The sequence below is a fragment of the Oenanthe melanoleuca genome, chromosome 2 (genome assembly GCF_029582105.1).
Source record: "Oenanthe melanoleuca isolate GR-GAL-2019-014 chromosome 2, OMel1.0, whole genome shotgun sequence".
Classification (NCBI taxonomy): domain Eukaryota; kingdom Metazoa; phylum Chordata; class Aves; order Passeriformes; family Muscicapidae; genus Oenanthe; species Oenanthe melanoleuca.
This window is the reverse complement of record NC_079335.1, coordinates 104320236-104392324: the sequence shown is the minus strand read 5'-3', so window position 1 is coordinate 104392324 and position 72089 is coordinate 104320236. Positions and strand designations below refer to the sequence as shown.

Sequence of the window (72089 nt, the reverse complement as noted above, 5' to 3'; positions counted from 1 at the left end):
TGCCCTTGTCTGGCAGCTCTGGAGGTCTTCAAAAGAATGCCCAGGGGAGGCAGGCACTGGCATCCCTGCCTGGGCAGCATTTACACCCCATGGCTTGGGGGTGCAGGCAGGGGCCTGGGAGGGCTCCCCTGGGTCACAGCTGTGATGGGTGCTGGGATCAGGGAAGGGAGCATCTTTGCATACCTCTCACATCTATTTCTAAGGTAACTGGAGACAGAAGTCAGAGTCTGGATGCTTAATTCAGTGGATAGGTACTCATTTGGGCTTCTTGCCTGATACCACCTACTGCCCAAAATTTTGGTGTATTCTTGTCTGGGTGCTTTTCCCTGAAAATGCCTGTGAACATTTACACTGCTGTAAATCCAGTGCAGATGCATTCAGTCTCCTGCTTTGATTCAGGGACAGATTGTAATATGGGACCTGACCATTCCACTTGGTACCTTAGAGGAAATGCCTGGTATCAGAAGAAATACTGGTGGCCAGAGAGCTTTGATGACAGACATTGTGAACCAGAGCAATGCTCATTCCTCTGGGGGCCAGAAGGCTGTTTGCATCTCCAGGCAAAGCTAAGAAACCCATATATCTATATATCTATATATCTATATCTATATCTATATCTATATCTATATCTATCTATATAATCTATATATGTATATCTCCAAATTTTATACAGGAATAGTTAAAACATTAAAATTAAGTACAGAGGGATTTGTTTGTTGCTCAGCATATAATTAGAACGGATGAGAGTTCCCATTTGCTGCTTTAAATACATTCCTGGCCAAACCAACAGACTATTGTGACCCACAATTCTGTGAGTCTCCTTTAGATCTTGCCTCTGTCCACACTTCTCCTGCTGCTCACGGTCCTGCACAAGGACCCACTCCAGCTCCCACAGGATCATCAGCATCCCAAATGATGGTTTCCATCACAGAAAACCCAGACTGTAAACAGGTTTGATCCCAGGCTTCAGGAGGTGAGTCTTGAGGAAATGACAGCACTGAGACAAAAACCCATGGCAACACAACATCTGTTGATGTAGCCATGGTCCTCACTTTATAGCTGAAGGGTGAGTCAGCCAGTCCTGGTTCTCCATGAGACATCCCAGCAAATGCACTGCTGTAGGAACATCTTGTGGCCCAGGATTTGGAAATGAGGTACTGAAAACGGACAGGGCTCTTAGGTAGTTATCAAGGAGACATGGCAGGGACCCTCAAGGTGGGAACCCACCATCAAACCCAGCTGGAATACCATAAGGAGCTGCCCCAGCAAGACTCATTGACAGTGTCCTGCCATGGCCTTTGGATGTTACTTAAACCTTAGAACATTTGCTCTGCTGCAAGACAGGCTTGCGTGGAAAAAAAACAAACCTGTGACTAATTAGCCATTCCCCACAAAGTGTTTTTATCAAAGGCAGCAAAATAATATCCAGTGCATCAGTGTTAAGTGAATCCATTAAAGTTAATTGAGCGATGAGTAAAGCAGCTAAATGCCTTCCTCCTGATGTGTCTGGCTTTTCAAATTCATGGCACCATGTAATCTTGGGTTGGTGGTTTTGGTCCATATCCAAGCTGCTTCTCTTCTTGCCTGCATTGGTGCCTCAACTCCTCGCTGAGGCCCTCCTACTGCATTCATGGGCAAACTATCCACTTTCCTTTCACCCCAGGAGAATTACTAGATGTTTTCAACATGAGAAGTACTAGATGCATACAAGTGCCTCAATGTCCAATCTCCCACCACCTTCAAGGTGTAAATGGTCACTTTGCTCCTGTCTAGGAGAAATCCAAGTACTGATAAGTAACTGGTTGGAGCTGTTGCAGAAGCAACACACCTAGTAAGATGTAGGCTTTAAGAGCCAGGTCTCCAGCCAAAGAGGAGTCTTCTCACAGCAGGAGAGCGGCTCTGGGCAGTGTTTGGGTACTTACTCTGGGGGTGGTGAAGGTAGGTATGAGGCAGAGGCAGCTGGTCCAAAGGATGGTGTGATTGGTGGGCAGAGGATCTGCAGCCCTTCCAGCCCCTTCCTGCTGAGCATCAGCCTGGTGAGCAAAGTGCTTTCCTACCAACTCACCAGTAACAGCAGACAGGTGGGTGCAGCCAGGAGGGCATAGAGAGGACATAGTGTGTTAGGGAGTTTAAAGGAAGGAGGGTGTGCTGTGAGTAGAGAGAAAGAGGGCATGTTTTTGAGGAATCAGAAAAAATAAATCCTGTTTATCATTAGCTTCAAGTTGCCCACAAAACATTTTTGTGTGTCAGGACTTCTGTTCAGGTGGGGCAGCATCAGATGGTGTCCTCCTGCATTTTGGGAGCTCTACCCCAATGCAGCACCACCCTAGATGACTGCTCTATACAGGGGTGCCAGAGACAAGCCTGCACCTTGCAATTCTCATGCGTGTGACCTCCTCCCCAGCACTACCCTGGCAACCCAAAGGGTGACCCCTGCAGCTGGAAGATGCATGGGGTGCACAGCCCCAAAACCTGAACCAGGAAAACAAGGTTATTATTGACAGTGGAACCAGGCTGGCAAGCACTCACTCTGATGGATGTGCAAGGGGACACAGGTGTTGACTTTATGGATTCTTTTTGTTTATCCTTCTCTGAGTTTTGATGATAGGAACAGATTTGGTTGCCTCCCCTGGGATGGCACCAATATTTGTGCTCTTTCTTTGATTTCTCCAACAGATGGTGTGAGCCTCAAAATGATTGAAGACCTGAAGGCCATGATTGACAACATCTCTCAAGAGGTTGCTCTACTGAAGGAAAAGCAAGCACTCCAGACAGGTAAAGGGCTTGCTGAAGAGCACATAACTTTTACTTCGAGAGAGGAGCTGCTCATAAAGTGGCTGCAATTGCTCCACATGTCTTGATAAGAGATGCCCAAGCACCCCACAGCAACAAGCCCACAATGGGGAGAGAGGTCAGGGGATCAAAGCAGTGTAAGTCTCTGCAATACCTCTGGGCTGGTGAACCACCTTGGGCAGTTAGTGACAGGAGTTGTGCAGTGCGGGGGCCCCCTCCTTGTATGCTTCCCATTTGGATATTCCTTCAATGCCAAGCCAGATGTTCATTTTCCTTTGTGAGATGGAAGAATGAGAGTTGGATTAGCTTGTGCTTTAATCAAATGCAGCTTACTTTTTTTTCTGAACCTTGGTGGAAATGGTGACCTGGTCTCTTATACACGCCGTGGTATTGCCCAGGGAGCTGCACTGCAGGTCAGTCCTGCTTCATTCATTAAACATACACAGAGGACAGTCCCAAAGTGTCCATCTTCCAGACATGCTCCACAGTTATTCTGTGCAAACTCCACTGACATCAGGAGTAGGATTTGCAAAACATGAAGCAGAAATGAGATGAAAATGCAAATTAAGGAGAATTTTCTGCCTAAAAGAAAAGGAACACAAGCAAAATCAAGGCTTTAGTTCCAAGCTGACATTCATTGAGAAGTAATTCCTTTGGATATTAATGTGTGGCTCCGATTAGGTATTGTTTGGCTACAGTAGCCTGCACTCTTAAGGTTTAAAGCTTAAAGAAAAACAAAACAAATTGATATCCTTAACACCAAAATCAGAGGCAAGTAGAAATTTCCTCTGAAGACCTCAAGCTATGCAAGCGCAACGCTTCTGATCAAAACTTATTAAAAAAGACATTTTTTTTCATCTTGCATAATTAAGATGATTTAATTGGCATGCAAGCTTTTTCCCAAAACACTCCAACACTCAGCAGTGCCTATGACAAACCATATTTCTAATACATTCATCAGAGAACGAGTAGCATTGGCGGGGGAAGAGCAAGGCCAGGGGAAGGGGCAGGAGGAGCATGTTGTGCCTCTGCTCCAGCAGCAGCAGAGCCCAGAAGGGTGACCGGTGCACCCTGAAAATCCATTTCACCCAATGATTTGTAGAGAAGAAGGGCATGTCCCCATGACTGTGTCCCACCCTGCACAGGATAGAGAAGGGTTCTTAGAATTCCATGCTGCCAAGGGTCACTGTGCAACCTAAGAAATTAAGTTTGTAGTTTGGCTGCTGGGTTTGCTGCTGCTTCCTCTTCCTGGGCACCATTTTTAACCCAAATTATCTTTCTTCTTTTTATTCTGTTCATGTGGTAACCTCTCAGTTTGCCTGAAAGGCACCAAAATTCACCTAAAATGCTTTCTGGCGTTTTCGGAGACCAAGACGTACCACGAGGCCAGCGAGAGCTGCATCTCTCAGGGCGGCACGCTCAGCACGCCCCAGAGCGGGGAGGAGAACGATGCCCTCTACGACTACACGCGCAAGAGCGTTGGCTCGGAGGCCGAGATCTGGCTGGGCCTCAACGACATGGCTGCAGAGGGCAAGTGGGTCGACATGACGGGCAGCCCCATCCGCTACAAGAACTGGGAGACTGAAATCACCGCCCAGCCCGACGGCGGCAAGCTGGAAAACTGCGCAGCTTTGTCGGGGACGGCCGTTGGCAAGTGGTTTGACAAGAGGTGCCGAGAGCAGCTGCCCTACGTCTGCCAGTTCATGATCGTGTAGCAGCAGGGCCTCCCCTGCCCAGCCAGCCCAGATCTCCACTCTGGGCAGCAGGATGATGAAGCTGTAGTTGTGTGTACACTGCACGTACATCCACACACCCACAGTAGAGTCACCCTTTGCAAAGAGAGTCGCCGCGGCTCGCTGTCGGGTTATAGAGCTCTAGAGCTTTTCCTTTGGCCACATCCAGCCCTGTTTGCAGCTGCACTGCTCTTCCTAAGGCATGATTTATAGATATATATTTTTTTACACAGGGAATTTATTAGGACAGCTCAGTTGTTCCAGCAACAGGGCAGCAGTCCAGCCTGGCATACAGCTGCCTCGGCTGCCCAGGGCTGTCACTCTGCAGTCCTTTCCCATTTTACTGAGCTTTCTTGGGACACTAGCATAGGCAATTTCTGCTTTCTTCTCTTGTTTTGCTTCCCCATAAGCCCTGGCAGCAATTTGTGAGAGTTCCATGTTCCTCACAGTATCCCAATTCAGCCTTGTGAGGATCAAAGTCCTGTCTCAATGAGCAGAGGGAGTTACCTCTGCTTTGCATTGAGAAATGCTATTTGGCTTATTTGGCAGGGTGCCAGCTGCTCAAGGGGTTGTCCAACTAGTCAAATTACGTGTATGACTGAATTAGCAAGTTACAGGCATGTTTGATCCTTTTCTCACCAGACAGAAGCCAGTTTCATTGACTTCAGTGGGACAGCAAGACCCACTGCCAGATCCTTTGAAAAAAAATCCCATCAGAAGCTTTATTTATGCTGCAGTATGAAGAGGAAAGCAGCTAAGACTTGTAGCATGGTTAGTCAACAATATTACTAGAACTAGAAGATGTGTTTATTACATAAATTACATAAATGTAATACTCTTAGGGGGTATGTTGCTATATAAAACTAACTATATGTTGAAAACAAGCCCCAGGACAACTCACTCCAGCAGCTTTAGGAATGGCCTGACCTGTTTATATGACTGAAATCCAGATGAATTATTCCAATCTTTGCTGGTTCTCAGCAAATGTAAATCTGCTGAGCACTGTTTGTGCCAATATAGTCATGGCCAGCTCAAGGTCTGACCTCAGTGAATTTTTACTGACAAAAGATTTAAAGTAAAAAAAAAAAAAAAAATTTGAATAAACAGCAATGGTGAGAAAGAAGTCCAGGTCACCCTGGCAGCTCAACAGTGCTTTGCTGGCTGTTGGCTAAAAGGTATCAGAGGTTCTTTGCTGTCCAATGCTTGGTAATAACCCCTCCAGTTTGGGTCACACACCCTGCACTTCCAGGTTGTAGGTGTCAAGACATGATCCTGCCTGTGGGACAGGTATTCCCATTTGCTGCTTAGTTTAAAAGCAGCATGGCACTAGGTCTTCCAAGACATCAAGTCTGAGCCAAGCTGGAAACACACACACACACACATGCACACAAATGCAGAGTGCACGCTTCTGAGGTTGTCACTATTGCCAAACTCTCTGCTGTTCAAATGACTATAAAATAAAAGTATCTCTATAGCTTGCTGAAGGAATAGAGTTGTGTCAATTTGATTTGAGTGCTTTCTTCTCCTTGTCTTTCTCTTCAGAACAGCTCCAGGGAAATGTCTGAAGGCTGGAGATAAGAGCCTCCCACCCTGTAACACACTTTATAAGATTTTCCCCCTCCTGCCCCTTTATCATCCCAGTCACATGCCATCACAGGATACAGGCAGGGAATCCTTTTATAGGAAAATAAGATCTCCTTCCTTTCCTCCCTTGCTGCTGGGAAATTTCATTCTGAAATACAAGCTAACCCAGAAGGAAGGTCTCTCCCTCAGCCCTGTTTGGCAGCAGTAGTGGTGCTGGAGGAGGTGGCACCTCAGGTCCCTGCATGGAGCCAGTCCTTCCCAGGCTGCTTCCCACTTCCTCTGCAATGGGCAGAGCTGCAGCAGCACCAAGAGTCTCTCTCCTTCACCCACTGAGGATGTGATGACTTCTTCCCCCTCCTCTCAATCATCCCATGTAGGAGAGACCATCCATGTAGAAGACAGTGCCTTACACCAGTCTGTGAAGTTTTAACTGGTGCAGGACTGCATGTGAAATTAGGTCTCTTCTGCAGTCCTTCAATGAGCTTCATTTTGGACCCTGTTCCTGAAGTTTTTCAAGACTCTTTGCTGTAGTTCATGGTTACACCCTACAAGCCAGCTTGTCTCAATATAAATCCTCTAGTTCTCTTGGCAGATGTTCCCTCCATGTTTTGGGATACATGAAGGCAAAGCACCAATGCTGGAATTATTGCTGGCTTCAATCCTGACTGGTCATAAACCACAAGGTCTTAAAACATAAATGTGTGATCAGAGACATAAACAGAGGGCTTTTATGGAAAGGGGAACAGTGAAAGCCATGGACCCTGGCAATGCTGAGCTTTGGGGAAGTTGTGGCTGCTGGAGCTGGACCATCTTTGTATGGAGTGTGAATCTGAAAAACAGCCATGGAGATGGATGCCAAAGGATATTCCCAGAGAGGACATGAAGGAGTCAATCTGTCAAATGTGAAAAATAACAAGTTGCTCTCAGCAGATTTCTTGCTTGTATCTCTTGCTCTCATTTTCACAAAGCTAAATTCCTGCCAGCATCATTCCTCATAGATGTTTTGCTCTTCTGAAGCTGGGAGGAGCTCAGGGAAGGGTGGCTTTGCCCCTGCTGTACTTGTTGGATCCATGCTGATGAAACTAACCTTGCAGATTCAGTGCTACATTTATAAATTAACTATTCTTACAATCTTTTAACTTCATTATGAACTACAAATTTTCTTTGAAAAACCAAAAAGAAGGAACTCCTAGAAGATTCCTCATCCTTGCTTACTACAGCCATGTTGTTTTTTGTCTCCAGTCCTGTTTGTGGTCACAGGGAATGCCAGGATGCAGGGATTGAATGGGGACAGCCACTGGCTGCCTCCATAGGGAAACTGTCCTGAGGACATGTGGCCCATCTGCTGGGGGCCAGAACAAGCATCACTTTTTGATCTTCCATTAAATCTTTTGGCACTCAAGACAGAGTGGAACATCTGCTGTCCACGAAGTGTGATCTCAACCAAAGGCATGCATATTAATGGCAAAAAACCTCAGCTCTTCCCCAAGGAAAAGGAAATGTGGAAGTGATCATGTCTGAACCAATGTCTTGTGATGCCTGCAATCCCTAATGAACCTCATGTTATTGAATATAGAGGATGTTGTGTAAGACCCTGTGCCACTGGTGGCATTGCTCAGCTGCTTGTGCCTCTGTGACACAGCAGAGGAAAGATGAAGCATGAAATGTACATATATTTATAAAAACAAAAGAATAAAAGTTACTGGGTGAACCTACAGAAGGAGTTCCCTCAGCACTACACCATCCAAAACTGAATTCAACAAAACTGCACTAAACTACCCCACTGATGGTCCCCACCCCAGTTCATCCTGTTCTGGAAATTCAGGACCTGGTCCAGACCTTTGCCTGAAGGTCCAGGAAAGGACCAAATGGTTCAGAGAGAAATGGTTAACCATAAAACAGGTAATACCATACTGAAGTCTCTCTCAGCACAAGGGCCAGAACAGCACAGTACTCACACACCTCAGCAGTCAGGTTGCTTCTGACTTCAGTCAGTGAAAGGGCTGGGTAGGCAAAGGTGGGCAAGAATTTGGGATTTGTGAGCCACAAGCTTGTTTTGGGCCTTGAACACTTCTGTGGGACTTGGTAGTTGGTAGTTCTGACAAGAGGCCCAGCCCCATGCCTCTGCTCCTTGTGCATGTCCACCCAGGCTGGGTGTTACTCAGGCCACATCAGGTGCACCCATCCCCTGTCATCCTTTGCAAGGAAGAGTCCCTCAACACCTCTGCTCTTGCCTGACACGGAGGGAACACACTTCCCACCTCTGTGGCTGCAGAATGAGACCATTGGTAGAATGAACCTCAACCCCTGAACCACTGAATCTTTTGATTGCTATTGGCTTTACTGTTTGCTCCTGCTCCTGAACCCTACTGTCAGTCTCTCCTTTTACAAATAAAATAAAAAGCTAAATTAAAGTTACATTTCTCCATCTTAGAAGCCACTATAGACAAGGAAGAAGCAAAGATCTGTGTGACTCAGCAAACGAGGCTAAGCCAAAACACCCCTGGGAGCATAAATATAAACCTGCTGGGGGGGATGGATCATTAAACTAATGGAGAGCATAAAAATAAACTCCTTGGGGAGAGATGATAGAGGGGATATCAGACTATGGTGTACAAAACAAAACAACAAACAAAAAAAGATGGTTTATATATAGCACCCAGAGAGAGTCCAAAGGTAACAGTTGGGGGCTGTTCCAAATACAGCTGAAAACAAATCACAACCATTTTAGCCTCACACCTAGCAGCCTCTCCACTCTGTCCTGAGCTGTGCAGGCTGGTCAATGTCTGCATCACTTCCCTGTGACTTCCCTGTCCTGCTGTGCTGGAGCCTGGGGCCATCCAAGCTGGCAGCAGCCATAAGGCACCCATGCCTGCAGCATCCCTCTGGGAAGGAAAGAGAAACCCAAGATTCTGTGCTGCCAAGAGGTGAGGGCAACTGCTGATCACAGGACATGGCTGGTCTCACCTCAGCCCTTTTGGAAAGCTGGCCCTGGGACTGAGGCAGAGAGCACAGCACCTGAGCCACTTGCCAGCCTGGCAATGGAGAACATGTCTCAAGAAGCTGTGTTTAGAAGACTGTTTGGGAAGCACTGCAGCTTGTAAAATAAAATGCAGGAGGGGAAATAAAACCTAACAATCCCTACTGCTTTGCAGAAATGCCCCACAGACAGCCTGGTTTCCCACTGCAGTGTCAGTAACTTCTATTTCTATCATGCCAATTAACAAGGATCCCAAAAGTGAGGTCTCTGACATTCAATAATTTACCCTGTTTCTATGTTTCTCAGAAACAGTGAGGCCACATCTGGAGTGCCAGGTCTAATTTTGAGCTCCCCAGTACAGGAGTGACATGGACCGAGTGAAGTGGGTGCAGGGAAGTGGAAGGGATTTGGGGAGCTATTGTGTGAGAAGAGAGCAAGAGCTGAGACTGCCCAGCCTGGAGAGCAGAAATCTCAGGGGATCCCATTTTAAATGCCTAATGAGGGAGGGTAGTGAAGACAGAGCCATGGGCACAAACTGAAATACAAAAGAGATAATAATAAAGAGAAGAAAATCTTTTTTCTCTGTGAGAGTAGTCAGACTGGCACAGGTTGCTGAAAGAGGTCTGTGGAGACCCTTGGAGATACTCAAAGCCTGACTGGACATGTGGCCCTGACCAATGGGACCTTGCTCTGAGCAGAAGGTGTAATCTGGTGATCTCCAGAGGTCCCTATGAACTTCTGTGCAAACACAGCAAGGGATCCTACCAACAAAACTTATTCCTCTTCTACAGTCACAGGAGAAAAACAGGCATTTCAGGAGCAGACAGCTGACCTCAGACACCTGATGGATGAGCTGTCATGTAAAAGCCTTCCTACAGAAAAAGGTTAGCAAGAAAGCCAATAAAATAATCCCTTGTGGGATGTGATTTCTACACTGTAGTGCTGCCAGAGCTCTAGACACTAAGTAGGTCTTGCTGCTCTGCCAAGTGTGATCAGCAGACAAGAGCTGAAACTTCATTTGTTATTCAACCAGAAGGAAATGGGAAACAAACTCCACCAAATCACCAAAAACCAAATTAATTTTTTTTTTTAATATCAAATGTTCACTACAAACACACAATTAGGAGTGCATAGATGAAGATGTGAATCAGATCAACAGCAGTGAAAGATTTGCTTTACTGTTAGAGCAGGACAGTCCAAGGGCAGCCTGAATTTCATCTGGATTCATGTGCAATGTGGACATTGCTCTGTCACTGGGAAGGCTTGGATCCAATCCCCTTGAGTGTCAAGCTATGCTACATGGAGGATCCAAACCCCAGGAGATGGGCAATGGCACAGGTCCCACCTGCCTGAGCACCAACACAGAGGTGTTGCAACACACATTTATTGAGGTAGGCTCTCACACTTTGTTCTATAATACATCAGAGCAGAAATCTAAACCCCTAAGTGACCTTAAACCAGTCAAATTTTAGGAATCACTCCAGGAATTGCACTGATTATAAACAGGGTTAAACAATTGGTTCCATTGAAGACTGAGGATTTGGAAGGAGCTGTGTGTGGGGGGTGCTGTGTACCTACAGCGAGTGACTGACAAGTTTTGTATCCATCCTGGGAACTGAACTTGCTTTCAAAAAAGAAGAACAACAATTGGTGGGATTTGTTCCTAAATTAAAATGTATGCACCAAAAAATAATGCAAACAGAGCAAGTAGTTGTAGTGTATCACTGGAGAAAGGTAAACACTCCTGGAAGCATAGCACTGTGGAAAAACACACCTTGCAGATAAAATATGAAGAGCTTGAAAACAGCCAGAAATCATCATTAACTTGGCCTTCTTTTAAACATTCATAGGAATTGCTTGCCAGCCTGTATGTGTAGCCTATTTTTAAGCCTGCTGAAACTACAGACGTGGGTAGTGTTCACAGCCAGATATAAAACCACCTCATGATTTGATCAAGTGATAAATGTCCATTAAAAAAGGAGAGCAGACAGCCCTGAAGACCACACTGCAGCAAGCAAAGCAAATATTCAGCCTTTGATTCGTGTGCTAATGAGGGAGCTGGGATGACCCTGGAGGTGCCTAGAAAATCTTGGTCTTGAGTCTCAGGAACATCAGGTGAGGCAGAGCTCAGTAGTGAGATATTGCCTTGTGGCCACCATCCTCTCACCTTCCCTGCAGAGCAAACAACACCACTCCTTTCCTGCTCTCCTTGCTCTTTCCCAATGCCCTGAACCCACACTCCTTGAGAATTAAAGTTGATAGTTCCAGAGACAGGAACTTGAAGTTGCATTAAATTAGTGTACTAAAAAAAGCAAGAGATATTATGGCTCTGGACCTTAAAACCAGGAAAATAAGATATGCCAGAATGAGATGGAATCACCCCAAAAGGAAACATAAAGGAAAAATCTCTAACCTCAGAACAAGCACTGAGTTTCAGTTTAATGATTAAAATTAAAATTGATATCTGAGCCTTCAAGAGTGAAGGGGTGCATTGTTCTCATCATCTTTTTCTCCTTCAAGGTGACGGGAAGGGGAAAGTCTCTCCTTCATTTTGCTCCTCAGTGACAGAAAGGCACCAAGTCATGACTATTGGATCACCTAAAGGACAGTCTGAATTGGTGCAGGTGTTTTTACTACAGTCAGTATTAGTGAAGCACGTACAGACTTTGTAAAGCATCTTGGAAAAAGGTCACTGGTAGAGATATGATTCATTGCACCCTTCATGGGCCTGGGTTATTGTTGTGCACCCTTCCATCTAATTTGGTGTATAATTAGGTGTTACTTATACAAGAGGTCATCCATGTCAAGAGAAGCAGTACTTTCCAGACTAATTTGAGTTTTTCCTACATATATTAATGCTTTCCCAAGTACCTCTCTAGCTACTTGAGATGTCAACTACTTCAAGGACTGACACTTCACTCAGCACTGAAGCAGCTTTGTGGCTGCTCTGTGGCAAAACCCGAGGACCTTGCTGGAGCAAACTTCACACAGCAGCTTTACTCTATTCCAGGCAGGTTCAGGTGAGGCTAGAGTAAGAAATATATTGTAGATAGAGGTTTATAAGTATTTCACTCCAACACTGAGAGAACATTCACCAAAAAAATCAGTTTCTGGAGACCTCTGACTTTAATTTTGTTGATTGGGAGCATGGGGAGAAAGGCAGACAAGACATGAAAATACAACAGTAGAAAAAGAAAGGAGGGTGATGACAAAAATCCACCCTTCACTGGTGTTTGGAGCAGATTCATTGATGTATGGTTCATCTTCTGGAGCCTGAGCTGTCTTAAGTCCAGGAATGCTACTTCCCTAGCCATAACTTGGACACAGATTCCCCACAAGCTGCATTGCAAAGCACTCTTACAGAAATTCTTCAACTCCTTTCAGCTGAAGCTGTGTCTTGTCTTTTAACCCAGATGGGTGACCATAAAAACCTAAGGAGAATGTGAGAGAGATTGACCTGCAGAACTGACCAGCCAAATGTATAAATTGTCATAATACATAAGTATATAGTCAAGTGTCCCTTTTCCGAAGAGGAAGATCTAATCACTTGCTTTTTTTTTTTATTTTTTATTTTTTTATTTTATTTTTTACTGCTCTTAAAGATTAACCTATAAAATGTTCACCAAACAATCATACTAGAATATTTTATTAGGCCTTTGGTTACATTTTAGGGTTTGCCTCTTGTTAAATAAACTTTCATTGACTTAAGGAAACTATGAGAAAACCTATTAACTGTTTATAAGCTTTTGAATGGGTAAAGCATTCAGCCATGAAAGGAATTAACAAGTATCTAAACAGTTTTGATTAACCAGAAAGTAGAACAGTTTTAATTTACTATGCAAATGTGAAATTAAAAAGATTCAGGCTGTTGAGCTAGCATCTTACTAAAATGATGATTCTTCTACAAAAACATTTATCACTGCATTTTTCTTTAAAGACCTCAGTTCTGAGGATATCAGGAGCAGGGACATTTTTCTAAGTAGCCTGATAATTTCTGTCTCAGGAGAAGCTGCCAGTGGATGTCCAGATCTTCAAAGCTGAAAGATTCTGGCTGTCATGGCCCACAGTTCACATGCAGTATTTAGTATGAGCAAAACTCTACTCAGCAGCTTAAACTGTAAAACAGTAGTTTTTGGGTTGGTTTTTTTTCCCCCTTTGTAGTTAACCTTTGTAGTTAAGTGTATTACAAAATAACACTTCTGTGCATTTGTTCCTGGGTTACTTTTTCCAGAAGCCATTAAATAAAAGTAGCATTCTGAGAGGAAAAAACACACCACTAATTTGCTTCTCCTTTATTTTAGAAAACCACACACCACCTTTTAAATTAAAAGCATTTGAGATGATGAATTTGAAGCATATACTAAAACCATTTGGCTTACAAGTCTGCAGTTCATACTCCTGAGACCAAGTGGTGAATCTAATTTAAGGACAGGTTCTTTTGTGCAGAAAACTAGATTTACACACATAATATGCAGCTGCTTTCCCATCATTAATCTCATGTGTGAAGGGGGTGTCCATGGCTCTGTTGGCCATTTTTAGCCCTTAAGATAAAGACCGATATGGGATATTTTTCCCATCATGGCAAGTGGCAAAGGTTTTATCACCTTCAGGCAAAACCATTCCCAGGGTACCCGAGGAAGAGGAACACCCAAGTTTGTCCCTGTTTAATTTAAAGACGTGAAAGGGAAGTGCCCCCTCACCTCCTCCCATAGTTACCCAAAACAACCTACCAAAGGATGCAGCCTCCAAAAGAAAAGGCAAAACAAGAGCAACCAACAAGTGAAATAAAAATAAAATTTTAAATAAATTAAGAAAATCAATTTAATGAATTAAATATTAAAGGAAATTAAGTATTAAATACATGCAATTTGAAATGAAAAAAAATACTTAATTTCAAAATTTTATTTTAAAATTAATAAACAGATAAAAAGACTTTACATGAAACATTTAGTTGGTTCTAAATAATACTTTCTCAAATCATATAATCTCCAGTTAGAAAAAAATAAAGTAGTTCTGTTGCAAAGATGACAGGACACTGCCAAAACGTTTTCTCTCATTTTCTTCTCAGAAAGCACTTTTCAGAATGTAAGGTCATTTTTTCTAGCCTCATATCCAAAAGAAGTGCTGTGTGCTGAGTGAGTGCTGCTCTGTTGAAGTATCTTTGACAGGATGCATCATGGCAGTTGTTCTACAGCTGTGACTGCAGCAGTTGTACAGGATAAATGCACATATCTATATACAAAATGCACTCACAAATGGAGCAAGGAACAAAGCACTTCCTTGGGTATTTGAAGATTCATCTTGCCCAGAAGCATAAAGCATGGTTTGTGTGTGGCAGTGTAATAATTCTTTAAGACAAGAAATGGATACAGCCCAAACCACAAAAACTACCTTTTATGTGTTAAGTGTTGCTGATTGAAACAATTTGCTATGCTTCATTTATGTCAGAAACTTCTGGCATTTTGTTTCAAAGTCCTTGTAAAAGGACTGTTCCTTCCTCCAAGCTGGATCAGCTCTCCACACCATAATTCCTCAGTTTTAAAGAAGATCACTAAGTTGTGTTTATATGCAGGAAATATATCCTCCATTTTTTTGTTTGTGTGGGGTTTTTGGTGGTTTTTTTGGTTTGTTGGTTGGTTGGTTTGTTGTTTGGATTTGGTGGGTTTTGTTTGGTTTTGTTTTCAATTTTGTTTTTGCTCCCACCTTTGTGCATATCACAGTCTGCAGTTTGATGCCAGCTAGTGAAGATATGCACATGGATGAGTGATATTCGGTGTTTTGCTTTCTCCTTCCTCCTCCCAAAATATTCAGACTTAAATGTTTTCTCTGTCACACTCACAGTTATCCCAGTGTAGTTTCTTCAGAGTAACATGATTTTTTTCCCTGCCTAGGGTCAAGGAGTTGAAGTCCCACTGTTAGTCTAGGGTTGACAATAAAAGCTACTTTCTCATTTCCTACTGGTGCTCTACAAATTTTGCTGTAATGCAACAAAATAGTAACCTGGCTTTTGATCTATCTGGAAATATAACTAAATATTGCTTAAAAATAAAGCAATTACTGAGTATTTTGATAGCTCAAGATTGTCTGAACCTTACAAATTCAAGCCCAAGAAGCAAGAGGTATCTTTTCAACTTTGCTGGTTTGGGCAACAAAACCCTGAGCTTTTCATTCTCTTCAAAAACAAATTACATTTGGGCCAGGAATTCTGCAACTGCTGTCCTCCTATGGACACCCAACTTTCAATTAACAGCTAATTAGACTTAGAAATTTTAATTTTTAGATTAAGACCACTGCCAGGGAATTATTCCAGGACGGCACAATTGCAGTAAAATCACAAATGATAAGCACTTGCATAATCTACCTTTGCATTAAGTGGCAGTTTGGGAGAAGGCCTAGGGACTGGACAATCCTTGTCATGTTTCCCAAGCCTTCCAAGAGGAGATCTCATTAATTAACCAGCAATTACTTGGATCCTCAGTAGTAAGGATTTCAAACATCATTTTCTTTGTGGGTTAAACTTGGCCCAAAATAAATAAATTAATAAATAACATGAAAACTCACAAGAGCAATCAGTATGTAGTGATTCCATGAGCTTATATTTAGAACAAAATGGACTTCACTCATTTCCATAAGGGCCACTGCTGGCCTGAAGGACTGTTCATAAAATGTGCTATTATCCCTGAAAAGAAATTAATTTTGAATTCAATTGTATGTGTCTGTTGAGCATGAATAAATTACAAACATCTCGACCCTACTAAGAAGCTGCTGAATTGGTTTTTTTAATATGAAATCTACAAATATTTTACAATCCTTCTCCTCAATGATCTGAACACATGCCTTTAGTCATTAACAGCATTATCACTGGCTATGCAAGAATAAGGATGTGCACAGAGGGCAGTTTATTATCCCAGGAAACAAGGCTCCCTAGGAACCCCTTTCCATTGTCCAGGGTGATGGCATGGCTACCAACAGGCAGACATCAAAATACTTCAGCCTGAGTTCACACACACACACACACACACAAAAAAAAGAGATATATTAGTTACTACAGTTGGCAGCAGCATTACTATTTATTTATATATTTATTTAATTAAAAAAAAAATTAAGTCACAACTTTTTCTTAATGTAAAGCAAACTGAAATCTGTGCCTGAAACTTTCTTTAACCACACCAAATTAGCACAGTGAAAGTCAACCTTAGACTGGGGACATCTGTAAACTAAGGTTTATATTGCCACATGAAAAGCTGAGTTAAAATAGAACACATAAACGTATCAGTCATCAAGAATCATATTCTCAAGGATCAAGAGGTTGTGAATAAAAGCCCAACCTCCATCATGGTTTCTTCATGTTGATTACAAGGAACATGAACTAAAAATTTCATCTAAGGAATGGCAGAAGTTGAGCTAGGGGTATGAGAGCACCTTGAATTTATTTTACAGACTAATTAATAAAACATAAGTGAGGAACATTGACCAGACAAATGCACAACTGGACTACTCCAATAAAAAACGTTTTTGGCAATTCAGTTACCTGAGAAAAACTGATCCCAGTATTGCAGAAATATTTTTAAGTTCTCAAATTACATCAAAATTATCCAGTACACTTTGAAATATGTAATTCCAGTAAGCAGCCAGACATCTAGGAACACACATTTCTGTATTGAAAGTGATAAAAATGAGCAGGAAGATACCTGAAACAATTAAAGGCACTTTTAGCTGGCATGTGTTTTGATATGTGCTACAGAAAACTGTGCCAGGTATGACTTTATCCTGAATTGTGTAGTGGTCCAAGCAGTATTAACACACTGTTAAATACATACATTCGATCAAATAGTCAATGAGCAATGCCAGCATAGTTAATGAAATCCACATTTTTTACTTAATGTAAACAGCAAGCTTTCTAATAAAGGCATTTTAATTTTAAATATTATTATACGTTTAGCATCACTGCATGCAACACTTGTCTAAAGGTTTCCTGTCATCTCTGCATATCACTAGGCCAGAAACAGTGACAGTAAGGTATTTGGAGAGAAATTCTCCAGTCATTGAGTCTAGTGCTGCACACAAAATTACACACACCCTTGGTAAACTGCACACCTGGACAAGGCAGATGTTTGTATATTAAAAAAAGGCAACTTCGTACCCAAAGGAATCTGCCCTCCTGTTGTCAAGGGCACAGAAACTGCCCCTGCATGCTAACTGCAGCACTTAAAATGAGACTTGATTTCCAGAGATACCTTTCAGGGGCAGGTAGACAACTGAAGTGTAAGTTCTGCCAGAAGTCAAGAACTTCCCCACAGCATGGTTGCTAAATTCAGACTGATACACTGATGAAAAAAAAAAAAAATCTAGGCTTTTCTTATGGATTCATTCTTTGCATTTCAGAGACACCAGCTGCTGTAAACAATTTTCTTTACCCTGTATTTTAAACCTTAGTAACAGGTGAAGTGAAAAGCACTGGTAAACAGCTCACATCATTATTTCTTTATTGAATCCTTACTCTCACTTGAAGCAGAAGTGCAAGGTATTAGTAAAATGTGAATCTCACAGGCATCTGAACAGAAACAAAAAATTGGCTTAGACTTTTGAAACCGTTTTTGTCAAAAAGCAAATAAAATAGTCTTTGGTGTAAACTCTTATGGTACAATCCAAGTACAACAACATCAGTCAAAAATCAGAGAAAACCCATAACTTATCTTCTGAAGGAGAAGAGCGCAAGCTCAAGTAATCACACTGATTTTCAGGCGCTGAGCTCTTCCAGGCAGCCTACATGGTCTTTCCACTACACTCACATAGCCACTGGCATGCTAAATCTGATGGATTTTCAAGCTGCAAGTATGGAAAGGACGGCATGCCCACCTTTTGTCAGATATTAGCAGATCGCCTGGACGTGTGCTACCTGCAGGTGCCTTGAGACAGTGATGCAGTCTGCATCTTCTAGGAGTCACCAACCAACACTCAGACAAATAATGGCTTGTGAGAGGAGGAAATATTGGACAGAACACTCTCCCCACTATCAGGGGCCAGTTTTAAGCTGGTGGTTAGGAATTAACTTTCCTGATGCCCTTATAGCAAAAAGCAGAAACACACTTTTGGCACCTGTTTCACAACCAGTCTGGAGAGTCCTGACTGGTATTGAGTTTGCTAGGTGTTCACTTCAAAATTGAAAGCTATTAACAGCTGAAGTTTAAAAAAACGGACAAAAAACAACTGAAAACACACACATGAAACAAAACAGGATAAAAACATATTTAAAAATAACGCTGTTTTTCTCCTAGGCCACTGTCCTTACACCTGTGTTTCCACAGGAACCGCCTATACCTGGCATAAAATTACTCCACTAAACCAGCCTGTTCCTTATTTTCCAGCAAGGGCACACTTGTATCTCCCTTATCCTTTTTATTTGCATCTCCAATGTCCTCTGACTGCCCTGATCTATGATGAGCAAACGTGTAAGTGTCTTGGTCTGTGTCCATCAGGGGCAAAGGTTCCTCTTCGGTGTTAGAAGAGCGTTTAATGTCTTTTCTGAAGGAGAATGGAGGTGGAGAAGGTGGCAAGCTACCAATGGGTCCATCAAAAGGCCGGTACACATCGACTTCTGGAGCAACTGAGCCATTGGACTCTTTTAGCAAGTGTCCATAGACCACAGCATCATCAATAACAGCATAGACATGAGACTCATTGTTCTGCCTCCCTTTTCCAAGTAAGCCTTTTTTCCCAGGCATCTGGGTATTCACGTTAGCATTGTACACTCCCACCATGGGATTCTGGGTTTTCTTCTTCCTGTTACAGAGGTGAAATTGTTAACAGGTCAAGAACAACATGTTTGGTGTGCTGGAACTCAATAATGACAGCTTCTGTTCACCCATCCCAACCACACAGTGTCAGGCAGCCTACCTGGATTAAAGGCTTTTCTTACCATTTTGGGAGAAATAACTCTTGAGATTAGACATTCTTTTTTAACAGAGCAGAAAACAACTTCACACTATTTGATTACCCATTGCTGCTCTACTGACCCTGAAGTTTGCAAGATTAACTCCAATGGTCTCCCAAACACTGGGGTCCTGGCTGTGCACTGTACTGAGTCCCACAACATCCACTGGCATTAACAAGACCCAGAGATCATTAGATCCTCACAAAAACAAGCCTGTGTTACTGAAGACAAGATAGTGGTCAAAATGAAAGTCAAATGAATTTTTCTTAATTATGCTTTCCTAAGTGACTGTCCCTAAATTGGAAAGAACAAAGGCTGAACTGAAGACTTTTAAGCCTGTATTAACAAAGTCTATCCTATGGGACAGGAAAATGTGCTCCTAACTGCACTAGTTACCATATTGCATAAATTCATTCCAGCTCTACAGCTTCAGGACCCAACCACCTTGACAGCAGTGTGCACACATGTATCAGAAAGCCCAGGCTATCAGTGACTTCAAACTCTGTTCATATGACCAATGCCATGCATGTAAGTTTTGCACAACCCACTCCTCTCCCCAAGGGCTCATCTCACAAAAAATTGCTCCCACTTGATGTGCAAACTCTAGGAGTTGCTGGAGGCTGTGCAGATGAACGAAAGCTGTTGGTATATCTGCGTGAGTTCACAGCTTCTTTGAACAAAGACTCGAGTGGAGTCATGCATGCAAAGCCACATTCATGGAGATTTCATGTTGCAGGGAGGTCCAACCAACACCTGACTTACAGTACATCCAAGAGCCTGCACTCAAGGGCAAGGTAAGCAGTGCTCTGCAGGTTGAAGTAATGTGACTACAGGAATGCTGCTCTGGTCTTGAAGTTAGCCAGTTTAGAGTGAAGAAGCATTTCTTGGGGTCACACTACTTCCAGCACCATTGCCTTCCTCATGCTTTAGATCCTGGTTCAAAGGATATCAACGCATGAAACAGAGGGCCCAGCAGCTCTCCCAAAATGCCTTCTTGCTAAGTTACACATGCTGAATTATGAACTTACTTCTTCTTAATACAGTACACAGTCAGTCCAATCGCTGTGAGAACTCCAGCCCCAGCCACCACACCAAATATGATTCCAAGGTCTGCAAACAGACAAGGAACAAGGACACTGAGCAAAAGAAGGAACACTCAGCTTTCTCCTAAAATCTTTCTGGGTTTGAACTCCTTTAAGTTCTAAGCATAGCAGCTGCTGGCAGAGCAGGAGTTCCAAAGCTATGCTTGGCACAGAGCAACACAAGCCATTTCCAAGAAATTGGAGGCCAAGCAACAACGAACTCCTGCTGTTTGCAGTGGAGCACAACCAAAAACCCCAACCAACCCACCCACCTCCAAGAGTTTTTGATACAGTTCATGCACTGCTAAACTTACCTGCAACACCTCACATGTCTCTGGCTGAAAAGGCAAGGAAGAGATGAAAGCACAGAAAGAAACAGAGTTTTCAAAAATTCAAAGGATTCAAAAGAAGATATAGTGGCATTTCCACAGTTTCTGCTCAAAACCATCCTTTCCTCTGAAACACACAGATTGTGCTGACCTGGGGTTTTCTAGGAGTCATAAAATTGAACAGAGAAGTCCAAGCATGAAAAAAGAAAAATGCAAGTTTCAAAAGGAGTACAGATTTAAAAAAAAAATATTAAAAAATTAGAAAGTGCAAATGTGAAGCGAATTTACATAAGCAAAGCCTACCCTAAAAATGCCCCCTCATCTTTTTTTTTTCGAACTGTTTATGTTTCAGAGAGATGAAAGAGAATATGAACACAGAATTTGCTGCTAGCAGTCAGGGCCCAATCTCCATTAAATGGTCAGACTTGTCCTAGGGAGGATTTCTTGCTCATGTGAGCACTGAGACTAATTGAACTGCTAACATGAAGTGAGGACTACTTGGATGAATAAGTTTGCATAATCAAATCCCAAGTTGTTCATTAGGTCTGTGACCCTGGAAGGGAAAAACATCACTTGAACTTATTATACATTCCATCTGTTATCTCCAATTTAAAAAGCCAAATTATTTTTTTTTAAAAAATTAAACCTAGTCTTACTACCTCAATCCTTGCCATTTCTTGTGTCAACGAAAGAAAACCCAAAAACACACCTCCCGCCCCTCAAATAACTGTACCACACTAAAACTCCTCCTTCCTCCCCAGCTCCTAGAAATACCCAGCTGAAACTCTCAGAAGTTTTTGAGGGACAGACTTTTCTAAAGGCAGGAATTTCAAAACCGCCTGGACACTCCCTGAAAACACAGAAACAAGCAGCAAACCAACCACCACAACCTTAGCAGGCTCACCTATCTGCTTGTCAGCAAAAGTCACCCAGAACTGCAAGGTCAGCTGTGTCTTATCCACAGGTTTGCAGTTGGAGACGTTCACCCAGAAGTTGTGGTGCATATTTCGGGGCTGGGGCAGGAGCTCGTCCTCTCGGCGCACAATCTCCTCTGCTCCCAGCGTGTCCTCCTTGATGTTGACGAAGGCACGGCCCGTCTCACAGGCAATGCCCATGCGGTCCGTGGAGAAGGCCAGGCGGGCAGTTTGCTGGCTGGGCACCACGATGAACCAGGATATGGAAACATAAGGAGGTAAACCATAAGGCCAGGGAGTCTGCAAGTAAACTTCAGCTTTTGGATTTGGACTCACAGTGAATGTGCACTCATCTGTAGCAAAGGGAAAGAAGAAAAGAAAACTTAGTTTTGACAATTATTGTCCTTTCCCACATCAGTGTTATCACAATAAACACAGACATACCTGTGGAATTAACTACAATCAACTATCCACTACCTGGAATACAAAGCGTCTCTCTTCCCAAAATAAACCACATCACCGGTTCAGATAAAGACTGATTCTAGAGTCTAGTCCTAGAGTCATTGCTATAGGATTGAACTCTTAATTTCTGTTTATCCATATGTGCTTTAATAAGCCTATTGAGAGATGTATCACTGTATAGCAAAGTAGTATAAAATCTACTACCTTACCTTTAATATGTGGCACAAAAGACATTTTCAGATCCTGAGGGATAGATTCATTGATTAATCCTTTACCAAATGTTTTTAAGGATATGGTGATATTATTCCTCATCTGAATCTTTTCAATAGATCCACCAGGACAGAACACACCAAGATTCAGCTTTGTCTCTGGGGTGGCACTAACAATGCTGTAACTGTAGTTCGTGTTGCACCTCTGCTCTGGGACATCTTGCTGAAGTTTCAAGGACGGAGACGTAATTTCTACGTTGATCATATCAGTAGCCAAGAGCTTCCAAATAAACTTATACAGTCGAATTGGCAACCGGGTAATAGCCTTGGGCACTGAAAGGGAATAGATCTTCCTCTGACACCAACGAATATCCATACAGCCTGCAAAAACAAAAAAAAAAAAAAAAAAATCCCAAGGGTTGGGTATTTCTTGCACAGTAAATACCTGGGCACATGCAGAGTACTGTCAGATTTGCATTACAGACCCAGATAAGCATTTACCTAAGAAAGTATCCTCTTTTAGTAACCTTTATCCAAACATGCATTGTTTGTATTTAAAGAGCTTACCTTAAAAGGTGCAGGACACCAAAGAAACAAACAAAAACATATTCAAAAGCCCTCACTCAAGATATACATGCTGACTGGGACACTGCTGCAGACTAGTTAAGGTACGGATACTTTAAATCTCTTTTCCATTTGTAGTTGGAAGCATTTGGGAAAATCCTACATCAAGGGGACATGAATGCAGAACAAGAGGAACTCCAGATGGCAATTTTGGTCCTGCATTTTCATGGGCACATTTATGGCTCTCTGGCTCTGTTTCCATAATTTGCAGTGACTTAGGTGACTTCTATCTCTTCCCTTCTAGGCATAGCTGCACAGTTTCTATTCTTAAAGCTGGAATGGTGTACTGAAAAAGGTCAAATCCAGATTCACTGCAACGATCTCCCAGCTGGCCAACACCTGGTTTCCAACCTCAATCCATTTAAAGCCAAATCAAGGGAACAGGTTTGGCTGACCCCTGGGGAAAAGCACGCAAAAGCATTCGCATAAGCCACTTTTGCCATACCTATGCCTTTTTCAGCTGTGATCCTCAGCCGGGACAAGTCCTTGCACAGAAAGGAGATCCTGTAGATAGCACCAGAGGTTAAAGTCAGGACACGGTCACAGGTCCGAGGATCCTTGCAGATCAGGCAAATGGGTTCAGACATGAGGGGGACGTGGCTGGGCCACCCTTCCAGGTGTATTGTCACAGTCACATTCTTCTCCTTGCTCAGGTCGACCAAATGGGTGACATCTGCAATGAAAATCACCCCAGAGCAATTACAGGCAAGAAGCACAGTGTGAAGCAGAACTTCCTACACATACACACACATACTCTAGTACTACTCTTAATTTTCTGGTTTTAGGTTTAACTACAGATCTCAAATTCATACACAAAAGGTGAACAAAATAGCTTTCTCCTATGTGGCAAATTAGGCTGGCAAAAAGGCAAGTGGTCAAATGGAATTATCCAAGTCATTGGCACAACCAAGCACGTAACATAGGACTCCTACTGCAAGGTTAAAATTTTTCAGAATGTTTTTTCCTGCAGCAGCTAAACACTGGAAGACTTAGATCAAGAAGTTATTGTGACTGGAATGAGCTATATTTTCTTCTTATTTAATGACAAGCACCACAGACAGCTGTGGAATACACAAATGTTTGGGAAGCTTTGAGAATATGCAGATACCAATACATTTTTAATAAGAGCAATGTTGCAGAAGGCAACCTGAGGGCTGAATTTGAATCTTTGATGGAACTTATATAACTACAAAATCAATAATGAAATCCTATAAAATCCCTAGAGAAACCACTGTTGTCTCTTAAATCCAAATGGTTTATTACTTGCATTTCATTCACTGAATGACAACCTGATTTAATTTTTTATGTGATTATCATCTTGTCTATTGGCCATAAATATATTAAAATTCTTTTTGATTTCCAATGAAGGAGGGAGATAAAGCTGATTAGCTGAATATAATGTTTTCATTCTGCCTGGCTTCCAAGAGGCAACACACAATAAATGTAAGCAAACACAATTTTGTTAACAACGATTCTGTGAGGATTTGCTGTTCGTAAACCGAACCAGGCTAGACAGACAAAGAACAAAGAATTGTAACTGTGAGATGCTACAAATACTTTTTGGATATGTGGCTTCAGGGCACAAGCCATTCAAACCTTATTCTCTCTAAAATTACTTAGAAAGCCCCTAAGTAGCTCCTGACATAGTGGCAGTTAAGTGTAGACTTTCATCCACCCGCTCTTCTGCAGTGAGTGCACCTTGATTATTAACCTCCACCTTGAACTGAGGTCAGAGCTACAAAGTCAGGCAACATCACTAACTCCATGGCTAACTCCTAGACATGCCTTTTATTTCTGTTTTTAGAGAAATGCTCTTATATTACAAGTCACTGTGCTAAACCAACCTGAATTTGGGGCTAGAAAACAAAACAAAACAAAAAATTATATATATTCTCAGTATAGAGAAAGAAATGTAAAGATCTAAATATGTAGGGCATATTATTATTATGTGGAATATCTTACTGACAACTTTTGTGTTTAATGTGACTTCTTCACACTTGAACTTGATGTTCAACCTCCTCTAGAAAGCAAAATAAAACTCAAAGGAAGAAAGGAAAATGCATGTTGATGCCATTAGCAATACAGAGACAATTTTACATCTCTCAATTCACCAGTTAATGCCACAGATCTTGCTACCTACTGTGACAGTGTGTTTCACCTTGTTAAGTGCAACTGCTCATGCAGGGAACAAAAAACTAGGTTCACACTTTAAAAACGATCTTTAAAATGTTGAGTGTCATGTCTGAAAGCAAAACTGTTAAAGGCATTTTTCAATTACATGATTCATGTGCTGGAAAGGGAAAGGAGTTTCCATTTATAAGTTACAGTGTAAAACAATAAAGCAGCACTAAATACTCCACTGCAAATTGCAAATTCCAGCATCACTGCTCGCCTTGCTGTACCGGTGGCCAGTGGTACCCTGGGCAATAAAACAGGCTTCAGCATTGCTTGGCAACCTCCTTAAAATCATAGAGGAGCCAAAGTTTAAGGAAAATAACAAAAAAGAGTATTTCTCTCCCTTGTGGTGCTCAGTCCAGACATCTGTAAGCAAAAGCAACAGAAGGGGCAGGCAGGTACTTACTCTCATCAACCTGCGGGTGCTGAACGACAACTTGGAAGAGCAGGCGAAGAATGCCTGGGTTCTGGGCATCCTGATCACAGCCCTGCAGGGACATATTGAAGCTGCCAGCAATATTGGCAGGCTGGCTGTCGCTCAGCTTGAACACCTCTGGGTTGCTGGGGGAGCCTGGGATGTAGTACTCCACCCTCTCCTCCTTCCTTTCGCAGTTGGAGAGGCTGTAGTTGTGGAAGAACACACTTGCTCTCATGTTGGAAGGAATCACAAACTGCCACGTCATGAGCTCATCTTCTGGAAAGCCCAGCGGGTAGTTAGGGGACATCAGGGTGATTGAAGACTCCCTCCTCAAAATGGATTCAATGATGCATAACCCTAAAACCGGGAGGGAATCACAAAATATCAAACAAGTTCCAGTTACTGAAGACACACTGGTATATGTAGCACCCTCGAGGCAGACTCTTTATTTTGACAGTGAGATCACCCACTGCAACTGCAGGTTAGGTTATTACAAAATGCTCAGACTAAAACATATACTCGAGTTGATTCTTATGTCTTCAATTACAGAAAAGATAAGGAATGTACTAATACTGCATTTTCAGTCTAGGAGGTTAACCTTCCAAGCACATGCTTGAAAGACAAGTCTTTATTATTGGCAAAGGCAAGGTCCTAATTCCTACTTCTACATTTGGCTTTGCAAGAGCAAGCACACAACCTGATAACTGCTTCTGCTTCACTGGGTTTTGGGAAGCAAAAAGATGCAAGCTTTTATAGCAGCATGTAGCTCTCTTTACAAAAACCTCCTAAATATAACAAAAGCACACCAGCAAAGAGCCTCAAATAGGCACACTAAATAAATAAATAAAACACTAATTTAGACTGTGTAGACTATGTAAGGCACTTTATCCTTGGATGACTTAGCATTGTGAAGTTGGGTACATAGAGATTATGGTCCCGCTCTAGGACTCCCGTGATGATGTGCTACTGTGTGGAGTGCCAGGAATTACAAAACACTCCTGTTCTAGAAGCTTGAACCTGATAGCAATAGAATTCAAGTACAGAGCAAGATTTGTCATGACATCACAAAGTAAAACACTGATTGCCGCATAATATTCCAGGTATTTTAGGAAGATTATTACACAACAGTTTAAGTTACTGTGCAGATTAAAACAGATGAATGTATTTGTGCAGCTTTCCAGCACTGCTTCACCTTTTCCCACACTCCTCTTCTGAAGAGATGCATTGGTTTGAGGCTCCAAAAGTTAAAGAAACTTTTTTTAAAAATAAAAAACTACACACTGCAACCAGTAAAAACCCTCTCTGTCTCATTCTAATGATACTACCAAGTCTCACGCACAAAAACAAGAAAGCAGTTATGTTTAAGTTTTAGGAAGTTTAAATAGATTTAAAATTATTAATGTACACCAAAACCAGCAACAGAACAGTTTCCATAATTAACTATCGATGAAACTAGGATACTGTGAGTTCAGAAGAGCACCATCTAACCAAACTAAAAATCATACAACAATAGTTTCCAGAAAAGATGAAGTGGAAAGGAGTTAGGGATAGCAGCACCAAAACTGGAAGGTTAGCTGTGAAGAAAGGCTGAAATAGATTCTGCTGCAATCTCAGGAGCCAGGTGCACTATGTCATACTCACGTTTTATGGAAGACCTGTTGGCTATGTTGAAGCCTGAGGTGGTGAGAGGCAAGTGCCACGGGAGGTGCAGGGACATGAAAACTCCTCCCAGCAGCTTGATGCGAGACACAGAGCCATTCCTGCAGAAGGTGCCAATGTTGACCATGGCCTTATCAATACAGCTGCTGATATTGTAGCTAACAGAGTCTGGGCACGTCTCTCCTGGTTCAATCTGCCGTAGCCACGAGGTAGAAAACTTTAGCTCAAGTCCAGCTTTTGTACTTGCCTTCACGTCCCAGCTATAAGTCCTGTTAAGGCGAGGTAGTCCCAGTGGGTAAAGATGAACATCTCCAAAGGGACATAGGCCTGACACACAGTCTAAATGCAGAGAGAGAAAAGCTGTTATACACTCTGGAAAGCATTCCATTAAATGGGGAGTTAGATACTTCCCCTCCCTTGCTATTATCACGATTTTTAGGTTGCACTAAAAGACACTCCTGTAACACGGTCACAGGTTGTCTCCAAACAAGACTCCCAGCTCATAGAACAGACAGGATAAACCTGCTTTAGTCAGGCTGACTAACAGGAGGGATTCATTGTCCCTAGTGTTCCACCTTGTTTGCTGAAGAATTTAGAAGGTATTTAGTGAACAGGGCAGAGTCTGAATGGGCAAAAGGGAGAAATGCAGTGTCAAGGGAGCTGAAGATCTAGAGAACCCATTTTATCCCATGTCACTCAGAGAGTTCCTCGCACATCATTCAGCTTTATGGTTTCTTTTTGTTCCCTTGGTGCCTGGATGAACAACAATTGCCCCTGCAGGATTCTGGGGGGAAACCAGAAAACTTTTATCAGAAAAATACGAACAACTGATTGACACTCAAAATAAGTATATTTTAATCTATATCTAGGCTTCAGCTTAAAAGAAGAAATATCACAAGTGTGTCTTGCAAATATATGAGATACAGTGAGCGTTACCATTTGCATGAGTCATATGAATAAAACTCCAGAACATGAAGAGAATTATCCTTGAACATCACCCCAAAAATAATGAAGATGTTATTAAAGACTGAATACCCAATGAAGTTTGGGATCTAGTTGAGAAGTAGCATGTGTTCATGCCATTAAAGAGTATATACACCAGGGATAACATTCAAAGCAGAAGAAGCTTTAGTTACACTTGTGAATTTACAGTTTCTTGACTTCAGTAACATTCATTAAAGATAAAGAAACATATGCAGGTCTTCAATGCTTCTGTTGTCCTTATAGACACAATCAAGCTGTTAATCAAATACATAATATATTATTGTGAGTGTTCAGAAGCTCTTGACAGGAACAAAAAGATTCTTTTATGGGTTTATAAATTGTGGGAAAAGGAAAGGCAGCAAGGAATTGATGCAGCAAACTGTCTTCTAGCTGTTTCCAACACAGCTAAGTCAACATTAATTCTGCCAGTTGCAGACTTCTTCAGCTTGCATAGTAGTAGCAATCATTCAAGGTTATTTATCAGTGCTCAAAGATTTCTTCTTACCTAAGATTATGGCAGACACCTTAATACAGCAGCAGGGAAAAAAGCATGTGGTTTTACCGGAGGAAAACTACCACTGGGGAAAAATTAAAAATCTTTATCTTACCAATATTCTTCTGAATTTCCATGATGAAATACTTCTCTGGAGTACTACAGGTGAAGGTAAAAGTCACATTGTCCCCAGGTGTTATCTTGAGTTCAGATCTGAAGACATTTTTCATGCGTATTCGACAGCTTGGTAATAGACCAGGTTTCAGTTTAATCATAACTGTGGTGTTGTCTGCTTTATGAAGAGAGATTGTAAAGGAATCTAAGAAAGAAAAAATATATAGAACAGAGGTGTTTTGTTACTAGCACATGAGTAACACCAGGCTCTCCACACAGCCCCACAGTGTCACTGTGCCCGAAGGAATATTAGCATCCACATTCTCAGGAACCTCTGCTGTTGTACCAATAGAAAATGCCTCCTCTCTTCCAGCACAGACAACATAAAAATATACTTGCTGCATGTGCCCAGGAGACATATACAGTGAATTTGTGCAGAATCAGTTCTGCTACAATTTACCCTCACAAGGGTCATTTATTTCACATTTTAAAAGTAGCTCAGCTATTCCTTTCAAATTTTTGTTCTCAGTTTGTTGTCACACAGCCTGTTTCATTTCTGAAGGCACTCATCAAGTCACAACTCAATTCAGGAAGTTTATTCAGCAGCCAAACAAAAAAACAAGCTTCCACTTTAATCACAGACAACAGAGTAACAGATGAATTTCTGGGTACACCTCAACAATTACTGCAGGCCAGATGAGGTATTGCAGCAATACCAAAAGCACGTACCAACAGATATTTTTAGGTGCAGTCATGGTCCTTTCCCACCCTCCCCACCCTTCACAGCTCATTCCCTGAAGGTACAGGATGTCTGTGCAGTGCCCCTCACCAGCACAGAAGACATCTGTGGCCTGAAGCAGACTGTGTGTGCTTGGACATCACCTCTCCATCTCTGACAGGACCACCACTGATTCACAGCTTTTGGGAAATACTTCACAGATTTCAACTTATCCTCAAGTACTGCCATATGCAGGAGCAGCCCTCACAGGAAATATTGGAGCCACTGAATAAACTGCTCGTTGAATAATCTTCTATTTTTAGGTAGCAGTTTATCCATTACTCAAACCTGACTGTCTTCTAAAATATAATACACTAGAGAGTACTGACTGGATAATCTGCTGCTTGTTTTCATTGTTCTCCATTCCTTTATTTCAGTGTATGGAAGATACAGTGTCTTCAGGGCTTGTGCTTTTAGTGTATATAAGAAAAGAATCATATCTTTATATATATTTATAAATCATATAAATAATAGAAAAACATAGTAAGGGATCTGGAAATAAAGGTACCCCGAGTTCAGCTCAAAAACATCTCTGTCTTGAGTAGGACATCACACAGGGATGCATGACAAAGCTCTGCCCATATACCAGGCTGGGAATCCTCATGCTCATTAACCTCAATGAAAAAAAGATTTAGCAGCTCCCTTGAGGGGCCCCTGAAGCCATTCCAATTACCAGGCAGCATGTCAGGAAGGTTTAGGAGAACAGCTGGCTCACACACATGTGCAGGATGCCCCAGGCTCTGTCCAATTGCTCACCATCCCTGGAGCACCAGTCTGGTCAACACCAGCTGCTGGTGCAGGAGTGATTAGGCTGCTGGCCAGAGCCAGACATGAAGAGGCTCACCTGATGGGGCTGTGGGGACTGAACACACCATAGAAACCCTTGATCAGCAGAGCCCTCTAAAGGCACACAAGCACACCAGAGACCCTCAACAAACATATCCACCCAGCTCAAAACTTCAGTCATTATAGTTGCTGAAAGCAGCTTATTGCATTAGTGACTCAATTTCACACAAAAACCATCTGTTCTATTGAAGAGAGGTTTAAAAACCTCCTGATTTTTTACAAGAATCTCATGGTTTTGCAGGACTTTCACTGCAATGCTTTGCAAAAGCCCTGGGGACTGAGCAGTCAGCACGGCCCATCCCTGCCACTGGAAACATTGCAGCTCCAGGTTTGGCAATGCCAGGCATCAAAAATCCCACTGCTGGAGGAGTAGGGCAGAATAGAATAGAGTACTCAAAGACATACCCCATGATGTGTTTATCTGAGTAATGTTGATTTTAAGACTTTATGCAAATTTTCTACACAATCTTGGAGTCAAAAGACTTATCAAGTCCTTGAAACTGCCTTACCTATCTACCTCCAGGATCTAAAGTTTTAAATGAAAATCTCAAACCACAAGGCTTGCCAAATTGCAGCACATATTTTTAACCAGAAGTTTACCAACCATGGAATACCATTAATGAGTACCTGGTCACTGAGTAACATTCCTACAGCCTTTGAGTGATGGGACAGTTCTCTGACCTGAGAGCCTAGGCTGAATTCTCCTACCTCCTCCAATGGCTCGCACACCTTACACCTGTGCTCCTACTTAGAAATGCTTCTGCAGAGGTTTTCAATCTGGATTTTCCTGAGGAAGTAAAAAAGATGATGGTGTAGTCTGGGAACTGCCTGTACAACGACCTTCTAACACACAGGGGACAACTGGAGGGGCAATGTCCATGGGGTGGGGAAGAGAATAAAGCCAAGCAAGCAGTCAATGCTGCTCTTCCTCATTCTTCAGAAGGAAGCAGTCTCCAGAAGAGAAAGTGAAACAACTACGTCCAACCTAGCCCAGAGCTCTATTTCCCATACCTCTGGATTCTTTTTGGGTTCCCTTGTTTTTATCTACAAACTTAGTATACAAAATACCTTTGACCATGTTGGTCATCATTTTCTGATGTTTAAGTCATCCAGATATGAAGTGTTAATAGCATAAACCAAATAATTAATAACTATGGACAAAAGAAATTTCTTTATTGCACATGGTAATTGTCATACTCATCTTGTAAGTTCACAAGTATTACTGAAAAGTCTGTTTCTAACTCTCTACTCAAACAGTTATCACTGTTCCTTTCCCCATCCCTGGGACAGCACAGTCATATGGCCAACCTAGCAGGACAGAGCCCAGGACCACCAACAGCCAGCACTCCTCCACCACATGCTGAAATACAGCTCTAATTTTTAGTCATGAGAATTAAATTTAAGCATTGCCTTAAGCATGTAACCAGTTTTAGATCAAAACAAATACATATCCTGAGCTGAAACCAAGGAACAGAAATTTTCAACATTTTGAAATGCAAAGCATTCCTACAAGGGTCAAAACAAAATATCATCTTCCCCAGCCCTCAAAAGACCCAAATTCTGCTGCCTGGGCTTTTTTCCCTCCTTTCCCCTCCTCTTTCTGACTTCATGACCATATAATCATTCCTCATTTGACCTATCTGCAAGAATATCAAATATTTGTCAGCTCAATATCATTTTCCAGCATAGATTTATCCCATTCCTCAGCTTTCCTACATAGGACTTACCCAAAATCACAGAAACGTTCTCAGTGATCAATATATTATCACAACAGCAGGCAAGAAGGATTGCAAATCTATATCAAATTAGGCCAGCAAAGTTGTCTGCTAGAAGCCCACATGAGAACATACACTTTCAGCACATAAACAGCTTGCACAGATGCAAACCCACAGTCAGTAATTTTGGCCAAGAACTAAGAGTGTGCTGTAATGCCAGCTGCTAGGGATGTGCTAACGCTGCATTAGACTATCAAATTGATTAGGAAAAGTAGAACAAAAGAATCATACAGAAAATATAAGCAGTGATCCCAAACTAATTAAAAATAAATGAACAAATGGCTAAAATTCCCTAAACTACAGCCACATATGAGGGGCACAATAGAGTACTTAAACAGCACCTTTATTGGAGAGTTTTTATTATCACAAGTGAGTCTCCTCATGACTCGCACTAATCTGTCTTTGTGACTCCCACTGCATGCCTTCTTATTAGGATTACCAGTAACTGGACACATTTCTTGAAAAGAAGCAATTGCCATGCCTTATTGCTGCTAGCAGGGATGACACACAGGATATCCAAACCAACACGAGGAAGCACTGCCAAGCTGGATCTCATCTCTGGCTATACAACAATGAAATCGTTCAGCTAGAAGATGTTAGAGGTAAAGCCTCTAGTCCTGAGCTGGTTCAGAGCTGATGCAGACAGCTGATCTCACCCTATTCTTTCTTCCTCTAAGCAATTACAGTTTTGCAGCCTCGGATATTTCACCAACTGGCCTAATCTCAATCTACACCCTCCCTTCCACAACTGGATTTTTCTACAGCTCATCCTCATTTCAGAATGTGCCTTCATGACAGTTGTCTCATCAGCATCCCTCTGTTACCAGAGTAATATCCCTCTCTGCACAAACACAGCTTTTTCTTAAAAGTATATTGCCAAACTTTGATGTTAGTGCTCAGAGCTCTTCCACTGGGGTTAGAAGCAAACTGTATAGTGTAAAACAAGCTCAATCATTCCAGAGAATTGAGCCTAAATTGATTTACTGTGTTTGCATCTGACAACCTCATAGTAATTTTAACATGTATATTTAAATGTCAAAAGGACATTTTTTCTGTACAATGTAGAAGACAGCTGGTGAATAGTCAGGGCAGTAGCACTCACACAGAGCGTGTGTATGTATACACAAGCAAAGGACTTGCAGAGCAGCAATTTTTATGGTTGTGTAAAGTGCCTTGCTACATAAAGCAAGAGCTAGAACAGAGTCCAACTAGTTTTGGCTTGACAGCTGCATTTTATTGCAGTAATTTACCCATAAGGATCTATGGATTGTTCCACATGACTTGAATGGATGGATGGATTAAAACAATCAAAAAAAGCCCCAGACAGACCAAGGAAAAAAAACCTACAACAAAATCCCAGATGTTAATTTAACCCAGAATTATGTACAAAAACTATTGGTTTGCTCGTTCTGGTTAAATCATGGACTTGTTCCATGACAGCCATTTTTACAGAAACCCAGTTGGATGGGGCTGACTCAGCCACCATTCATGAGCTGGAGGAGCTGGGCTGCTGCACAAGACGAGTAGCAGCAGCTTGCTCTGGTTATGAAATACCTCTATCCAAACCCCTGCTCTGCCCCAGGGGGATCTGAACCCACACAACCAACATGCCTCTCCAGAGAACAGGCTTGCTCCCTGCAGTGTATTGTGCCACCAGCTCAGGACAAGGATAGCACAGGGATGCTGCTTGCCTCTACAGCTTGGCAGGCTCTCCTGGAGGCTCACTGCCTCATCCAAGCCCTTGCAGGGATGCTGACCTGCAGGCACATTCAGAGCCTGCTGAGGTTATTCACCTACACAGGATCTGCTGCAAGAGTCATGGCAAGAGGGTGGGGAGCAAGGGGTATAACACAGTAACTCAGTGTGGTGGTGCATCACCTCAATCCACTGCACAGTTCACTCAAATTGGCCAAAAACACATCAAGTAATATTTGAAAGAGTAAACGTCTCCCTGCTTTGACAACTCAGTTGTTGTGTACCTGTCTTATTAACATCTTTGACAATTTGAGTCCAAGTCTCCAGTTCAACTGCAGCAGCCAATTGCCCAAGCACCATTCACTCCTCCAGTCTCACCTGCAATGTAATCCAGGTGACTGCCTTCAAAGTCTTCAAGCCCTTAGCAAAGTTAGTCAGGGACCCACACACTGTTTGGACTCCTCTCACCTCCTGAACAGTGCTGTGAGCAGCAAAAGAGAGATCACATGCACCACCACAAACTACAGCCTTCTTCATTTAAACATAAACTACTCTCTCTACATTACATGATCATGTCCTCGTGTCTGGACCTGTCTTCCACCACCACACTTGTCTGGGATATAAGGTCCATATTTGGTTAAAGGATTACTTTCAGGAAATCACCCAGAAAATTACAGGGATAAAATGTGCAAAGCTTGTAAACTCTTAGAGATAGATGCTGCCAATCACTATTATGCCATGGTAACCACACCTCACGAAAGGGTACCTGGGGGAGAATACCCACTCCTCAGCCATCACAAAACAGTGCTCTAATCTCCACTGATTGTTTGAACTGATAGCCAGGATGGGGATGCAAAGCAGGTGAGATGCCACAAATTTCCCTCCTCATCAAGGAGGAAGGGCAGACACTTCTGGCATAGTGATATAGTGATATTACAAGCCATTCCACCAGAGATCTGTCAGCACCCCAGGCCAAAAAGGTTGCTCGCTCAAAAGTTGTTAATTCATTAATTTGTGCTCAAAAGTTGTTAATTCATTAATTTGTAATGCTAACAGGAGTAAAGTACCTTCAGATTCAAAATAACTGGGGGGGAGCGGGGGGAACTCACCCAACAACTATACATTTCTGTCCTTAAACTGCTTCCTCTAGAACCCTTTTGGAAGATAATTAAGATACTCATATAACTCATGCGATAGATTTTTTTAAAAGAAGCTTTTTTCACCACAAGTGGGAAAGAGACACTGTTGACCCTCATCTGCCTTTTTCTAATTATTGTTTTAGACATATGAAGTGCTGTTGCTTCTGCAGAAGTGAGATGGAGAGCTCAGCAAACCCTGACTACGAGCTGACCGACAGCATACAATGTATAAAATGTTTGACACGTGTGTCTGCACAGCTCGAGGAGAAAATGTCACACTGGCTCCAGAACACTGACACCACACAGGTCCCTGCAGGAGCCTCCACTGATCAAAGGGGTGTTTGCTTGCATAGTTTTTATCCCTGCCTTGATTCAAGCCAGCAAGAGGACAACATCTCAGAGCATGTCTGAGCAGCTCTTCAATCTTGGCTCTGATTAACAAAGGTGTAAAAGCACATTTCGCAACCAGGGATCCCTCCCATGCCAAACATCCTACAGTCAGCTCTTAGTCTCTCACTTCTGAGGAAATCCAGATCATCTCCTTCCACTCCTCAAAGCTTGCTCTCTCCCCTTTCTCACAGCCAGGGACTCAGAAAATCCAGGGCCAACTCCAAAGTGCCAGCATTATCCTATCTCCCAAAATAAGGGTTTGATACGACATCAAGTAACCACACTCACTCTGTTCCCCAAGAAATCAAACGGCACAGCTCAAAGCAGGCTGCCCTATGGCACACTTGTGGATAGTTGTTAAAAAGTGTCCAATAGAACAGGCAAAGCAGAGACCTTATCCCCTGTACAGGAGATAGATTAAAAAACAAAATAAAAAAATCCCTTTGTCCACAGCAATGGTAGCCCAGGCACTCACAGGCAGACTAGATTTTACTAACATACTTGAAATGCATATCTGCTAGACACTATGGCACAATTCTTCAGCTGAAGGTCTTCCTGAAAGTCTTCCAGGAGGTCCCATCAGTACTATCCACACCAGGCTGGCTCAGCTGCAGGCAGCAAACTCTCACCTCTGTCACCAGCCAATACACAAACTCAAGATGTTGCTCTGATGTAAAAGCCAGCAGCCAACAATTTACAAGTGCAGCCCAGCCCACATCCTTTCATCCTTTTCTTCACACCCTGGTGACACAAGCTGATGTGAAGCAAGAAGAAACTGTATGGTAGCATCTGCAAGAGATTTGAGAAGTTTACGAATCAAGGGATGGCGACCCGGATCTATTGGCTGAATCCTACTAGGAGAGCACCAAAAGTCAGCAGCTGCTCTTCAGGAACTGGTTAATGGTTTGGTTCCAACAAGCCAACCCCTGCTGCAGTGCATGTGTTGTCCTCTCCAGAGCTGAAAAAATATTTTAACAGAAGCTTACATGAGTAGTCAAAAAAAGAGCTCATTTATATCAAAACTGGCATCCAAGGCTATCTTCCCCATATTCTCTAGCTAATACCTGCTTTGCTGCAGCTGAGTCTTTCTAGGAGCTCCTGCAAGGACACCAAGGCCAGAAAACATCCAAAGGGAGAGCTCCAGGGAGCACCCAGAAGAGAGCAGGAGGACTCTGCTGCTATAAAAGTCATCTCAGCTCAGAGGCACATTCCACTCACGGCAGTGGTGAGGAGCACCCAGCTTCCCCCACAGCCCCAGGAATAATCCAGCACCACCACTGGCCCCAACACAAAGGGGTACAACTCCATACACGTGCACTGCTCTTCTGCCCAGGACCTGAAGGTCACGTTTTGCCATCAGCAGTTACAAAAAGCAAACGACAATGGGATCAATACAGAGAAAGGAGCTATTCAGCCATCATCTACACTAACCTGCAAACACACCATGCCCCTGTCACCCACAGCTTTAGTCAACACAGGTAAAGCTAAAAGTATCTTGACTTTGCTCTTAGCACAGGATGGTTCTTCACACTATTTCCAATTTGGAATATTTCTGGAATGCACTAAGTGCAAAGTTGTTCAGCCTCTGCCTAAGACTGAGGGTTTGGCAGTTGTGGATCACCAAGCTTTTCATTTAACATATGCCCAGTATAAATATCAATTAGCCTGGGTGATAAGGGTTACAATTATAAACTGAACCCCAGCAACATTTATTTGTGAAAATATTGTTGCTGCTATTACATATTTCAAGAAATCAGATTATTTTTCAGTAGCTTTCCTCCTACTTTTTTTTTCTCTTCCAACATTATTTACAGATAAGATAATTCATACAAGCAATTAACAAGCTGACCCAAATGATATCTGATATCAGGCAGGAGAAAGGTTCTTCCCTTATTTCATAGAGCAAGCCCTGATTTCTGTCTAGAAACTTTCATTACAGTATAGCAGGACAACACACAGAATTGCAATAAAAAATAAGAGGAGCACAACCTTCTAGCTAACAAATAACTTTCTCCATGTCCCAGGTCCATGGTGGTACTCTGGACATGAGATTCATCAGCCTCCAATTCTCTCACCTTGTTTCTCCCTTGACTAGTCCTTTGCCTTGAATCAGTGCCAAGAAATAATCCTTTTCAGCATGCTTTCCCCTAATTATTTTTTGGCTGATGATTTTTTGCCCACCACATCAAATGACAAATCCAGGCACAAAAAAAAGATGCCAGCCACCTAAGGAGCCAGGCTCATCACATCTGTTTCTTCTCTACTGGGCCACTTGGTAGCCAAGTGGCTGCTATGTGTTGGTGCTTCCAGTTTTGCCTATGAGTAAGCCCAGGACCAAGAGTACAGCTCTTGGAGGAACTTCATTCACACAACTCCAGAGACAACAACCTTACTGAGGACCTCTAGGGGGGGTGGGGGGAGAGGGAAGCACTATTTGTGCTGCTATGGACAATAAATTCAGCTCAGTGTAGCAATCCTCAAATATTTTCATGTTCCCATTACTTCACACGCTCACTTCAAGCCTTCCCATCACCTCTACATCCCTTGTAGACTTATGTAGACTTACAGACAAATGAAAAACACACAGACAAGAACCACCTCTTAAAAAACAAACATCTCAAACACACAAACTTCTGGAATTGTGAAAAGAAAACAAAATAAAGGTATTTTCTGGTGGAGAATTTAAGGTAGTAGTACCAAAACTGAGACACACTATAAATAATTTACTATAAACACATTAGTTTCTAGAGAGTAAAAAGTTAGCACTCCAGACTGATAATGACATAAGGCAAGCAAAAAAACCCACAAACTTTCAACACATGTACGTTGGTTGTAGTCTTAAAAGGAGAGGTCTCAATCGAATGAATAAGTGGTGATTCAGAATGGAAATAATCCAGTTTCCACTTACTTTCAGAGGAGAACAAACAGGGCACTTATTTATATTCTGTCAGAGCAGCAGAATGACCCTGCTAACAGCTTGGGGGTTTTTATTTTATTAAATGAAGCAGCTTTACATGTTAAGACTGATGTGTGACTCAAATCAGTCAGTTGCCAAGAAAAAGGTAACTGGAGGGTGGAGAAAGAATCAACATGGCATTATCTCTAAATTTACTTATTATAACAATGACATTTTAAAGACAAAGTCTGGAATACATATTCAGATTTTATCACATTCATAAGGACACTTTAAACCTGAAATGTTTATGTTTCATAGACAGCACAGAAGTCTGATGAACTTCATTATTAGTGCATTTTTAGTTGGAAAACACATTTTCAAAGGTCAGATATGCAATACTCCATTCACACTCCCACGTCTGTGCACAGCCAGCACACCAAATACTTCTTTCTGTAGTTTTCCAGAAATAAATTAGAATCAATCTTTTATTTGATAATTTGCTTTATACATAAAGTTGCATCTCAAGAAAACTGTACCTGCTGGGACAGGGTTGAGAAAGGGTGTGAGAGGAGAAAGAAAGACCTTCACCAAGGATGACAAGAGACAGCTCTAGAGACAGGCAAACCAAAATCTGTGGCCGTCCCACCAGAGCATCACCACTGCCCACAAAGAGCCACGTGTGCCTCATACACACCCCATGTGCACACCCAGCCTAAACCTAGCCTTGCTGGAAGAGAGGAAGCTGCAACCAAGGAAAGAGGAGAAGCCAAAACACAGCAACAGCAGAGCCAGTACCAATGTGAGCACCAGTGCAACAGGAACGCCTTAAAAATTACAAACAACATAGGCGTGCAGAGGAAAGCCTTAATCTGAGCTGTCTTGGGCTTTTGGGACAAACCTTTGCTCAGGGAAATGTTCCAACAGTTTTGGTTGTGCAATAACAACAGCAGCTCTCACTGGAAAGAAGGACACACGTGCCAACAAACCTGGGAAGGCATCATTCCCCTCTGCCTCATGTCCCGCTCACAACATCACAATCTCCAGCCTGCCAACCCACGCTGCCAGGGCAGCTGGGACTGACCCACCTCTTTTTTGGGGGACTGGGGCTTTCAAAGAGGAGGAAGGCACCACATTTTGAGAGGATGGCAGAGGACCTGGCACACAGGAGGGGTGGTGCTTGTGCACGGGCAGAAGCCTGCAGTTGAAAGGAAGGGACTGAAGGAAGTAGGAAGAAGGGCCACCATCAGTGGCAACAAACCACTGGGTCTGGTGTTTTGTGCAACTTCACTGTCACTAACTTTGCTTTAAAGGGCAACTTCAGGATTTTCCAAAGGGTAAAGCCAGAGACTGGGGAGCTCTTTCTCCCATGTTCCTCTAGATTAAGCTAAGATCCTTGGACGATCTACCTCCTCTGCTTCTAGTGCTGACCCATCTAAGGCTTTAAATATTTGTTTACTCTGAAAACAGAACACAATTATTAAACAGCATTATATTCTTTCTTTTTTCCTTTGAAGAGGCTTAGAGAGGCAAATAGCTGTTATTCACTCAGCTCAGAGGCAATACATTAAATGCAAATATTTTATTTAAAAGACTACACAGCTTGAAACTTAAACCTAAGGGCTGCCCAATTTCAAAGGAAATATTCTGCATGTGTAATGGCCTGAACTCCACTTCAGCAGGACCAGTACAGTTAAAGGTAACAGAAATATTTAAAAGGCACAAGTTTCACATCAGACTCTTTAGGTAACTTACAGTCACTTAAAATAATTCACCAGTTATTTTATACATAAGGACTCATACTTCACGAGCCTTTAAAAGGACTACTGATAGCAGTTAAACAGTTTAGACTTGAGGATGGGCAACTTTTGCAATCAAGCAGCTTTGGAAATTGAGGAAAATACCACACACTGTCCCTGTGTTCATAACTGGAATTCTTTTGGGATACATGGGATTTCAACAAGCATCCAGGAATTTCAAGAGATGCAGAGCTGGTAGCGAGCATTAAACCATCTGGCTCAGATGGGCATATAAGCTATTCCATTTCCCTGCACCTACGGTTCACCCATTGCTCTGTGTAAATAATATCATTCTCTGCTGAAAAACTCGAGCAACTGCACGATCCCACACAGAACGCAAGTTCTGCTCTTTACAGAGAATTCAGCTGCCTCTCTGGCGTCCAGGAAAAAGGACGTGAAGTTACTCGTATAATCAATACTCCAGCAAGCGAGGATGTAAAGCTCAAGTAATTTTTCTTGTTAACATTTTCCAAGAGAAAGAAAAGGGAGCGTTCTGACTAGAAGTGCTGAAATTAAAATGTCCCATCGCACAAACATTGCGGATGCGATTCCACCCTACCACCCCTTCCCCTTTTAAACAACTAATAGTTATTAAATCAGCAGCAGCACACGGGGATAAAGGCAGAGTCACCCGTCTCTCGCCTACGGTGCCGCCAACTAAAGCGAGCCCGGGCGGGTCCCGAGGGGCGGCGGGAGGGACGGGCAGCTGAGCCCGGCTGGGTGATGGGGAGCCGAGCCGAGCCGGGCGTAGGGGTAGCCCTGCCAAGCGTGGGGAAGCCGGCCCATCCCTGCCCCTGCCCGATCCCTGTCCCTACCTTCCCGCGGGACGAGCTGCGCCGAGGCGGCCAGCAGCGCGGCCAGCAGCGCGGCCAGCGCCCGGCCCGCCGCCATCTCCCCGCAGGGGCCCGGCGCCGAGGCGGGCGCGGGTCCCCTCCGGCGCCGCCGCTGCCGCTTCCTGCTCCACCTCGCACCTGCAGGGCGGGCCGGGCTGGGCAGGTGAAATCCCTCCTCTTCCTCCTGGCTCGTCCCGCCCGGGCGCTGCCTCCGGCGGGGTGGAGCCGGCTTGGAGGGGCGCCGGGGTGCGGGTCCTCGGCAGAGAGGTGTTGTTCCTGCCCTAAACGCTTTTCGCTGCCCGTTCCCGACATCATTTACACTTTCCGAAAGGGGTTTGAGTTGTCGGTCACCAAGTTTCCTGCTCCCCCTCGGAGATGTTACCGGGTCCCTTGCCTGGCAAAGCATTTCTGAATTTCACACTTAAAGCTGGGGCCAGACTTTTTTACCCAGACAAGGGGTAATGATTTTAAACCGATAGGGCAGATTCAGATTAAATATTAGGACGAAATGTTTTGTGATGACGGTGGTGAAAGAGTGGCAGAGGTTGGCCCAGAGAAGTGGTGGATGCCACATCTCTGGGAACATTCACAGACAGATTGGACAAGGCTCGGAGCAAACTGATCTATATGAAGATGTCACTGCTCATTGCAAGGGGTTTGGACTCGATGACCTTTAAAAGTCCCTTCCAATCCAGACCATTCAATGTTTGGAAGTGCCATGTTTCAGATAGAAGTAGATTCCTCCCAGCGAACGGCAGTTTGTAACCTGCTTATTAAATACTGGGGGACTTTGCAAGGGAAAACTGAGCAGAAACCATCATGACGTGGTCCAGAGTAGATGTTTGCCCAATGACTAAATACCTTACTAACGTTGGACAGCTCATCTCCTAGTAATCCCGTGCAGTTGGAAAAGTTTGGAGCTTTTGTTTCTTTGGCAATGTCATTACAAAACTCCACTACGTTGATACTGGCTCACAGCAGCACCCGGCTATAATAGGAATGTATGGGAATGTACACAGGAATATTCATGTTCAAAGAAGGAGAAAAGTCCAAATGAGATCAGAAATTCACAGCCTGTTACAGATCTGAGACTGAGCTTTGGAGACAACTCTGCTCTTGCTGATTTCAGTTGGCAGCAAGGATACTTGGCTCTCCTGGGAGATCTTTACACCTCTTTTGTAAATAAATCTATTTTTCAGTGTTCTTCTGCAGGGTATGGCTTTTTACTAATCTTAACAAAGAATATGCAATTAAAAGAAAATATGTCTAGAAGAAAGTCAGCCTTTAGAGAAGGATAGTGCAAATAAAAAAGTAATTCAGTGGTTATTCTCTGCAGAGAAATTAATGGATAGGAGTTTTACATTCACATGAGGAGGAATAGAGAGCTTTCGAGGGGCTCAAATCAGATCTGATGCTACTTCATTAATTTAAGGAAATTGGGGAGGTTTAGAGATTTTATTTTCTTCTGCTGGAGCAAGAGGAATGTATTTAGTTTATGTTAATTGCCTTATTAGATTTCACATCTTCATAAAGTTCAGTATTTTCTCACTGAAAGTAATTCTTATCTCAGCTTTATATTACAGTTCCCAGTTCCTTACAGTTCCTATTTTCTTGTTTTTCTTTTTTCTTTTCCCCTAATATCTAAAAAAAAAAGTTCAGACTTCCTAAAAAATTAGTGTTCCTAAAACAGATGTGGGTTTATGTCCATTACAAATCTTAACACTACTCTGTCTTTTGTAATTCTGATGTAGGAGCACAGAACCAGAAACCACCCACTGTCTGGCTGCTCTTATGTTGTCCTCAGTCTTCCCAGTGGTTTGCCAGAATTTCCAAACAGGAACATCACCATCTAATCCCTTTGTAAGCTTTATGAATATTTGCTGGCCAGGCTAACATCACCTCTGTGAGACAGCTAAGTTCAGTTCCCTCTGATTTGGAGTTGATGTGCTGAGTGACAAGTTTGTATGACTTTCTTGGTGTGATAAGAGAATAAGTGCTCCTCCCCCATAGGGTCCAGAGAGCTGCATATAATAGACTGGCCACATATACAAGTTACTTCCCAGTAGATTTGGACATCTACTGTTGCATAAACAGTGTAGATAGCTAGATTGAGATATTTAAAATACTTGGAATGGGGAAGCATGCAGAAACAACAACTTCAAGTCAAAAAACATTGACTGTCTATACATATAATTTTATGGAGGAAAAATCACCAACACAAAGTGAAGGCGTTTTCCATTGACTTCATTAAGGCTTGCACAGTTAATCTGCTTCCTTATGGTGGCAGCAGTCCTGGTGGCTGTTGCTGATCAGCAACAGTGAAGGAGTCAACCTCCATCATACATTTTGTCTAGACATGCCAGGATGCTATAGCAGGGTCTCAGGGGCTGGGAGACTTGGTTACAGAGTTGTTCCATGTTTGTGGCTGAATGCTAGATGCCCAGAGCCACTCCATCAGCTGAGCAGGGGAGAGATAATAGAGTGAAAGACAAAACAGGATTGTGAGAAATGGGAAGGATCTTGATTTTTAGTCCTAATGTAGCTTAAATGTGAAGCATGTTTGTAAGCAAACCTATCCTCTCAACGTGCAAGAGCAGCACGTATCATTTTACATTCTTCCTCTCTGCTCTAGAGTCATTTCCCAGAAAAGAACAAGAAACAGCTGGGTCAGATTTGGGGGCCAGACTTACTGGATCAGTTTGACATGGTATGCAAGTTTATGGATTGAAGCTCCCACGAATTGAGAAATAATTGTGTCTGCAGTCAGTGTGTACCCACACACAATGTCAGCTCAGTCAAGAATGGCTTATTTGGCTTTCACCTCTCATTAGCTTAATGCAAAGTGCCCAGGTCCACCTGAAAGTGGTGTAACAAAATCATACAGTTTAATCCTCATTAACAATATTTGTTGTTTTTATGGTATTCTTCTGCAAGTCTTGAAAGGTGTTGTAGCAGCCATTTCATGTGGGCCATATGCTGCATTTCACCGGTGAGCTTTGCTGACTGGCTGACCACAGTAATGTCGACACACTTCTGAGAAAAGGCTGGGATTAATCATCATGGCCATGTGAATTTAACAAGGGAATCCAGGGAAGAGGAAAAAAGGGATAAAATAAGAAAAACCATGTATGTGCTGGTTAGTTAAAAACATTCCTATCCTTTGTTTATGGGAAATACGCCTTTCCTTTAATTATGGGAATCATATCCTTTGCCTGGAAATGCCCTATAAGTTGCACATAGCAAATTGCAAGAAAACACTGAAAAGCTACAAAGGGAAGCACATGAATTCTGAAATATACTGGTTTTGAGGAGCAAACCTCCCACTTCAGCTTCCTTATCCCCCCATCCAAGGTGTGTAACAGCTAAATAAACACCTCAAAGACTGAGACAGTGTTGTCCATACCAATTGTCATCGTAAGAGATTCCGCTCTCTACTTTTTCACCTAGAAAGAAATCATTAAAGTAATAATCATAAAGTCACACAGGCATAAACCCTTATGGTCAGCCCGGGGAAAATTCTGCTGAGAAAATATTCAATCACTCAGAGAGAAAAAGAGGTGCTCTTTGTCCTAGTGAGAGAATGTTCACTTGAGTAATTTTTAGGATGGTGCTTTCTACTGTGCTTTGACTCAAACCAGAATAAGCTTGGTGAATCCTGAACTGGTGGGACGTGTATTCAGTGCAGATGTCCATGAGGCAGGTGGTAGAGGAGCCCATGCAGACTTAATGACAGCAATCAGGATGCAGTTCATTGTGCTTGGAGCACAGCTGCTGTATGAGGTAGTATTTGCTCACTCTGGGCAATCCAAAGCAGCTTTCAGCCAGCTGTGCAACACTCATCCAGCTGTCCTAAGAGCACTCGGAGAGTACCCCATGCTGGTGAGAATTAGGGCACTCATGGGTTGTTCCAGCTGAATTTCCAAGTATTTAATCTCCTCTGTTAAGATCAGATCAAGCAGATGATTTATGACCTTATACCATGGTTACGGCTAAAGCCTTAACGTGGAGAGCTTGAGCCTTGTCACTGTGCCAGCTCTGAGAGTGACAAATGCATGAGCCAGAGGTGAGAGAAGCCAATAATGAAGAAGAGGATGTGTTAGAGGGAGCAGAACCCGGGCTGCTGGTGCCTGTACACACTGAACAGGGGCGAGTGCAGCTACACATCACCAGGGGCTGAAGTCATTGGGAAATTGCTGTGTGCTGGCTCTTCACTTCTGCTGCAGTTGAGAACTGCAATGATGCACAGCATCTGCTTTCCTAGGCTGGAAGATCAGCTCGGTATGGCAGGGAAATGGTGGAAAAGTACAGCATCTCCTGCAAGAGCACAGGGGGAAAAAAACCCACATTTTTTAGCACTAGCAAATCTTTGGTGTATTTTTGTCTTTATCTGGAGCTTATTGGAATATAATGAATGTACTATCTCCTGAGGTAGGCATGGAAATATGTAATAGCCTATTTATTTTTTGAGTTTGTCTTACTTGCCATGTTTAATGAGAGTGATCCATTCCACTTGTACTGTAGTTGCATCACCCCAGCAGACTAATTAAGATAGACCTGATATTAAGGAAATATTAGCTTTCCTAATATTAAGGAAAGATGTGGGAGTTTTTTATGGTTTCTTGTCTCTGTTCAAGAAAACCAAAGACACTGCTTCAATCCTAGAAGGAACATCCAGCTGTAGTAATACAGCACATCTGTCTCAGCACCCTTGGGATGCAACTTGTGTCTGCTGTGCATGCCAGCTGTGAGGAGAAGAAGGAGTTGAAGTCTCTTGACTGTCTCAACAAATATGGAAGGAAGGATATGGTATTTTTATTGCCTGCCAGGCATACAGCTCCACATGGTCTTTTACGTATCTGTGAAAATGTGAGCCATGTGAGCACATTTCATTCCCTTGATAACTTCTTAAAGCTATTCTCCTGCCAAAGCAATTCTACTGAAGTGGTTCCACTGGCTAAATCTGTCCCTGGACCCCTGACCAGGCCTGGTGAGTCACTTCTTAGGGGAAGCAAGTGACTCAGGAGGAGCAAGGGAGAGCAACAAACATGAAGGCCAAGGTGCATTAGAGTCAGGACCCTTCTGATAAATGCAGGTATGTACTTAGATAATTATGTTATCAGCATGGTCAGTGTTGTACTGACACTGGGTCTAGTCCACTCAACCCTCTGGTCACAGGATTAAGTCCATCTCTGCAAGATAAAAAGGAATTTTCACAATAAAACAGAATTATTTGCATTGCTATCCATATAGGATCAGAATCAATTTCCTGAGTTGAAGTATGTTAGGGAGCTACTCTATTACAGTGTATATCAAGGATACACATGATGCTAAATAAGCAATACAACTCTGCATGATCTGTCACAATATACAAATTATTAATCATTAATTTTTAAAAATGTGTCCAGATGTAATAATGATCTGTGGAATATTTGGATTCAACAAATCAAGTCTATAGACTGAAATTATGCAGTACATAATTTTGGTCAAAAGCTTGATTATTTCCAAGTTATTCATGGTGGTTAGATGAATTGTAGGAAACATAGTGTTTGCAGCACTTGAATGCTGATTCTGATTAGTTTTTGAATACGAGTGATATTCAGCAATGCCTGAATGCAGGGCTTTGAGCCAAGGCTTGTTACCTGAAAATACATGCACAAAGCACCTCAATAGCTTATAGAATTTTTTTCTCTTGCCAAAACGTTTAAAGTGTTCGTGTTGATATCTGAATTGACTTGGCAGATCTGCACAGGGAGTGTAGAAACATTTGTTACTGCTTATTCAATGATTTTACGCCACAAAACAAACAAAAAAAGCTGACTGGTTACTCTCCTGTCGATTAGTTTCCGTGGGGCTTTTTCCTCGTCGTAGCCTTGATATGAAAATGATGAGACAATCAGGCTTCTGCAAAGATTGCAGCTTGTACGCTCAAGGTCTTATCCCGTCATCTCCTGCCCTTTGCCTGAGACGTCGCACGCGGGGCTGGATGGAGCGCGGCGGAGCGGGATGCGGGAAGCTGGTCCCTGGCCAAACTTCTCACCTAAAGAGGATGAGCGGGATTTATCCCCGAGCACGCTTCAACAAACAGATAGTTTGTAATTTTCCTCTGAAACTGGCTGTGAAGAATGCGGTGCTGTTACAGTAGAATGGCAGAGGGATTGCTTCCCCCCTGCTGGGATTTCATTTATCCTTGGTATAAAGTTACTGTTTTCATCTTGATCACACTTGAAAGGGAATTTACTCGGGAAGGGAAACAAGCAGGACTTCAGAGGGGCTGCCTTTCCCACTTCTGTTTTGTGTTTATGCCAAATGCAGGGAAAGGAAGAAACCAGCAACCCAGAGTGCCTGTTTGTCTGGTTTGTATCCATCTGCTCCCAAATGGTGGTCAGGGGTGGTTCAGCAAAAAAAGAAAAAACAAACAAACAAACAAACAAACAAACAAACAAAAAGTATTCCCTTCCCACATGAGACACTGTGGCATGAAAGGAGTAAATTGCTTGCATAGGAAGGCAGTGCTCATCACATATCAGACAGGCAAAGGAGACAGCAGAGACAGTCTTGAGGCTCAGGCATTTCTGAGCTGCTGGGAAGAAACCAAATATTTTGTCAGGGAGAATTTGCATTCCATCATCTTTATTTGTCACTAAGTAAAACCCTAACAAACCAGCTTAACAGCAGGAACATTCCTCATCATGTAAGTTCTGGTTATTTTTTGCAGACAGTATGGATCTCTGTCACTTTGTACAGACATATCTGGTCCAGATGTTCGAGCTCTGATAACAAAAGTTATAAATATTATGTGTGGTAAACAACTTGTAGAATAGAATACCACTACCAAATGGAACATATGCCTACCTGTGTATTTAGCAGAGAGAACTTGAGTCACATGAGGGACTCCAAGGGGAAACCAACACTTCCCCACAGCATGTATGAAATGGGTCCTTTATATGTGGAAACTATTAGTGATATACCTGAGCTATCAGCTATATTGATAAAAATATGGTAAAGCTGAAAAGAGCTTGAGACACTGGAGTTTCCTCCTTGGGCTGTGCACAGGGTTTAGCATTCCCATGCCTTCATAAAGGTCTGTGGCTTTGTTATGAAGGTGAACCAGGTGCCTACTGCATGATATGCTGCCCCTAAAGGCATTGTATTACTGAAATGATCCAATTCACAAAGACACTGATTGTGCCTAGCATTGGCAATCTTTCCATCATGGATTTATAAATCTCCCAAGCAGGGGACTTGCATCCCAAGATTTTCTTTTGTCTCTCATACCCGATCCTATTCTTGCAAAATATTTGCCATGGTGGACATGGAAAAAAAAGACTAGGTCAGGGATTAAAGACAATTAAATGAGATTTAGTGGCGCTGTTAGAGGTTCAATTGCTGCATGTTGTCCAGGAAACTGAAGTTACACTACTTATTCCACATGTAAAACTGCTAAGACTTTCCTGGAAATGTTTAATGAGAAAGAAGTGAGCATATGCTGAAGCTATTTTAAGTTATACAGAATATATTTTTAAAAAAAAAAAAGTGAGATTCTGCCCAACAGACTAACGTGAAGTGTTAAAGTTTTGTTTTAACCAAAGTCTGCAGTTAGATCCAGTTGTCACCAAAGCCAGCAGAAACTTTCTGCAGAACCTGGTAACATACAAGCCTGGGGTGAGATCTAGCTTTATTTTTGTGTCTACAGCTTATCCACTGCTCTTTTGGGTACTAATTTAAAAATGTTGTACTTCTGCCACAGAGGTGATATACTCATAGATCCCAAAGCTCATATATTAAAGACCAAAACTCAAGTGAAAGGCACATACTAGAAAATCAGCGTTTCTCAGAAGATAATTGCCACACATTGCCTATAGTCATTATAAAAATACCACAGAATGTATTTACCTGGCAGATATGCTGATTTTCCCAAGAGCAAATAATGTTTCCAACAAAAAGATCTCTCTAGGATTTCAGAGCTGGACTTCAAAAAATATCTACTTTACACTAAAAAGACTAATCATCCTTAGGAGAGGCACAGGCTTGGTGAAAAATTACTTTACAAATGTCCAATTTATTGGACAAGGAGGACATATTGGCTGCAGAGGCATGTAAGATCCTTCTGCCTTAAAAGGCTCAACATCTTTTTTCTTTCCTGATCCCTGCCTGTGCATTCAAGCTCAGCAGACAGCACCAAGCTCTCTCAAATGAGCCCCTACAGACTCATTTGAGCCTGCTATCTCTTCCTCCTAGCAAAGCTGTGTATAAAACAGGAGGAGAGAGAGAGCATATTCTCTAGGACACTGCATCTTATCACAAATTAATTGTGAAAGTCAGTTGGCAATCACTTCACATTTAGCAAAACACAAATTCACATCTTCCATCTCAGAGAAATACTTTGAGAAAAGTAGGTGCAGAACGTCTCCATTTAATTCCAGAACAGGACATAGCATAAGCCTTTCGTGTATGCTTTAAATGCTATTATTATTTTCCTTGCTTGATTTCATTCGACTCTTCCTTTGTCCTTCCTGCTGTTCTACACAGGTAGAGTCAGCTGGACACAAATGTCACTGCTGCAAAGATCTGCACGAATCTATCCCCTGCTAGAACATCAAGCCCTCTGTCAGCTTTTTACACTGGGAGGATTCACATTCATGGAAGAGAGCAGGGACAAATCCTGGCACAATATTTACACCTATCCCCTACTAAGGTGCTTAAACTTTCTTGACTTCAAATTCTGTGCATTTGATTCTTTAACACATTCAAAACAGAGGCCTTTGGTGCAGGTTTATAGGGAGAAACAGGGAATTGACTCACCTTTGCTTTCTCCTCCTTCCCAGCATTATGCAGCAAATGTGGAAAAACTTCCTGAATTTAGAGCTGGGATACAAACTCAGCTGAAAATCCTAAGGAGCCTTCCTAAAGCTTAGCCACTCTGAAGCACTTGGTACACAGATGCTAATTGCCTCCTGAAATATTCCTGGATATCTTCATGCTGTCAGATGGCTTTTTTTGGAGCTACACGAGATGGCGCAGCTTACAGCATCCTTCGTGCCGCCAGCGGCACCTCCCGATCCCGCCGCGATTCCTCACGCACTGCCCCCAGGATAGAGGCGAGGCCAGCAGGCTTCTCGGAAGTGAACAGAGACTGTAGGGGAGCTTCAGACTGATTGCTTTCCTGAATGCCACATTCGCTGTGCGGAGGCTGAATGGCCCTTGGGTTATTTCAGCGGAGCAATAACTTGGATAAAGTGATGGTTAGATCATTTCAGAGGGAAACTATGTGAAATGGAAAGCCAGTTTCTCATTTCTCAATAGACAACTGCTACACATAGAAAAAACTTATTAGTGCCCAGTGCTTCACTGGGACATATGTTCCTTTGCAGACAACTTATACAGGCAGTGTGGACTAATGCTGTATCTGCCAAAGTCCAACACAGTTCTGTGCACAGAGGAATTGTGTTTCTCTAATATAAGACTCCAGTGAATATATGGAAATATAACTGCACAGAAAGAAAATCACCACCACCACCACCATCATCATCATTCAAGAAAACAACTCTGTACTGTCGGAGGTACATATCAAATGTGGGATTTAATGGAATATATAATTTTCACCCATTGTAGAGTGGGAATGACACTTTCTGGTTAAGATTGTCTAATGCTTCTCTCTCTAAAATGGTTTTCAATTGTTTGTAAGCCTCTCATACTCGTGGTGCTGAAATTTTTAATGCTATTTAATTCATCCTGAAATCCTTGAGGACATTCTAGCCAAATTGATTTAACTGATTCAATAAACTCACAATTTTATTGCCGGTAAAAAAACATATGGAAAGTTTTTCTATTTTCAAAAAACTCTGCTGTTCATATGTTTTGGAGCAAAAACTAGAAATAAAATGGGGGTAGTTTGTCTGGCTAGGGTTTTCCAAAATTTCTGGCAGTCTGAAAGTTCTTTGCCTTCTGTTGCTGATGCCTTGTAGTTTGCAGGTGTCCCTGTTTGCTGAGCCATAAAGCTTAAGGCAGCATGCTCCCAAGGAGATGTGAGAAAGGGAACAAGAAGGCAATAAGCCCCAGAGGTGATATGAGACAGGGAACAAGGTAGGAGACAGGGCAGCACTGTTCTAAGTTAAGGTAAGTCAAGGTGACACTCTCTTTTAAAGAGCTAGAGATTTTTGATAAAAGTTTGTCTTATCTGAAAATTTCATCTAACCAGATTGCAAAGCAAATACCAGAGACAGCCCCAGGAGGAGGACTGCAACTCTGTCTTTAGAATCATACTGGCAAGGAAGTAATGAAAGTTTGCCTGTCCTGGTGGGAAGATACCTGGAGGATGATGTGTTGGCACTTCCAAGATAACTGTCCCTGCTGCCCTCTGCATTCAACACTTGCTTCAGGGAAGAGGTCCCAGGAGCTCAGGGATCACCACTGTGTATTGGCACCTATCAAAAGCTGCAGGTTACATACTGAGAAGTTGAAGAATTTTAATATATTTTTGCCACACGCTTGTGGATCCCCAAAGCACACAATGTTTCTGCTATCACATTGCTGAGAATCAAGAGACTGCTCACCAGACTGCTGCAATCTTCACTTTCAGCCACGTGTACATGCACCTTCTCCAGAGAGTGTATTATCCATTTGTCATCTAACCTTTACGTGGATAAAGGCTCGCTTTATTTTGTGTGATTCTTCTTCCAACCAACATTTTAATCAGTCAAGTTTTCAAAAGGCATGTCTGTTAAAAAAGGGTCACCAATGCTGTGCATAAGGGTAGACAGAAAAAAACAAATAAGCAACAAGATGGCCCCAACACACTTAAAAATGGCCTCAGATTTTTCAGTTTGTCCTCCAATTTTGTTTACCATTGTTAAGGAGAATAAGCAAAGTTTCTTTGTCATCATTCTTCCCTCCCTGAGACATAAAGTTATTATTAATACTTACCACAGTTGAACAAATAATTAAAAATGAATAATTTATACAATTAATGCAGTTTTTGCTCCCATTTATTTAATAACTGCCAGAGGAACACAAATTTCTTTTGCATTTATTCCTTAGTTAAGTTTATTTGCTACAGCTTAATGATCCTACTGCTCTGTAAATTGAATGTTAATTTTGAGTAATTATTCACATTCATTAATATGCACATTGTTTTCTTGTGGCTGGTCAAATAAATCAAATTATGTCATTTTTATTTGCTGGTTGAATATATCTGCAGTCACTTCCAGTACAAATGTTCATAAACATGTATGGAGTGCTTGTTTGTTTGAACAGTTGGGCATATGAATTTGAAAATTCTCTGCTGAGTTTATTTGAACTTGGAAACTATGATTTCCCCCATATTTGCAAGCAAATGAGCACAAAAGGTGTGGCAGCACATCTACACAAAATGTATTTCAAATTCAAGTGGGTATTAACTTGTGACTTGATTATTTGTACATCTTTTTCCAGTCCTTCAAATGCAACTGGTGCACTCAAGCCTCTGCATTAGACTGCTATATAAAAGACATTATTCCCTCCAGGTTCTGACATCTTCATTTCTCTAATGCATTCCCAGCAGTTAAACAGCATTCTTTTATACTTTTGATAGGCATTTAAGAGCTTCTTTATCCAGTTCACAGCAGTAATGAGAAATAAAAATTACTTTCCTGGTACTGCATTGCAATGACCTGCTTTAGTGCAATCTTTTCTTTTGACTTCAGTGGCAGATGGATCCTGGCTCCTTTCAGTAGATGGTTACTTGGCTCAGAAAAATCATCATTTTTTTAGCAGCAGCAGGCAGCCTTTATCAGAGGAAGAATCATACCTGCCTTCCCAGGATCTCTGCTGTCTTCAAGAGACAGTTGCTTTTTCATGTTCTATCAGTCCTCAATAAAACTCCTTCTCATCGTGGCCCAGAGCTCCTGGGAATGAATGTCACTGCAGTAACTTGAAATCTAGGGATGAGGATTTCCTAAAAGCTGAAGCATAATTATTGCCATCAGCCCTTGTTTTTTGTGAGAATTTGAAGTGTGATTTTAAATCAGTGAGATGCTGGATATTATTGAAAAAATATTATAAACCAACAATCCAATAACAATACTACAAATATGATATCATGTAATATAACCCCAAAATTACACCACCAGAGAAACTATTTTGGTGTGAAATCTACAAAGACTGTAGTTGGGGAAAGTCTTCCCTCTGCACACTAAAAACCTCTTCTCCAGAGGAGTATGCCAGCAAAATGATTCCCACAGAAAAGCCATATACCCATCTTAGTGAACCTTGGGTATTCCTGAAGTGGTGGGAGGCTTTGTTACTGTCAGAGAGCCAGGCCATTGGCCAAATTGTTTTAATTTCTTGGACTTGCATTAGTAGATTTGAGGGCAGGCTGGAATAGGTTCTAGCAAAGGAGCAGTGCACCAGGAGGTGCAGGCAGACACGTAAGGAGACATGCTTACAGCTCCAGCTGGGGAGTTGCCATGGTTAGTGCAATCCACTGTTCAAATCCATCCCAGCTCAGGGGCATGCAGGCACTTCATGTTCAAGCCAAGATTTGAAGCAAGGGCCACAGGGTGCTGAGCTCTCTCATGGGCTCCAGTTTCTCCTTCCCCACTGGCACAGAGCTCTCTCTTGGCTTCCTTCCTATCTTTCATTCTCTGCAGATTTTTGCTTTTCCAAAGATATTACTCACCTGCCCTGCCTTTGTTTTCCTTTCAAATGCTAACACACTCAAATATCCGCTTGATAAAGCATTTCCCCTCTGATTCCACCTCCTCCAACTGCTGTTCACCATGCACTGCCTTTCCAAGGGTATCCAGTTTAAATGAGGTTCCTTCTGGGATTAATCATTGGAGATCAGTAGGCCTCACAAGGCATCATTTCTTTTGCAAGTCTGAGTGTCCTGCTGCTATTTGTCCATATTTTTTTTGCATTTTGGCCCATCATTATTTTTGCATTTGTACTTGTGAGTGCTAAGGCTCTGCTGAGAGAGGCTTGATGCTGCTATAAGTAGATAAACTAAAGGAGGTTTCTGTGATAATAATAACAGTCCCCTTCTAGCCAAGACATGCCAGAAGTGTCCCCCAGAGTAACCCAGAGGGGCTGAGCCCACAGGAGAGTCTCCAACCAGCTGGAGACAAAGACAAGGCTCAGTTCCTCCCCTGCTCCTACCAAGCCCTGTCCCCTCCTAGGCTGAGTGGGTCTGCCTTACCATGTATATGACAACAGCCACAGCAACAATTTTATGAAGAAGCTTGAGGATAAAGTGTGTTGACATTAATTATTTTATAAATACCGAGATTAGTCGGATGAATAAAATATGTTATAAAAATTATTATAGTCATTATAGGGGAATCATTTGTTGAGCTCAGGAAAAAGTCACACAAAATACCAGAGGTATTTCTTGTCCCTATATCAAATTAGTAAATAACCTTGAGAAGAAAGCAAGCATTTTTTTAAAAACTATTTTTATGAAAATATCACTGTAAATATTCTACTTTGTACAGATGGATATCATTTGTTTATATATATACATCAAACCCTCACTCTTTGGAAATGGAAGCATATATTTTGATTTATATATAAAACTCTCTTGTTTAGTAAAAAATAAGTCAAGAAGGCTATCAGACACAGAGGTGCTCTTTCCCTCAAGGTTCTTAAAGAAGAAGGATTTGCACTAGTAGGGAAACCTCCATTCAAAGCACTTAGTCTACATTTTCTCATCATCTGGGGAGGGAAGCATTGCATCTACATGGAAGGCTGCATCCATCTGAGTACCAGCAAGCTGGGCTGTTCCTACTCAGAAGCAGGCAGCTATGGTCTTTATTTTGTTTTTGAAGAAGGTATGGGGGCTTCAGGAACAATTGCAGGGTTAGCAGGTCTCTAGATAATGATTCTGAAGGAAGCTTTTAGCAGAATAGTTACTGTAACGTACCTACTCCTGGGTTATAATTGTTCCAGATAGATCTAATGCTTTCCATTATGCATCACTCAGATTGCTTTGATAAACAAAGCATTTGCTCATGTTGGTTGTAAAATGAGAAGGAAACTCACACCCTAATCCAATTTAAAATGCAGCCAGGAGGTGGATGTTGATTACAGTGTGAATATAGACACTGTCACATCAGTTCTAAACCCAGTTACTGCATTAGAAAACAGCAGTTTGTTACCTGCAAAACTGGGCAAAAGGAGTGGTACCAGCTTCCAGTCCTCCTGGGAGTGTCAGGCCTATGGATTTTTCTTAATCTCCCTTCCTTACGCAATAGAAATGTGTTCAGGCACTCTGCTTATTTCAGCCACTGAGAGGTGGGATGGGAAAAGTACATTTTTGAGTTAAAATATAAGCACAGATCAGGAGTTACAGTTTGTGAAAATAGGCTGTGATTTAACAGCTAGTCTGGCTTTGAAAAATTTCTGAGAACTGATGGATGGAAGAAAATAAAAGCAGGAACAGTGAAATAGAAATAGGGAATTGAAGGGGAAAGGGAAGAAGGGAGACAAGCAATAGACAAGGGAAGGTATTACTGGGAAGCAGTATGAACACTAATGAGAAATGATAACCCTAACCCCCCAGAGAACCAGGATTCCCATTCACAGATCAAAACTGTTGGAAATAACTCTCTGTTCAGCTGCTTTCACTAAGACAAAGAAGTCAATGGTGTCAGTTTGTTTCAGGTTTCAATGCAGTTTCCTCATCATAAAGCCACCTACACCAGTGGCCTTTTTTGTTGCCAGCACAGACGTCAGGAGCTGCAAGATTAGAAAGTCTTCATCTTGCTACAGGTTCTTGCCTGGCCCCATCCCTGTAGTGCCTGAACGGAGCAATAATCCTATTTGACAGAAAGGAAGAGAAGCAAAGCCATGCTCAAGTTTAACCAGGCAGCCTGCATGAGAGCAGGGTTTGGATCTGCTCGAGCTCAAGTCCAGCTTTCCTTTCAACCATCCCTTCTTGGGGAGGTCTACGTGCACTGGAGCCTCTGTGCTCTCTCCTGAAGAAAATAGGGCTGGTCCTTCTTGCAGAGCAGCAAGGCACCAGGAAAAAAAAATCTTGTTTGCTGCCTAATGGACTTTTACTTGCTGGCATTTGGTTTTGTATAGCTGGATTACTGCAAACATTATGAGCTTCAAATTAAGGGAACTGCCTTTGTTTTCCTTAAGAAATATATTTTCAAAACAGTGTACATAAGATCCCATGAGACTTACTGGCTCAACTGCAGGCCAGATTCAACTCTCAGATGTTATAAATAGAGACTAACTCAACTGTTGTCCATAATGTGGCTGCAAACACTCTCTCATTCAGCACAGAACAAAGTCCACTCCTCAGTTTTGCATTAGAATAAAGCCAAAAGGAGCACAGTTTCAAAATAATATAATTTGCCCTGAAATCTCATGGCCAGAATCTCCAGATGTTACCCGGACATGTCTGAAAATCATGTTTCTATAAGAGGCTTAGATAAAAAGATGGTGATGAGATGACATGGGGTTTTTTCAGCTTGTCCTGGCAGTGATCTGAGCCAGGCTGAAATAATGCACCCAGTGTTGGATCTGCACAAGCTACAACCCCTTGTAGGATGGGCCTTCTGTGCCTGACTCAGCTCCCTGCTGATTTCAGCTCTCTATCTTCCATCTTGGAGCTGACTCTCAGAGTGTACCCTGAGTTCAGTCATGTCAGGATACAAATGCCCACAGAGATGCATTCTTGGACAAAAGCACAGGAAAGAAAAGCATAAGGCAGGAAACTTCTGCACTCTGGAGGGTAAGATGTGAACAGCTGTCTCTGCCTTTTCCCTTTGTTACCAACATCAAAGCACAGCTCCAGCAGAGGACATTGACCAAACAATTGCAGACCACCAGATGTGGTCCGAATGTGATAATTCAGCATTTTGGGGGGAACTCATTGGTTTGGTTTCTCTTTGCCCAAACAATCCACTGTTACCCTATTTAGCCCATCCCAAGAGATCATTTCAACCCTTGTGGCTGTAATTCTTCCTGCCCTTCTCTCTCAACAGCAGCAGCTGGAAAGGCTAAACGGTATTCACCTCTCATGTGGCATCCTCATGTGCGGCTGTGGATGCTGATGCACAGGAGAAGGAAGAAAAGAGAGGAGGACCAGGAGTACAACAGTCAAGGTTTTTTAGTTGTCTCTAGTTCTGGTGTTAGGTATCATGGCTGGTTTGAGGATTTATGCCAAGGAAAGCAATGGATCTGGGGGAAGAAAGTGTGGAGAGGGGGTGAGACTGCAAAGTCCATCGAAATGGTGTATGAGCTATATATACATACAAACACACAAGCACAAGCACACAGTTATATTTATATATATACATATATACACACACACATATAATATAAAATCATCAAGCAGTCAAAAATGAGTAAAAAAAGACTGCTGAAATTAGCGGAAGGGCGCTTCTGAAAGTGGTAAGACAAATGTAGGAAATGCTTCATTATTAACACACAAAGACATTTTTCAGCACAATTCTTCACATATCCCCCCAAAAATCTATGCCTGGAATGAGGGTAATGGAAATATTAATTGTTCTCCTAAGTTCTCTTTGCCAGCTTCATTTCCCAAAGTGTCCTGTATTTAAACGACAAAGAACTTGAACCCAAGTGTGCTTAGCAGGAGGAAGAGCCTGTCTGTTAGCTGGCTTTGGAAAATTTTTTCTTTTTCTAGGAACTGAAGTTGCAGAAAAAAGTTATTTGTTAAAATAATTTGGTTGAGCTTGAGTGCTATCTCCTTTTTTTTCGGTGTTTTTTTCCTTTGGTTGGTCTGTCAGTTAACATACTTCATTATATAAAATGAACCCTGGCCAGGTAACAGTTGTTTATTTACCAAAAAGGTGCAGTTCCGGTTACCACCTGAAATTTCAAGTTTCCATGTAATTCTCTGCAAGCCATTCATGTGGAGTAGCCAGCCTGACCTCCAAGCTGTATGTGCAAAGCTGAAAGCCACCACACCTGACCAGCATGGCTCAAAGAGCCTGGGAGCCCCAGCAGTGGCTCGCAGGTGAAGGAGAAGTGCTGTGTCTAAGGTCTAAGGCTGTTTTCGGGGAGCCAGCCTGGCTCACTTTTGGGCTGCTCAGAAACCATCACAGCTGTGCAACAGCATTCCCTGGTGTCTAAATCCCAGCAGTTATTAAAGCTTTCCTACCTGGCAGTTGTTGCTAGGCAAGAGGCATCCTGCAAGTGCTCCATCACAGAGGTCAATTAAATGCCAGCCTCAAGCAAGTTCCTTTGAACTGAAGTCTGTGTGAAAACAAAGAGACAAGATTCTGGTTGTCTTCATTAAAGAATGATTTGAGCTGTTGATAGAGACAAGCCTTAGTCGCAGATTTTAATTTCCTCAAAGTAGAAAGGAGGTTTGGACAAATTTTTTTTAGGACTAAGAAAGGCCACTGAGTTTTTAAAAAGAAAGAAAAGTCACCTGATGTAATGTACATAGTTTGAAATAGCAATGCCCACCCCCTCCTCCTTTGCATCACTTTTTCTTCTGAAATGAGTGCCAGTGTCAGATGACACCATAGTTCATGCCCATGTAAATGGTAAGGTCCCAAGTTGTACCAACAGAACGAGGCATATTTTTGCTCAGATTTGGGATTTGTTGCAAGAGGAGGAAAAAGATAGGAGGGTTGCTAAAATTTAAAAGACAAAGTGAAGTAGAGAAAGCAAAAAAAAAGGGAAGGAAAATATCATGTGTAGGCTCAAAGGTAAAGGCTGTTTTTCTCACTGATAATAAATGTGCCAAGAAGGCTGCATTCATTTTAAAAGGTTACTGGAAAAAAAGTCAGATGAAAAACGTTTTGATAATTGAAATCCAAAGTTTTGTGCATGTTGTTTCATCCTGGGTTTCTGTCAGGTCAGCCACCCGTTTTCTGGGCAAGCAGAATTGCAGCTTGTAAAGGAGCCTGTCTCAAAGCCAGGATCCCCAAGATCCCTGCTAGAAGCAGCTCTGCTCAGCCCCATCAGGAAGACGCAGCCAGGACCACAACAGTTCAATAACCTCAGGAACTGCTTGCCCTAGGATTGGGAAAATACTCAGGGCTCAGCTAAAAAAGCTGGAAGCTTGAAATTTCAAAGTCTCTGGATTTCCTTTCATTCTAGTAGTCAGTATGTTATTTTAAAAAATTAAGTTGCAATGCTAGATTATTTTTAGGGTTTTTTGCTTAAAAAATTACAAATCAGAATACTAATGTAAGGAACTTTTCATGCCTCATTCAACCCTAGTGGGTACCTAATTTGATTTTTGTAGCAAATAATTGTTTTTGTCAGTGAGAGACAGTTTAGGAGCCTCTATGCTTATTGAAGTTTCATGTTCAATGTTTTGAATAATTCAGGCAGAAAAAAATATTTTTTAAATGTCAGATCATTTTACTTTGAGATTTTGGTGTTTCATTCTGCTGCAGCATTGTTAAGCTAAAGGAAACAGAGGAAAACACTTGGTAATGTCAAATCCTTCACTGCATTTGGCAGTGCAGTGGGAAAATCCACATCTTACTACTCTTTGAGTTGGAACCCACCTGGTCTTCACCCACCTAGCCTGTCACCACCAGGTTAGGGAGTTGTTCTCTTAGTGTATTGCAAAATATTTTCGTGTGTATTTAAGGAAGTGAATTTTGGAGACACAGCAGTCAACTCAGAGATCAGGAAGTAGAACTTTGTCCTCCCATCTCTACGGTGTATGCTCCAAAATGCCAGGCTTCTCTGAGAAGGGGGAATAATTATCATGATGCTGTCAGTCTTCAGTATCCAGAATAAAAATTGTAATACTGTACCTAAATAATTGAATTAATTAATAATTTTGGAAATTTTTAAAGAAACAGGAGTGTCACCTTTCCTCTTCCTCCTTTGCAGCTGTGTTCCATCTCTTGCTGCTCAGGCTTCAGCAGGAGCTGCTGAAGGCTTCTCTGAAAGCTTTATAAATTTTTTCATTTAATCTGAAACAGTTTCTCAGACCTTTGTTTAGATAGGGAAAACAATGCTTGATTTTAGGGTCAGTCCAAAAGGGATTGTTCCTTGTCAAATTATAATCCTGTAGTAACACAGTGTATTATTTCATCCCCCCTCAAACAAGGCAGAAATGAAACACGTATTCTTCCTTTGATTTCTGTTCAGTCATCCTGCTGCTGATAGCAGCCAATTAGCTATTTGCCATAGGATGGCAGCATCCTGAAAGCAATCTCAGCTGGTGAACCATTTGTCTTCTGAAATCTACACTCTGCACCTTCTGGATATAATTCACACCCCAGTCTAACATACTGGAGTAATATGGGCTGCTAGCATCATATCTGCAAATACCAAATCTGCAAATATAAAAATGCCATATATTTGAATCTGTGGGCTTGATTCTGATACAAAAAAAAGTACAGATTTTTTTCCCCCTGTTGTCCTCCCACTTTGAAAGACCCTTCCCAGCTTGCTATGGCTGGCTGTCATGTAGATGAGAAGGCATTCACAAATCCTTCTCACTGACTCTTTTTTCTCAGCAGTAGTTTTCAAGGACCTTTCCCCAGTGCTGTGCAAGTCCCTGCAGGTGATGTGCCACAGGAAACCTTCAGGCTGCTGGAAAAGCCTTACGTAGAAGCCAGTGTGATTTTAGAGCCAGAGCCAAGATTTGTTTCCATTGGGGCTGCAGTCTTGCCCCAGCAGAAGGAGTAACAAATGCTGCCATGAGAGAAGAGTGTACTACACAAAAAATCATTGGGTAAGAAAACAAACGTTATGTAAGCTAAAAGAAAATCCACCTAGTGCACAGAGAAAATGACAGGCAACTGCTGAATTTTCCTACAAGTACATCTCACTCCATTTTATTGCTAGAGCTTTTTGTAAGAAGAGTTAAGCTGCTCACATATGTTGAGATTTGCCAGGGTTCTGATTTTTAAAGTTGTGCCAGAGGGGCAGGTGGTGAAGGAGCCTGACAGTAGTTTATCCAGCTTTAACATGAAGTGGAACCATCATGTTCTGGCAAGGAGGCTAAATGAGGGAGTCAAGTCATCACAGCATGCAGTTTCTTGCACAGCGTCCTCATGCTTTGCCTTTACTCCCCTCTGGACAAGCCATTTAACCACAGTCATCTTTAGTTGATTTATTTTTGTGTTAGAGACAGAAATATCTGTGCCACGTTTCCATGCCTACTCATATTTACAGTGCTTTTTCTCAAATCTCAAGCTGAAAAATCAAAATAAATTCTTGATAATAATGTGACAGCAAAGCAGCTACACCTGTTATTTTACCCTGAGTCTTCTCTTCTAGGAGAACGGTTATTCAGAAAGGGAGGTCAATAGAACTCTAAACACAAGCAAACTGAATAGTTCATATTTCTTACTGTCTTCAATGTTGTTCAGTGACACGAAATTGTTACCATGGAAACTAGTTTAACAAAGGTATTGCATGTGCTGTTTCTAAGGTTCAAGCAAGGCTCCTGCCTCTACCAGTGAAATTTTAGAGGAAGGAATAATTTCTCAGTGTCTTCATGGGTCAAACAATAGGTCTCTGAAAACCACCAGTCCAGTAATGAGATGTTCATGGGACTTCACACAAATAGGACAGCCACTGTTCCCAGCTCCTTCCCTTTTAAGTAATCAGTATAAATTTAAGATACTATTTGTTGAAGACCCTTCAGGAAATGTTAGACCTGAGTATGGTGGGAAAATGAACCTGCCAAATTAATTATTTTCTTCTAGTGTTTTCCTGTAGACTGTTTTAGAACAGAAGAGATGTGATCTGGACTTTCAAGATGGGGTTCATCTATCAAAAGTTAGATGTTGAGAAAACAGGATATTCTGCATGTTTACGTGTCTGATGATGAACCTCCTCTCATTTCCAAAAGACTTATCTCCATGGAGTGTGCTTCTGAATTCCTTTCAGAGCTTTTAGGAGGTGATTTATTCTTCAAAGGATATAGTTCCTGTTATAATCTACTCCTATTCCATAGTGGGGGAGGGCAGTCAAAGTTAAGGGATTTGCTTAGATGTTCCAAAACCAGAAGAGGCTATGAGGTAGGTACAGTGGCAGGATCACCACCAGAGTACGTACAGCTCTACAGGATGCCTACAGAGCATGTTACTCCCCAGGATGGACTGGCTTGGGAAGGCCAGCCTGCACAAGAGGTCCCTGATGACACAAATTTGAAAGTCTAGAAAACAGGACCTACAAGAAGAAATGGAAGGATGTAGGTTTTTAGCCAAAGAGAGCACTGAAGAGTAACACAGAAAGGGATTGTTTGGCTGGGGAAAGAGTGTGGTGAGAAGGACAAGGAATAATTGTATTACACTTGGTGACATTGAGATTTGCTTTAAGGGTGGGATTCATCTAAGCAAGTACAGACCTACCATGTAAATACTCCATCTAGGTTTCATACATAACCATGGAAAGAAAGTCACTCACAGAACACTGATTATCTCATCCTAAAATAGACATCTAAAATCGTGCTTTCACAACACCTCGTGCTTTTCATCCACAGCAAAGCAACCTGTTTCTTGCATCCAGCACTTCCAAACTGGCTCCTGCTCTCACAGCCATAAACAATGCAAATGAAGTACATACGTGGGATAAGGTGCCAGGGGCTGCTAACCCCCCTTATCCTCGTTTGCTAAGACAAAGAGCAAACCCTGGCACAGGCTGAACTCCTGGATCCAATTAGTGCTGTGACCAGGATCATACTCAGCAGTTGTAGTACATCCCTGTGAGTGCCATGACTATATTAGAAAGACCATGTGTTTATGTAGAATATAAATGTCCCTGTTTTGTCTTGTCATGTGCTGGGAATTGGCCCTGGGTCATTCTTTCCATGAACCCTTTCAGAAGCACCAATGAGAAGAAAGGAAGAGGGAACGTTACCTTGGTGAAGAGGAGGTTTTCTCTTGCACTCTAAACTGAAGGCACAGCAGAGATGTCTGTGCAGCATTGTAGTTTTTGAGACGTGGAGTATCTGATGTGTCTGATGTGTCTGATGACCAGGTTCTATATAATCAAAGAAGAATTACATCTTAAACTGTCAGAAGATAATAAATTGAATGACTCTCAAAATAATACCTTCCCTTCAATATATTGAGTTCTGTTCTACATATACACCTATGCTATGGGTAAGCCACCCTGCCTTTCTCTGGTAAGCTTCCATATATTTTATCAGAAACAATAAATAAATAAATACCACCCAAAGGAGCAAAGAAACAGCCATAAGCAGTACACAGAAATCAGGTCAGCACAGTGGTACTTGTAAAACACAGTAAACATATGTTACACCACCAGCACAGGCGTTAAATCAATACATGGGAAGATGAGGTGTTATCAGGAGGAAAGAAGCTATAGATTTCTTCTGGTTTAATTGTATTTCTGCACCTCTGTAAGCTATTAGAAGTGAGTAAATATGCCAGTGCATAGGCTTAATGACAGCTTACTCTAGCATTTCTGTAACACTTTTCATCTTCAGAATGCCACCCTTCTGAGACAAGTAGGTAAATATTAACCCTGCTCTGCAGCTGACTTATTTATAAGCTATCAGCAGGCAGGTTATGCTGGCAGGCTGAGAGACTAATTTATAGCTCAGCCATGGGGAGTCACTTGGTTTGCCTGCACCCAGGAGTAATTTCATACTGCCACCAATTCTTCTCCAGCCTGTAGATGGAGATCTCCTGGTCAGCCAGCTGCTGTGGTGGGAGGATAATGGATAGCTGGCTGTAGGAGTCTCACCCACCTCCTCCCCTCTACATTTCATGGCCAGCCCCAGGATGCCAGGCCAGTTTGTATCCTACATTTTACCAATTGCTAGGGACAGCCAGGAATACATTTTTTTACATTTGGAAGAGCTTGCTCTTACTTGCTAAGGAACAAAAAGGTCCTGACCTCAACCTCTCTAGTGCAAATCAGGAGAAACCACTGGAGTTGCAGCGTTAGAAGCAGATTGGTTACAAGGAAATAATTCCTTGTTGTTTATTGATCGCACAGAGGATTCAATTCTTCCTATGTTACAAAGAGTCAATCAGAGCAGAAAGGACATTTCATTAAAGAAATAAATGTTTAGTGACGATTGTTCAAAAGCTAAGGGACTACATAACAAGTGATTTATGGCAATTTTTTGACATCTTTTCTACTAGACTAATAGCACTGTAATATACAACATCTATCCTCTCCTAATTCACTATAAACATTTAAAAAGTAAGTCTTTAAAGACAAAGAAGTGATACTTTCTGGACACAGTTATTGTTATAACTGTTCTTGCTGTCTTGGAAACAGGATAATCGTAGGTACACAGGGGCTGTGGGGTGGATGGCACCCAGCCATGTGGGTGCTGCTGTGGGCAGCTGGACTGTGTGGAGAGAGAAGCAGCCAGCAGGGCATGACAGAACATAGTTCTGTTCCCCGGGGTGGGTGGGGGGGGTGGAAAGCCAGCACAGGAGTTTGCTGTGCATGCTAAAGCACACACATACTGAGGTTATAAAACTGATTTGGGTGTGTCTGTTGAGCCTGCATACGCTGAGGTAGGTGTTCATGGTGCTACACAATGCCACCGTGCATTAATGGGACAACTGGTGAGTGTGGTGAATGCACATTTTCATTCCTTTTCTGCTATTTAACTAGCCAATAAGTCACTTTTTCTCACTGCACAGGCCAGTCTTTGATGGCATCATTAGACTGTGATTACATCATAAATCATGCTGGTGTTAAAGCAAATACCCATCCCTGCAGAGCAAACAAAGATGTGACTTGTGAATGTCTGTATTTTTGTGAGTCTCTATCTTCCTCAAAAAAGCAAGATATACACAGTCCCATTTTTCCCTGATGTACTTTAGAGAAATCACTCATTTTAGTGGCAGTGGCTACCTAGATTTCTTGTTTGCTACTTTTAACTTTGTGAATTATTTACATTTAAAATCAATCATGAGTGATTATATGGTAGAGAATAGCTATCTGCTCTAAATGAGCTAGTCCTTCCATTTTCCAAGTCTCTCATCTGAAAAAATCATATCCCAAGAGTCAGGTCAGGAGCAGGAGCACGGGATGGCCAGATGAGGTAGTGAAGGATGCAGTCAGGGATTAAGCAAGATCAGGTGAAGTGGTTGAGAAAGAGAAGTAGGTCAGAGCTAAAGTATTCAGAGGCAGAAGCAGCATGCAGACCCAAAAAGCATGACACAAAAACAATGACCAGCAGCAAGAACCTGGAGCATAACAGCAGCCAAGAGCTGGGCTAAGCAAAGTTAGGGCATCCCAGCAGCCCCCCAAGGATAGTCTAGGGGCTGGTGACCACCTGCAGCTCAGCTGTCTGGGACCCACAGACTGGGCTCAGAGTACAGCTGGCATTTTGGAGCAAGAGGAGAAGTAGGGTTGTCAGAGACCTCCTTTGAGCAATGGCACTGCACCTCTTAAGCTGCACTGTGGTAAGCTGGAAGTGTGCAGCTGAAAACTCAGTGGGGCTCCTGTGAGGAAGCATCAAGGTGCCATGGGCTGGGTTTGCTGCTGGAACACGGCTTTGGTATTGGCTTGTGTGTGCAGCACATCAGAATAGGCTTGCTGAAGTTTACACAAAGGTGTACTCATGCTAGGATTGGAAAGCCTATAGTAAAGTCACACACAGTCTACATCTTCTCTCAGGTCAACTGCATGTAAATCATGTCACCATTCATATCCTGGGTAGTTCCTCACAGCAGCCTAGCCTTCATTAATACAGCCTCCAAATATTATTCAAACATATGCTTTTGCTCTCCATCTTCTACATTAATTTTTTTCCATTTCTCAATATGCAGAAGGTAATCTGATTACAACTTTGACCTTTAAAACAAGGCATAACCTGTTCTTTAAATGCCATTCTCAGCATAATGTACACATAAATGTAACCTTATTAGACACTATTACTGGTTATTTATGACATAAGGCATAAATATCTGTGAACAGAGACTATAACCAGATGTACTCCTGAATTAAAATACCAGTCATGTTACTGCTAATCACTCAGGCCTTTGGGCACAAGCAAAGCTCACATAACAAAGTTAGAGACAGGAATGGATTCTTCTGCAAGAACAGCTGTGGTAGTTGGTTTATTTTGCCATCATCCTCAAAAAGGCACTCAGAGAAAAGAAAATTCAGGATATAGAATGAAATACATTACAAGAATATACTTTTACTCAAAAACATTGTACATGGAATATTCTGATATGTGGGTCAGGGAAACAGGAAACCATCAAAGTCTGGTGGGGTCTAGCACCCAAACCACTAATGGGGAAAAATAACTTAGGGAAGGAAGTGTGAAACCTTGAAAATGCAAGAAACCTGGAGAACTGAAACAGGCAATGTAAACACAAATGTCTTTCAGCCATGACATTTGGATTCCACTTGCACAGCACCTTAAGGTGCAAACAACTGCAGAAAATCTTGCTCTGTTGAAACACTTTTTAAAAATTCTGGCTCCCACAAGTACCTACAACAAACTGAAAACATGACAGCACAACTGAGCATGGCAGGACTAAGACAGTGATTATCCTCCCTGAACTCAGCAGTGGTGAGGCCACATCTGGAATCCTGTGTTTCTTTTTGAGCCCCACCCTATAAGAAAGACATTGAGATGCTGGTGTGGGTCCAAAGAAGGGCAACAAAGCTGGGGAAGGGTCTGGAGCACAAGTCTTACAGGAGGCAGTTGCAGGAACTAAGGTTGCTTAGCCTGGAGAAAAGGAGGCTCAGGGGGATCCTTATCACCCTCTAGAACACCCTGAAAAGAGGTTATAGACAGGTAGGAGTCTGCATCCCAAGTAACAAGCAACAGGACAAGAGGAATAGCCTCAACCAGGTAAGGTTTAGATTGAACATTAATTAAAATTTCTTATGCTTTATCCAGACTGACTGCTCAGTGCTTTGAACTGACAAATAAAGATCAATTTCTTAAAATCACCAGAGCAAACATCGATTTCATTTTTCTCTGAAGTCACACTCCACTCTTTTTAACAGGCAGCATAAGGAAACATCCAGCACACTCTATTCCTGTGCTCACTCCAAGCCTACTATTGCTTGAAGAAAGTTTTTGCTGAATTGCTCACATATTCCACTGTTTCCTGAATAACCACGACTATAAACATGCTGAGTAAAACTAGATAGTACAGCAGCTGTAGGAAACAAAGGCAAGGAAATTAAGATGGTCAAAGTGAAAGAACATTTTGTACCTTTTAAACTCTACTATTCAAGACAGTCTTATAGATAGATTAAATACGTTTGTATCATTGAGGAACTTAACGTAGTGGATTGAAAATATTTATGTGCATTGTCATGAGTAACTGGTTTTACTGTAACTGTGGATTGGAAGACATTAGGAAGCAAGTAAGCACAATGATTATTTGCCAAGCAGACAACACATGCTTGGGAACTTGCTGTGAGTGCTTTCTATTGCTACCATCAACCTCTAGCCCTTAACAGTGAGGATTCTGGTCTTCTAAACATTTTACAGAAATTTATTAACTCTTTGGTGTTTTCCAGCTTATGAGCTCTCTGAATATCATTGTTAGAAGGATTTAACTTTGGTTTTAAGCATTTCTTTGGTCAGAAATGTCAACTCATAGGTTTTGCATTATATTTTATATTTAACAAAAGAAACATAGCAATAGAGACCAGTTGATTGACACAAATATATTAAAGATAGTGCAGCAATCAGATGAATCACAGTCAATTTGATGAAATTAATTGGGAAATGTTTGAAAAGTGATCCTATTCCTGTCACTATGCTAAAAGGCTTTCTGATTATGCAGTTGAGGGGGGCTGTTCTCATGGCAATCGTCAGGAGCTGCATGCACAGGAAAAGGCTCCTGTTTTGTTCTTGAATAACTGGATCATTCAGCATCTGTTCTTCAAGGGGTTTGTTTTCCTTACACAGGTAAAGTCTCTGATTTCTGCTTCACTGTGCTCTGCACATGTAGGAAAACAGATTAGCCAATGTTGTTTTCCTTCTACAGTTTGTGTGTGGGAGGAGAGTAAATCTCTCTGACCCATTCCACCCACGGCACTTCAGTTAGCCTTGGGCATCACCATTATCAATCTCACTGGCTGCATTCAGGGAACTCAGAATTGCCACAGGCATGAAAAATTCCAGCTGTAGGAAGAAAATAAGAGTTGTCTTCTGTCTTAACCCAGCATGGGCTGATGCCTTTAAGTATTACAATGGGGATCTCACAGAGAGTGGAGATGAGACTCTGTTTCAGAAATGGAGATAAGTAAGTGACATTTTGGAGGATGGGTTTTGTCATAAGCAGTCCACTCTAACATTAGGATAGCTAGAGCAAAGCCCAGGAATTTACATTTTATATGCAGGGCAAATATGTATTCCCAGGTAGTATCTACAAATTCTAAAAAAAACCCCAAAAAACAGTAATTTCTGAAAAAGGAAAGGAAAGGAAAGGAAAGGAAAGGAAAGGAAAGGAAAGGAAAGGAAAGGAAAGGAAAGGAAAGGAAAGGAAAGGAAAGGAAAGGAAAGGAAAGGAAAGGAAAGGAAAGGAAAGGAAAGGAAAGGAAAGGAAAGGAAAGGAAAGGAAAGGAAAGGAAAGGAAAGGAAAGGAAAGGAAAGGAAAGGAAAGGAAAGGAAAGGAAAGGAAAGGAAAGGAAAGGAAAGGAAAGGAAAGGAAAGGAAAGGAAAGGAAAGGAAAGGAAAAGAAAAGAAAAGAAAAGAAAAGAAAAGAAAAGAAAAGAAAAGAAAAGAAAAGAAAAGAAAAGAAAAGAAAAGAAAAGAAAAGAAAAGAAAAGAAAAGAAAAGAAAAGAAAAGAAAACCAAAAAACAAACAAACAAAAAAAAACCAAAACAAAAAAAAAAACCCACCAAAATCTGAAAACAATAAGAAGCAGCCAAAAAAGCCTGCAAAATTCTGAGTATAGGATAAAGACTTCTGTACATGGCTCATGTAATGCACAGACATTCCTGGACAGCTCTGCTCAAAATGACTTTTAGGCCAAGCCTTATTTCATTTGCAAAGTGGTGGATAAGGTTTTCCTTAGCTGCCCCACATGGGTCTATAAGGAATTCCACAGGAATGGAATGCAACAAGTGAGCAAGAGGAATGAGAGGTCTGCTGGAGGTGGTCCTGGAGTAGCTCCATGAAGAGCTACTGCTTTATTTTAGTTTTTGGGAGAAACTGCTGCTTTCATGGGCTTGCTGTAAGTTTATTCACAGTAATATCCACCATAACTGTGTTTCCAGGAAAGAAGGAAAGGTCATGTGTGGCTGGGGTGGAGTACAGAGGGATAAGACATCAGTCTTCATATTCGCAGCCCCTAAGCAATCCTACAAAAAGATAGCAGGAATTTAGGTGCCATGGGAAATGTTCATCTCTAGGGACTGGGTGAGATGTTTCATATACATCATGGCCCAAAAGTGGGTTTCTCTGTGTTAAGTAAATGATGCGACCCTGCGTCATTAAGTGCTTTTAATGTCCTGGAGGAAATGAAAAAATATTTCAAGGATTCATACAAAGTATTGCCTGAAGAAAGTACTTTCCAGTTTCTATTTAGGAGCAACTACATTTCTGGCATAATTAGGCACAGCTCATATTCTCCAGAGAAAATGCGATGAAACACAAAGTGCAAGAAAAGAAATTAAATAGCCCCATGATTAAATCTCCACCAGCTACCTCCACACCATCATTCATATATTCACCACCTAAAAAAATATTTCTTACACTTTGGGTGATTCTTTCATATTCTTTTGGGTTAATTAGAATCTCTTTCAGTAACGTTCATCACTTAGTAATGATTTGTTTTAATATGTCTGCACACAATAACACTTATCAATGAGAAAAAACATTTCCAGAGTACAACTATTGCCTGGCTAAATTGTGGTCAAAATTGTGCAGAATACCTTAATTTAACAACACAAGGCTCTATACATGCCTTCAGTGCAAAAATTAACACAGAAGGAATAAAACCATCTTCATGCTTTGCATTTTTATTGTGCTTCACATGCTCAAAATGCCATATGGGATTTACCTCATTAATCCTTTCACTACCAGGATGAAAAGTACAAATATTATTTTATCCACAGCTAAAGAGACACAGACAAGTTTTCATAATGTCTGAACCTCACAAGCCCCTGTCTGAGGTGGGGCTCACGTTTATCATCTAATAATAGGAGGACTGTTGTGAGTTAGCCTGGCCACTCAGCCATTTACTAGCAAAGCCAGAAGGCTACTAGACCAACACTTGAAAAATCTGCCAGATCTGTTGCTCATACAACTTTCCCACGGCCCATAATCCAGGGCAACAGTGTTCACTCTCTGCAGAATCCAAGATTTAATTGAAAAGTAATGGGTTTTGGCCATGTGGCTGCATACTTGAGACAAGTGTAACTTTCAGTTCTCATCCACTCCTAAGTGAGATCATTTCTGCTCTGGCTGTGAGACATCTACCTTTGGTTAGAGCAAAAGGCAGGATGAGACACATCCTAATCTTTGGAAACACCAACATGTGATGGCTTCCATGATGCACAAGATAGGGTTTTGGGCAGGTGCAGGAGTAGAGGATGATTCCGAGACAGGACTTTGGGAAATTAAGGAGGAAGGAACTCTTCAAATGGGTCTACTTTTCACTTACCAGAAGACAAATAACTTAGATCCCTTGCTCAGTGTCTGGGGCAGATGTGTGGAAAAAATCCTGTGATGACAGGACTGGTGGGAGAGACAACTTTGCACTTGGGTTTTGCCCTCAACACAAGATTTCCTGTTCATCTTTGTCCTTTGTCACAACCCAAAGGCATGAGAGGTACAGTCTGAATGGGTTGGAAGAAGAGTGGAAAAGCTGAAGAAACTGGCAGCACAGTTTCCTGAAGTACTTTTTTACGGCTTGATAACAAAAGACATACTTGTGGGAAAGAATAGGTGGGAAATCTGAAGGCAGAAAATGTCAAGATAAATCCATGCTATGGAAAGAGAGAAAGGAAGAGGGACATACCAAGTGAAAAAGAATAAATCTTAAGAATGATTAATTTTCAATGGCAGAAGACAAATGGAGTGAAACTTTGGAAACAATAAAGATAGGCACAAAAAAACAGGAAGATTGTGTAGGTAGTCATCAAAATTTTTGAGTGAGAAAGTATTGGCAATATAAATCAGCATGTCATCCACAGCATTCCAGCACAAAGTCTTGTCTGCAGCAGTGACCTGACCCAGCCTAGGACAGGCAGTCACACCAGAATTGCTTCAGTTCAGGTGGAAAGCTTTAATACAATTATGCTGAACATTCTTGCTTTGGGCAATAAGAAGCATATTTTTGGCATGGATCAGTGCAAGATGTGATGGAAGAACCATATCCATTCCAGGAAAATGTTATTTTAGCATGTTTTCCTTACAACCTCAGAGAACACATGAAGTAAAATAAGAGTAGAGTCAGACCCATAGAATCACAGAACATCCTGAGGCAGAAAAGACCCAAGACTACAGAGTCCAGCTCCTGGCCCTGCACAGGACAACCCCAAAAGCAAATCATGTCTCTGAGAGCATTGCCCAAGCCCTTCTTGAACTCTGGCAGGTTTGGTGCCATGACCACTTCCCTGGGGTAGAATAGAAAACATATGCATGAAAGTGTCCTGCTATTTCATTGATTAGCTGCCAGCAACACAGAGAGTGAGCTTTCCTTTTATTAATGTTATAGTGGCGTCATTTCCTAATTTTTCTTAAGCCCTCTTTCCAGGCTGTTATTCTCTTTTGCTACTAGTTGTGCCATTTATGGCCAAAACTGCTATGAGTTGTTAGAGCAAATAACTGAAAAGTTTGAATATGGAAAGACTGAATATGGACTATGTAATCAAGTTCCTAATTCACCTTGTGTCAGTTTTCTTTCTTCTCTATAATCTGTCTTTTCCCAGCTGATACATGGCAACTTCCTTGCAGGACGTGCTGGCACATTTACTCTCCTTTATGCTCTATGTCTCGGGTTTTTTATTCCTCCACGATCTTCTTCTGTATCTCCATTTAAACCATGTTGCTTAGCAACACCCAGAAGGATACCAACAAGGTACAATCCCACTGTTTCTAACAAGTCTCACCTTACAACGAACACAAATATAATTTTACTTCACACTCCCAGTGAATTCACTTCCTCAGAATGGCATTGATCTCTTATTTATGTCGCATTAAACCAATGTTTTCTATGACAGCTAAGAACAAGTCAAACATGCAGAAACATCCAGTGTTTCACAGTACATTTGCATCTTCCAGTTTTGCTCTGTTTTGTTCTGACATTGTTAACCTGCCGAGATAATATGAAAGTGAAAATAAGAGATAATGTTTTAGATCCTGGTTTTCCTAATATGCAGATCCAGGGACTCTGATTGAAATATAAATGCTCAACTGCTACACTCAGTTTTGAACACAAACTTTGTAAAAGGTTGGAGATGTGATTGTGAGACTGAAGCCTGTCCACAGATCTAATTAAACACCATCCAGATATTTCCAATAAACATCTTTAATATCCCAAATTTTATGTCAGACTGCTTTCTTCCTCAGCACAGTAGAACAGAAACACCACAAATGGGC

General features: G+C 41.9%; 2 protein-coding genes across 2 annotated transcripts in view; one reads left to right on the top strand and one right to left on the bottom strand.

The window, feature by feature from the left end:
• CLEC3B (C-type lectin domain family 3 member B) overlaps nt 1–5533 on the top strand; it is a 7801-nt gene extending 2268 nt beyond the window's left edge. The window contains exons 2-3 of the mRNA XM_056485049.1: nt 2677–2775; nt 4108–5533. Of these exons, the coding sequence (XP_056341024.1) occupies nt 2677–2775; nt 4108–4508 (500 nt within the window). The 3' untranslated portion in view covers nt 4509–5533. The remainder of the gene's footprint in view (nt 1–2676; nt 2776–4107) is intronic.
• Nucleotides 5534–15671: 10138 nt separating this feature from the next.
• Nucleotides 15672–40765, bottom strand: CDCP1 (CUB domain containing protein 1). The gene is made up of 9 exons (XM_056485475.1): nt 40618–40765; nt 28489–28692; nt 26879–27235; nt 25226–25594; nt 23090–23317; nt 22021–22401; nt 21340–21702; nt 20053–20134; nt 15672–18873 (listed from the first exon to the last, which is right to left on the bottom strand). The coding sequence occupies exons 1-9, from the start codon at nt 40691–40693 to the stop codon at nt 18423–18425; spliced, it is 2511 nt and encodes an 836-aa protein (XP_056341450.1). The 5' UTR covers nt 40694–40765; the 3' UTR covers nt 15672–18422.
• Nucleotides 40766–72089: the final 31324 nt, after the last annotated feature.

Excerpts from the sequence above, each read along its gene's own strand:
- CDCP1 (XM_056485475.1), bottom strand. The coding sequence starts at position 40,693 with ATGGCGGCGGGCCGGGCGCTGGCCGCGCTGCTGGCCGCGCTGCTGGCC. Across the intron at positions 27,236-28,488 it reads GGAAATTCAGAAGAATATTG|ACTGTGTGTCAGGCCTATGT; the intron begins GTAAGATAAAGA and ends CTCTGCATTTAG. Across the intron at positions 25,595-26,878 it reads CAACAGGTCTTCCATAAAAC|GGTTATGCATCATTGAATCC; the intron begins GTGAGTATGACA and ends TCCCGGTTTTAG.